This window comes from Rhinoraja longicauda, chromosome 14 (genome assembly GCF_053455715.1).
Source record: "Rhinoraja longicauda isolate Sanriku21f chromosome 14, sRhiLon1.1, whole genome shotgun sequence".
Lineage (NCBI taxonomy): Eukaryota > Metazoa > Chordata > Chondrichthyes > Rajiformes > Arhynchobatidae > Rhinoraja > Rhinoraja longicauda.
In genome coordinates, this window is record NC_135966.1 from 10715231 (window position 1) to 10787319 (window position 72089).

General features: G+C 45.4%; 1 protein-coding gene across 1 annotated transcript; it reads left to right on the forward strand.

Annotated features, from left to right (window-relative positions):
* Positions 1-7503: 7503 nt before the first annotated feature.
* On the forward strand, positions 7504-43592 carry slc25a48 (solute carrier family 25 member 48). The gene is made up of 7 exons (XM_078411406.1): positions 7504-7679; positions 11236-11279; positions 11479-11550; positions 12301-12556; positions 19061-19330; positions 36131-36264; positions 40755-43592. The coding sequence occupies exons 1-7, from the start codon at positions 7634-7636 to the stop codon at positions 40875-40877; spliced, it is 945 nt and encodes a 314-aa protein (XP_078267532.1). The 5' UTR covers positions 7504-7633; the 3' UTR covers positions 40878-43592.
* The last annotated feature ends 28497 nt before the right edge of the window (positions 43593-72089 follow it).

Consider the following 72089-nt stretch of genomic DNA (forward strand, 5'->3'; position numbering starts at 1 on the left):
TGAAGAAAGCCAATGGAATGTTGGCCTTCGTAACAAGAGGAGTTGAGTATAGGAGCAAAGAGGTCCTTCTACAGTTGTACCGGGCCCTGGTGAGACCGCACCTGGAGTACTGTGTGCAGTTTTGGTCTCCAAATTTGAGGAAGGATATTCTTGCTATGGAGGGCGTGCAGCGTAGGTTCACTAGATTAATTCCCGGAATGGCGGGACTGTCGTATGTTGAAAGGCTGGAGCGATTGGGCTTGTATACACTGGAATTTAGAAGGATGAGGGGGGATCTTATTGAAACATATAAGATAATTAGGGGATTGGACACATTAGAGGCAGATAACATGTTCCCAATGTTGGGGGAGTCCAGAACAAGGGGCCACAGTTTGAGAATAAGGGGTAGGCCATTTAGAACGGAGATGAGGAAGAACTTTTTCAGTCAGAGGGTGGTGAAGGTGTGGAATTCTCTGCCTCAGAAGGCAGTGGGGGCCAGTTCGTTGGATGCTTTCAAGAGAGAGCTGGATAGAGCTCTTGAGGATAGCGGAGTGAGGGGGTATGGGGAGAAGGCAGGAACGGGGTACTGATTGATAGTGATCAGCCATGATCGCATTGAATGGCGGTGCTGGCTCGAAGGGCTGAATGGCCTACTCCTGCACCTATTGTCTATTGTCTATTGTCTATTGTCCTTTATATTATTGGCTAGTTTACCCTCGTACCTCATCTTTTCTCCCCGTATTGCCTTTTTAGTTAACTTTTGTTGCTCTTTAAAAGAGTCCCAATCCTCTGTCTTCCCACTCTTCTTTGCTATGTTATACTTCCTCTCCTTAATTTTTATGCTGTCCCTGACTTCCCTTGTCAGCCACAGGTGTCTCTTACTCCCCTTAGAGTCTTTCCACCTCTTTGGAATAAATTGATCCTGCAACCTCTGCATTATTCCCAGGAATACCTGCCATTGCTGTTCTACCGTCTTCCCTGCTAGGGCCTCCTTCCAATCAATTTTGGCCAGCTCCCGCCTCATGCCTCTGTAATCCCCTTTGCTATACTGTAATACCGACACTTCCGATTTTCCCTTCTGCCTTTCCATTTGCAGAGTAAAACTTATCATGTTGTGATCACTGCCTCCTAATGGCTCTTTTACCTCTAGTCCCCTGCAGATGCTGGTACAAATCGAAGGTATTTATTCACAAAATGCTGGAGTAACTCAGCAGGTCAGGAAGCGTCTCAGGAGAGAAGGTATGGGTGACGTTTCGGGTCAGTCTGAAGAAGGGTCTCGACCCGATACGTCACCCATTCCTTCTCTCCTGAGATGCTGCCTGACCTGCTGAGTTACTCCAGCATTTTGTGAATAAATACCTTGCTGAGTTACTCCAGCACTTTGTGCCCTTTTGTGTATTAACCGGCATCTGTGGTTCCTTGTTTCTCCATTCTTAATTAGAATAATGTTCTTTCTGCAGATCTGACTGTGGAATGGAGGTGCAGCCTCCTAAACCAGAGGTAAATGGGAGACTGTTTACTCCCTCTGGCTCTTCAGGAAAAATCACATGGAACTATTCTGATTCTATAAATTGGGGAAATTGATTTTATTTTGCACAAAAAACAGGCAGAGGCTTGATAATAAAACTGCATTTCTGTAATGATTCTGTGAGTTCATCACACGCCTGCCATCTGGTTCTGTTCTCACATCTCTCCATCATTCCTAAGATATATTGTGAAATCACAATTCATTGCATTTATCCCGCACCACCATCGCCAGTTCCATTCCCCTCTCAAGCTGAAGCAGTCTGGCTTTGATGGTCAAGGGTTGAGCTTTCAAACGTACTAGACCAAGTGGACCCGTTGGGCCCAAATCTCTCCTGCATTAATGCAGCACCCTCTCCTGCTCCCCCTCCACCCCTTCGTCCTCCCCTTCCCCTCCCCCCATTCCCCTTCCCCTCCACTCCATCCCCCTCAACCCCCCTTATACTCCCTCCCTGCCTCCCCTCCCTCCACCCTCCCCCTGCCTCCCGCCCCATCCTCCCTAGGAGATAAATTTAAACTTTAAAATGTGAATAACTTAAAAAATATAACACCGAATTCAATGAAACTTCTTCCATTAGCACCAAAGGGACAACGGTGAGTAAGATGGGCCTAAAATTGTCGCGCTGTCGTGTACCGTTTTGGCTGTAATTCAGGATCAAATAAACAGACAAACGAGAGTTTTAGTATATAGATGGTGGACATTTCGAGTCAGGACCCTCCCTCAGACTGAGTGGAGTGGAGGAGAACAAGCTGGAAAGGGAGCTGTCAGTGGCGATAAAACCTGGCACGCAATAGGTAGGTTACAGGTGATGCCGGATTTGCTTGGCAAATGGGTGGAGTAAATGACAAGGACAAGTGTAAAGGATGCAAAAGGGTATCAGATAAGGAGCAAAAAAGAGTGAAATATAAAGCCTGAGGGAGGGATGTGTGTGGAAAGTTCATGTTCGTAAGTGATAGCAGCAGAATTAGGCCATTCGGCCCATCAATACTACGCCATTCAATCATGGCTGATCTAGCTCTCCCTCCAAACTCCCTTCTCCTGCCTTCCCAACATAACCCCTGACACCTGTACTAATCAAGAATCTATCTATCTCTGCCTTAAAAATATCCATTGACTTGGCCTCCACAGCCTTCTGTGAAAATTAATTCCACCAGGAAAGGGATACGGGGGAGTGAAAGGAGTGGGACAGGAAAATGGGTGACTCGGGATGAGCGGAGGGGAAAGAGGAGCAGGATATATCCGATGGAGGGGATAGGAGCAGGGTGACACCCTCCCCAGAAGCTGCCGGACCGGTTGAGTTTCTCCAATACTCAGATCATGTGTTTTGCTCAGGATTCCAGCATCTGCAGTTTCTGTAGAAACAAGGAACTGCAAATGCTGGTAAATACAAGGACACAAAGTGCTGGGTTAACTCAGCGGGTCAGGCCACATCCCTGGACAACATGGATAAGTTCATAAGTGATTGGAGCAGAATTAGGCATTTCAACCCATCAAGTCTACTCTACCATTCCATCATGGCTGATCTGTCTTTCCCTCTTAACCCGATTCTTCTGCCTTCTCCCCATAACCCCTGACACCCTTATCAAGGAGGATAGGTGACATTTTGGGCCCTTCTCCAGAGATGCTGCCTAACCCTCTGAGTTACTCCAGCACTTTGTGTCCTATCTGCAGTTTCTACTGTTTTCAAATCCACCTCTGCTTCATTAAAGGATTGCATCCACCCAATCTCATACCATTATCTCTTTCTGCTTCTGTCTTTACTGCTCTCCCAGTCCGTCCAACCATCCACCGAACAAACCCCCCCCCCCCCCCCTTCCCCCCCCTTACCTGTGTTCATCTATAACTTAACAAAGAACTACAGATGCTGGTTTGCACCAAAGATAGACACAAAGTGCTGGAGTAACTCAACGGGACACGCAGCATCTCTAGCTTTATTCCTCTTCCCCCATACATGCAATCAGTCTGAAGAAGGGTCCGGACCCAAAACATCACCTATCCATGTTCTCCAGGGAGGTTGCCTGACCCACTGAGTTACTCCAGCAATTTGTGCCTCTTTCTTTAAATAGAACCTTGTAGTTCATATAGAAGAAAGCAGTTAGAGGAATGTGTGATCGATTGCTAATACTTTCACCAGCTGTAAGGTTCAGAAGTATTTTGCAGCTAGGGTTAGACCAAGGTGTTAATAGCACCCAGTATATATTCAGTTGCTTTCATTATCCATTACATATGTAGAAACGTCCGATAAGAAAATACTTTGATCCCAAAAGCAGTGGAAGGCATGTAGAGCTGAGGGGCAGTAAATATTACATCTCCAGCATTAGGGCTTTTCCCCAGGGATAACTACCTTAACTTACAGGGCACTAATCAGTTGAAGATAGACACAAAAAGCTGGAGTAACTCAGCAGGTCGAGCTGCTGACACTTTAGCTCGGGATTCTTCTTCGGATTGATTGTGATGGAGGGGGGGCTGGGCTGAGTTGAACATGGTTGATGATCTTGATTGTAAAAGTAAAGCAGTTTGTTATTTTTCTGGTCTTCTTTCATTTAGTTCAGTTTAGTTTAGAGATACAGCGCGGAAACAGGCCCTTCGGCCCACCGAATCCGCACCGACCGGTGATCCCCGCACATTAACACTATCCTACACTAGGGACATTTATTACATTTATACCAAGCCAATTTACCTGCAAACCTGTATGTCCTTGGAGTGCAGAAGAAAACCAAAGTTCTCGGAGAAAACCCACGCAGGCCACAGGCAGAACGTACAAACTCCGTACAGACAAGCACCCGTAGCCAGGATCAAACCCAGGTCTCTGGCACTGTAAGCGTTGTGAGGCAGCAACTCTACCGCCGCGCCAACGTGCTTTACTTTGTCTTTGTTTTGAATTAATTTCCAGTTATGCATGGTAATTAAAAAAAATATATTATGTGAACTATTTAAGAAGGGTTGGAAACTCTCCATTTATGATAAGTCAAAAAGAAGCACTTGGATATTCTGGGTCAAGGCTTAAGGATCTGTTGTCTGAATCCTAATGTTGAGTCAAGCCACCTCGAGTTTATTGTCAAATGCACAAGTACCGTGAGGTACATGAACAATGACAAATCTTGTGACAGCTGTATCCAGGCACACAGAATCAGATAAAAATAAAAAACATCAATCATACAAAATTATTTATAATCTACGCACGTATTCTACAAGACAGTGAAATGTCAAGTCAAGTCAAGTCAAATTTATTTGTCACATACACATACACGATGTGCAGTGAAATGAAAGTGGCAATGCCTGCGGGTTGTGCACAAAATGAATTACAGTTACAGCATATAAATAAAGTTAATAAGTTACTATTAGTGTCGACAAAAATTTAGTCTCTGGGGTTATAAAAGTTGACAGTCCTGATGGACTGTGGGAAAAAGCTCCGTCTCATCCTCTCCGTTTTCACAGCGTGACAGCGGAGACGTTTGCCTGATCGTAGCATCTGGAACAGTCCGTTGCTGGGGTGGCAGGGGTCCCTCATGATCTTGCTTGCTCTGGATCTGCACCTCCTGATGTATAGGTCCTGCAGGGGGACGAGTGTAGTTCCCATGGTGCGTTCTGCCGAACGCACTACTCTCTGCAGGGCCATCCTGTCCTGGGCAGAGCTGTTCCCAAACCAGACTGTAATGTTGCCGGACAGGATGCTCTCTACAGCCCCAGAGTAGAAGCAATGAAGGATCCTCAGAGACACTCTGAATTTCCTCAGTTGTCTAAGGTGGTAAAGGCGCTGCTTAGCCTTACCCACCAGTGCGGCGATGTGCGTTGTCCACGTCAGATCCTCTGCGATGCGGACTCCCAAGTATTTAAAACTGCTCACCCTATCCACAATAGACCCATTTATCTCCAGTGGCGTGTACGTCCTTGGATGTTTAGCCCTTCTGAAGTCCACAATCAGCTCCTTTGTTTTAGTGACATTCAAGAGGAGGCTATTGTCCTGACACCAGAGTGCCAGATCAGCCACCTCCTCCCGGTAGGCCTTCTCATCGTTGTTGGAGATCCGGCCCACCACCACAGTGTCATCAGCAAACTTGATAAAGAATGATAAAGAATATTAGCAAAAATATTAGTGCAAGACTGAAGAATGGGAGCATGTGTACAGGATTATGAGGGGCACAGGCAAAGTGAATGCTCACAGTAATTTTTCCCCAGTGTAGAGGATGCAAAAACTAGCGGGCAAAGATTTATGTTGAGATGGGAGAGATTTTCGAGAGATCTCATGGGCCACTTTTTCACTCAGAGGGCAGTCTTTATCTGGAATGAGCTGCCAGAAGAAATGATAAAAGCTGATACAATTAGCACTTTTAAAGGACACTTGGACAAATCTATAAATAGGAAGATTTTAGAGAGCTGAAATCGATGCTATGTGGACGACTATGCAGAAAAATCAACAGCATTGTTCCAGTGCTCATTTTACCTTCATCCCCAACAGATGCAGTACGGGGACGGGACGGACGACTGTGCATGAACTGAGCTTAGAGGGGAAATTTTGTTCACAAATAAAATTGGACCCCACGCTTATCCGTAAGCTTCGAAACATTGGAGAAAAAAAGGTGGCTGAATATCAGAGTAACTGGTTGTAAGTTTCATCCACCTAAAGATCCAGTGAAATATCACTGGTGTAAGAAGGGAACTGCAGATGCTGATGTACACCGAAGATAGACACAAAATTATATGTTTTACTATTCCATCACATGCACTCTGGTTAAGATGCTAACTGCATTTCGTTGTCTCTGTACCTGTACACTGCACAATAACAATAAAGTTTGTATTGTATTGTAAATGCTGGAGTAACACGACGGGGCAGGCAGTGTTTGGAGACTGGGGGGGGGGGAGGGGAGGGGGTGGTGTGAGAGAGGGGAGGGGGTGGTGTGAGAGAGGGGAGGAAGGTGGTGTGAGAGAGGGGAGGGGGTGGTGTGAGAGAGGAGGGGGTGGTGTGAGAGAGGGGAGGGGGTGGTGTGAGAGAGGGGAGGAAGGTGGTGTGAGAGAGGGGAGGGGGGTGGTGTGAGAGAGGGGAGGGGAGGGGGTGGTGTGAGAGAGAGGAGGGGGTGGTGTGAGAGAGGGGAGGGGGTGGTGTGAGAGAGGAGAGGGGAGGGGGTGGTGTGAGAGAGGGGAGGAAGGTGGTGTGAGAGAGGGGAGAGGGGGTGGTGTGAGAGAGGGGAGGGGGTGGTGTGAGAGAGGAGAGGGGAGGGGGTGGTGTGAGAGAGGGGAGGGGAGGGGGTGGTGTGAGAGAGGGGAGGAAGGTGGTGTGAGAGAGGGGAGGGGGTGGTGTGAGAGAGGGGAGGGGGTGGTGTGAGAGAGGAGAGGGGAGGGGGTGGTGTGAGAGAGGGGAGGGGGTGGTGTGAGAGAGGAGAGGGGAGGGGGTGGTGTGAGAGAGGGGAGGGGGTGGTGTGAGAGAGGAGAGGGGAGGGGGTGGTGTGAGAGAGGGGAGGAGGGGAGGGGGTGGTGTGTGAGAGAGGGAGGAGGCGGTGTCTGTGAGAGAGGGAGGGGGTGTGGGAGTGGATCGGAGGTGTGAGAGAGGGGAGGGGTCTCGTGTGCGTGTGAGAGATCGGGTGAGGGTGTTAGAGGGAGTTCGGGTGGTGTGAGAGAGAGGCTGCTGGTCTTTGTTGTGAGAGAGGGGAGGGAGGTGCGTCGTGGTGAAAGATTTAGTGGCTTTGGTATTGGCAATGGGAGCACAAGGCGGGGAGAATGCAAGCGGGTTTGAAATACGTGTGCCATGTCGACCCCCTCTCTCCTCCCCTCCCCTCCCCTCCCCTCCCACTTTAGTCTGTATCACCCGAGCCCTCTCCTCCCACTGGTCCCCCCACTCTGGCAGCCGAGCCGGGCTCCCGCCCCCTTGCCTTGCTCCCTCCGCCCGGTCTCCAGCGATGTTCATTCTCCCACTCAGTCAGTGGAGGCGGTGCCAGAGACAGCGCCCACTGACCCGTCCTGTCTCCTTGCTGCCCGGAGCTCACTGCATGCAACAACAACAACAAAAAAAAGAAAGCAAGCCAGACTGGGAAGCACAAGTGCAAAGTGTGGCGGCAAGCCGGTGAATTTCATCCATTTCCCTTATTCAGCCGGGTCGTGGCCGCTGCTTGGACCCCCTGCAAGGGCTTTTAAATGGCTTGCGTTCAGGTCGACGATTTCATCGCGGGATGGATCGGAGGTAACAACACCTTTTAACAGTTCGCATCGGGTTTTTGAATGACGTGCTGATTTTTAAAGCGTGAAACATGTGGTTGGTTGGTTGTCTGTACAGTAGTCAATGCGACAGTGCAGTGGGTACAAAGCAACAGCATTGTGCAAAGCCTGCAGAGCAATCTGTAGTGGTGCAAAAAAACAACCCAACTAAACAGTACAATGACAAATGAAATGATTAGTTAGGACTTCTATTGACCTTTTTGCTCAAGTTAATTTACTCCCAAGCGGTCACTTCGGTGCCAAGTTTCTTTGTCCGGCTTTACGTCGTCTCATGGTGGTTCCATCCAAGTGGGAAATACATTTCAATCTGCACTTGCAGAAGTTGCTTGGAGTGGGATATTTGCGCTCAAAGGGGGAAGTCCGGAGAGTGGGAGGCCTTTTAAAAGGTGAGATGATAGTGAGGGTCTGGGCATGGATGTTTCTGTTGAGCCAAGCCAAGGGCAACCAACTTTGGATGAGTCGAGATATTGACTCCAGCACAAAGTAACTCGGTGAGGGCAGGCAGCATCTGTGGAGGGAATGGATGGGTGGCGTTTAGGCTCGGGTGCCTTCTTCGAGTCAGTAAAACAGACCCGAAACGTCACCCATTCCTTCTCTCCAGAGATGCTGCCTGTCCCGCTGAGTTACTCCATGCATTTTGTGTCTATCTTCGATTTGAACCAGCATCTGCAGTTCCTTGCTGCACAGAGCTAAGTGTCAGACTATAGGCAACTTGAATCAGGTGTATCCCTGGAGGAGCATGGAGGATTGAGGAGCATATTTAAGAAATCAGGGTGGCAAAAAAAGTGGGCATGAGATAGTTCTGGCAGAAAGGATTAATGGAAGTCCAAAGGGATTGTATACAGATATTAAAGGAAGAGGGTGACAAGAGGGAGAATATAGACCCTGAGAAACCAAAGTGAGCTATGTCTGGAGCCAAAGGGCATGGGCCTTGAATATTTCTCCTCTGGTTTTACTGTGGAGACAGACAAGAGGACTGGGGTAAACTGAAACGTTAATGGTGATGTCAGTGAACGTGCCTAGCTGTAGATAAATGTATGAATGTAGATAAATCTCCAGGGTCTGATCTCCAAGGAAGGATACAATGTGCTGGGGTAACTTAACAAGTCAGGCAGCATCTCTGGAGAACATGGATAGGTGACGTTTCGAGTCGGGACCTTTCTTCTGACCCAGAACATCACCTATCCATATTCCCCAGAGATGCTCTTTGACCGGATAGGTGACGTTTCAGGTCAGAAGAAGGGCCCTAACTCAAAACATTCCATGTTCTCCGGAGATGCTGCCTGACCTGCTGAGTTACTCCATCATTTCGTGTCATTTTTCGTAAACCAGCATCTGCAGTTCCTTGTTTCTATTGGTACTTTGGGGAGCTAGAGTACTATGTTTACATATCTGTGGTGCTGCTGTAGATAAGAACTTAATTGTTCCATTTCGGGACATGTGACAATCAAGCACTCTTAACTCTCGAGCTGAAACCATGTTGTGGGAGTCCTGGCTGAGATACATGAATCTTTGTTATACAGGGGTGAGGTGTGGATGACTGGAGGTGGCTAATGTGTGCCTTGATTTAAGATAGGTTGTAAAGAAAAGTCTAGGAACTATAGAGCATTAACTTATCTTCTCTGGTAGATAAGTTCCAGGAGAGGATTTTGATGGCTGAGATCAAAGATAAGATATACATACATTTGGAAAGATGGGTTGATTAGGGCAAATCGTCATGGTTTTGTGTATGAGAAATCATGTTTCATGAATTTGATTGAGTTTTTTGAAGAAGTAACCAAGAAGGTTGATACGGGCAGGATCATAGCCATTGTTATATGGGCATCAGCAAGGCCTTTGAGACATCATTGTGTGGTGAGTAAGCCCTGGAAGGTTAGATCGCATGGGTTGCAGGGAGAGCTAGTCAACTGGATACAGAAAATAGACACAAAGTGCTGGAGTAACTCAGCAGGTCAGGCTGCACCTCTGGAGAAAAGGAATAGGTGACGTTTTGGGTCGGAACCTTTCTTCAGATTGAAAGGTAGAGAAGGCCAGAACAAAACAGGGCGGGCAACAGATGACCTCGTTAAGGGTGGAAAACTGGATACAGAATTGGTTAAGTGGTAGGAAGCAGAGGGTGATGGCGGAAAATGTTTTTTTCAGACTGGGGGCCTGTGACTAATGGTGTGCCTCAGGGGTCAGCGTTGGGTCCACTGTTGAGATATGTTCTCTGTGCTAATATATAAACCATGATGAGTAACTTTGCCAGTGGTATCGTAGACAGTGACAATGATTATCAAGAATTACAGAGGGATCTTGATCATTTGGGCAAGTGGTGGGGATTGGCAAATGGCGGGGATTGGCAAATGGCATCCATTGAGAAGCAGTGAAATGTTTCATATTGGGAAGTCAAATTAGGGCAGGACCTTCAGAATGTGGAACAAAGGGATCTACAAGTGCAAGTACACAGTTCCCTAAAAGTGGTGTTGCCGGTAGATAGGGTGGTGAAGAAGGCTTTTAGCACGCTGGCCTTCATCATTCAGAGAATTATAGAAATGTGGAATTATGTTACGGTTGTACAAGATGTTGGAGAGGCTATACTTGGGAGTATTCTGTTCAGTTTTGGTCGGCCTGCTTTAGGAAAGATGTAATTAAACTGGAAAGAGTGTAAAGATGTTTTTATGAGGATGTTGCCAGATCTCAAGGGCCAGAGCTACAAGGAGAGGTTGGACAGACTAAGACTTTATTCTTTGGAGGGCAAGAGACTGAGGAGTGACCTGATGGAAGTGTATAAATTCATGAGGAGCCATATAAATCAAGAGTGGTCTTTTTTCCCCCAAGGTAGAGGAATCAGGAACTAGAGAGCACCAGTTTAAGGTGAGAGAGCAAAGATTTGGCGGATGTTGAGGGGCAACCGAGAGAGTGGTGGGTATATGGAACCAGCTACCAGGGGGGTAGTTGAGACAGCTTCATGAGTTCTAGGAACAGAATTAGGTCATTCGGCCCATCAAGTCTACTCCGCCATTCAAACATGGCTGATCTAACTTTCCCTCTCAACCACATTCTTCTGCCTTCTGCCCATAACCCCCGACACCCGTATTAATCATGAATCTGTCAATCTCCACCTTAAAAATATCCATTGACGGCCTCCACGGCCGTCTGCGGCAATGAACACCACAGATTCACCACCCTCTGACTAAAGAAATTCCTCCTCATCCCCTTTCTATAACAATATGTTAAAGCTCGTACAGAGACTGGGACAGGAAAGTTTTAGAAGGACATGGGCCAAACGCTGGCATGTGGGACTTGCTTAGATGGGGCATCTTGGGCGACATGGATGTGTTGGGCCGAAGGGCCTTTTCCCGTGCTGTATAACTCTATGACTTGTTTGTATTTCTGCCATTTTTTAAAGGCTTTGGGATGTGGAAAAGCGACTGCTTCACAGCCACTGAGGTGCCTTTCAAGTGTAATCTCCGTTGTACTGTAGTGGAAGGAAGGTTTCATGTTTACTGTGACTCAGTCGATTTTTATTTTCGTGGTAGGAGCGGCAAGTGTGATCGTTGGCCACCCCCTCGACACGGTCAAGGTAAATTTCTATTTGTATTTCTAACGCTGAGCAAGGCTTTCGAGCTGTGCGGGGGAAACACGGAAACGCTAACCTGGTGTCTCAACCGGATCCCTTTTGAAGTCGCCAAAGGATCAACATTCAAAGAACAGCTCACGAAAACACTTTATATGTTACCTGGTGTGTCCTCATTTACTTTTCAAAGTTAATTATTTTTCAGACCCGCTTGCAAGCAGGACATGGCTACAGTAACACAGTCCAATGTGCGCTGAAGATATTTAAAAATGAACGTGTAAGTCTTTATCATTATTGTGGTTATTATTATTTGATAATATGACATGCAAATAATGCGATATTTAAAAATGAACGTGTAAGTCTTTATCTCATTACTAGACCAAGAGGATTTGAATATAAGAGCAGGGAGGTTCTGCTGCAGTTGTACAGGGCCTTGGTGAGACTGCACCTGGAGTATTGTGTACAGTTTTGGTCTCCTAATCTGAGGAAAGACATTCTAGCCTTAGAGGGAGTACAGAGAAGGTTCACCAGATTGATCCCTGGGATGGCAGGACTTTCATATGAAGAAAGACTGGATAGACTAGGCTTATACTCGCTGGAATTTAGAAGACTGAGGGGGGATCTTATAGAAACATATAAAATTCTTAAGGGGTTGGAGAGGCTAGATGCGGGAAGATCGTTCCCGATGTTGGGGAAGTCCAGAACCAGGGGTCACAGCTTAAGGATAAGGGGGAAGTCTTTTAAGACCGAGATGAGAAAACATTTCTTCACACAGAGAGTAGTGAGTCTGTGGAATTCTCTGCCACAGAAGGTAGTTGAGGCCAGTTCATTGGCTATATTTAAGAGGGAGTTAGTTAGAGCTCTTGGGGCTAACGGAATCAAGGGATATGGGGAGAAAGCAGGAATGGGGTATTGATTTTGGATGATCATCCATGATCATATTGAACGGCGGTGCTGGCTCGAAGGGCTGAATGGCCTATTCTTGCCCCTATTTTCTATGTTTCTGAGCAATGTAATCACTTTCCAGGTTGCTGGCTTCTTCAAAGGCCTATCTTTCCCGTTAGCCAGCATCGCGGTGTACAACTCGGTGGCATTGGGTGTCTATGGCAATGCGCAGAGGGCCATTTGCCAGTATCGCTACGGTGAGGAGAGTCGCCGAGGCCCAGCCCTGTCTGATGTGGCTGCTGCCAGCGCGGTGGTGGGTCTGGTCACGGTTGCGATCGGTGCTCCAGTGGACCTGGTCAAGATCAGACTGCAGATGCAGACTCAGTCGGTGGGGTCAGGTAAGGACTGCTCTGTCACGGGCTCATTTTTATGGAATAAGCATGGGACCCTCTTTGGCAATAGACACAGAGTCATACTGGCCCCTCAAGAGTCAAGAGCGTTTTATTGTTGTATGTCCCAGATAGTACAATGATAGTACAATTCTTACTTGCAGCAGCACAACAGAATATGTAAACATATTTAACAGAAGGGTCTCGACCCAAAACGTCACCCATGCCTTCTCTCCTGAGATGCTGCCTGTACCGCTGAGTTGCTCCAGCACTTTTTGTCTACCTTCAGTTTAAACCAGCATCTGCAGTTCCTTCCTACACGTGTACCAGTATGGGGAGCACTATTTGTCATGACAGTATTTTTCATAATCGAATCCTCCCTTTTAAAAGCAACACAAGGTGCAATTTTACCAAGATACAAAGCAGCAAGCTATTATTTCTATACATGTTTTGTTTATTTGGTATCTTTAAATCTGCATACAGTTTCTTTCTGAGTCATTTTATTTTCTGTTGCTATCAGTTTTGGCAACTGATCCCATCTTAATTTCCTGGAACCGCATGTATTAGACTTGTTTATGTCCAAATGTATAAACTGTGAATTAAAGGAATGTAATGAGAATTAGAAAATAAATTGTCTTACTTCCAGTAACATCTTGTTTTTGTAAACATTCTAAAAAGTACATGTTCGACATGTACTCCAAAGTACACTCCAAAGACGTACAGGTTTGTAGGTTAATTGACTGGGTAAATGTAAAAATTGTCCCTAGTGTGTGTAGGATAGTGTTAATGTGCAGGGATCGCTGGGCGGCGCAGATCCGGTGGGCCGAAGGGCCTGTTTCCGCATGGTATCTCTAAATCTAAAAAATCTAAATCTAAACAACCTTAATAGTTTAATAGTTTTATTCAAATAATGTGGATGGAAGCAGAGAGCTTCATTTTTGTTTTTTGCTGGATTTAGCTATCTCACTCTCCCTAAGATAGACACAAAAAGCTGGAGTAACTCAACGGGACAGGCAGCATCTTTGGAGAGAAGGATTAAACCAGTATCTGCAGTTCCTTCTTGCACATCTCACTCTCCCTACCTGCATTGTTCTTATTACCTTGCCTGCTTCTACACTCTACTGAGTACAATTTTAATTTCTTCAGCATTGTAGGTGAAATAGATTATGCAATATGTGTAGGAAGGAACTGCAGATGCTGGTTTAAATTGAAGATAGACACAAAATGCTGGAGTAACTCAGCGGGTCAGGCACTGGAGAAAAGGAATGAGTGACGTTTCGGGTCAAGACCCTTCTTCAGACTGATCCTTCCCTCAATAATGCAATAGTCAATCTTTTGCAAGCCATTTCGTCAGTCTTGTAGAGGAAGGTACAGTCACGCAGCTGGTAGAGCTGTTGCCTCGCAGTGCCATTGACCCAGGTTTGGTCCTGACCTTGGATGCTGTCTGAGTGGAGCTGGCATGTTGCACTATGACCACATTGGTTTCCTCCGTGCGCTCCGGTTTCCTCCCACATCCCAAAGACGTGCTGGTTTGTAGGTTAATTGGCCCCTGTAAAATTGCCCTTAGCTTGTTGGGAGTGGATGCGAAAGTGAGGTAACATAGAACTAGTACGACAAGTAATTGATGGTCAGAGTGGACTCAATTGGCTGAAGGGGTTGTTTCCACGTTGCATCATTCAGTTGATCAGTCAGTTGCCAAACTCTTACCACCGATATCAGTGACTTGGTCGGTTTCTTGTTAGGAGTTTTTTTTTAAGCTGGCAGCTTATGTCATTCTATTGGAGCTGAATCTGTATGGTGTTATTGTGTGATTTTAGGCATAATATGTTTAGAGTCATAGAATGAGGCTATACAGAAGGGAGTCATGTCGGAAGGAACTGCAAATGCTGGTTTAAATCGAAGATAGTCACAAAAAAACTGGAATAACTCAGCGGGTCAGAAAGGATCTCTGGAGAAAATGGGGTATGGGGAGAAGGCAGGAACTGATTGTGGATGATCAGCTATGTCAAGTCAAGTCAAATTTATTTGTCACATACACATACACGATGTGCAGTGAAATGAAAGTGGCAATGCCTGCGGGTTGTGCACAAAAGAAAATTACAGTTACAGCATATAAATAAAGTTAATAAGTTACTATTAGTGTCAACAAAAAATTTAGTCTCTGGGGTTATAAAAGTTGACAGTCCTGATGGCCTGTGGGAAGAAACTCTGTCTCATCCTCTCCGTTTTTGCAGCGTGACAGCGGAGGCGTTTGCCTGATCGTAGCATCTGGAACAGTCCGTTACTGGGGTGGCAGGGGTCCCTCATGATCATGCTTGCTCTGGATCTGCACCTCCTGATGTATAGGTCCTGCAGGGGGACGAGTGTAGTTCCCATGGTGCGTTCTGCCGAACGCACTACTCTCTGCAGGGCCATCCTGTCCTGGGCAGAGCTGTTCCCAAACTAGACTGTAATGTTGCCGGCAGGATGCTCTCTACAGCCCCAGAGTAGAAGCAATGAAGGATCCTCAGAGACACTCTGAATTTCCTCAGTTGTCTAAGGTGGTAAAGGCGCTGCTTTGCCTTACCCACCAGTGCGGCAATGATCACATTGAATGGCGGCGCTGGCTGGAAGGGCTGAATGGCCTACTCCTGCACCTATTGTCTAAGGGTCTCGAACCAAAACATCACCTATTCCTTTTCTCCAGAGATGCTGTCTGAGTGCCAGAAGGGAATCATTTGGTTATCATATCTGTTATCACTATCTAACTACTTGATCACACTCCCTCATCCTTTCCAATTCAGGCCCGAAAAATATTTATAAAATTTGATTTTGAAAATTATCTTTGAATCAACTTCCAATTTCCGATAGAGTCTCACAGCAGTTTACTGTGTTCATAAAATGATGGCTTATTATCAGTTCTACTTTGCAATTATCTCCAGTCTCTGCCAAGTTCATCCAGCCTGTTTAATGACTCATTGGCCACTAGTAACAGACTCTCTTTATTTAAGGTCGACCACTTCTGGTCCTGATGGAGGAGCGTCCATCTTTTCCAGTCCTTTGATATAACCGATGTCACTCATCTATCTCTGATATCTTTCTGTCCCCTTTCAGAGGAAATATATCAAATTAATTTTTTTGAATGAAATAATGTCATAGAGTCATAGAGAGTGGAAACAGCCCCTTCGATCCAACTTGCCCACCGACCAACATGTCCCATCTACTCCCACCTGTCTGCATTTAGCCCACATCCCTCTAAACCTATCCTATCCGTGTACCTGTCTAAATATTTCTTAATGAACCACATTATTGATACTGCATATGATACCTTTGCTAACAACATTACTAGACCGGCAAAAGGTGGAACACCAAATGCATTCAGAACCATGTTTGATACTCTCATAGTCTTAGTCATAGAGTCATACAGCGTGGAAACAGGCCCTTCGGCCCAACTTGCCCATGCTGACCACCTGCCTGCATTTGGTCCATATCCCTCTAAACCTATCCTATCCACGTAGCTGTCTAAAAGTTTCTTAAACGTTGCGATAGTACCTGCTTCAACTACCTCCTCGACAGCAGAGAAACATAGAAAATATGTGCAGGAGTAGGCCATTCGGCCCTTAGAGCCAGCACCACCATTCAATATGATCATGGCTGATCATCCAAAATCAGTACCCCGTTCCAGCTTTTTCCCCCCGTAACCCTTGATTCCCTTAGCCCTAAAAGCTAAATCTAACTCTCTCTTTCCATACCGCCACCACTCTTTTGCGTAAAATAAGTTTCCCCTCCGGTTCCTATTAAATGCTTCCCCCCTCACCTTAAACCTATGTATTCTGGTTCTCGATACCCCTATTCTGGGCAAGAGACTTTGTGCGTTTACCCTATTCCTCTCATGATTTTGTACACCTCTATAAGATTCATCCTCCTGCACTCAAAGTAGTAGAGTCCAGCCAGGCCTGCTCCACCTCTCCCTGTAGCTCAGGCCCTCGAGTCGTGGCAACATCCTCATAAATCTTCTCTACACCATTTCCAGCTTGAGGAAAGAATTGATGAGAACAATGCACATGTGCTATATTGGAATCAAAAACAAGTTCTTCCAAGGCCTGGCTATATATTTAGGAAAAATAACTGACTTGCTTTGGTACCTCACACATCAGTTAATATCGGTCTGAAGAAGGGTCTCAACCCGAAACGTTCCCTCCAGAGATGTTGCCTGTCCTGCTGAGTTACTCCAGCATTTTGTGTCTATCTTTGATTGAAACAAGCATCTGCACAAAGGCAATATCATATTTGTTTCCTCGTGGTATTTGCACCATTCTTTGATACCCCATATAAAGACAGTCCGAGAGTCTCCAGTGAGGTAGATAGTAGCTCTGGACCGCTCTCTACTAGTTGATAGGATGGTTCAGTTGCTGATAACAGCTGGGAAGAGACTGTGCCTGAACCTGGAGGTGCATTGCATGGCATTGCTGACAGATCTATGTGATACAATGCATTGCCCCCCTCCCCCCTTGACTCAGTGCAGGCGGTGGGAGAGAGGAGGATGATGGCAAAGCTATCATCACTGCTGGACAATGACTCCCACACCATGCAGGACACTGTCACTGCACTGAGCAGCCCCTTCAGTGACAGACTTCTTCACCCCAAGTGTGTGAAGGAGAGATATCGAATGCCCTTCCTTCCTGCTGCCATCAGACTGCACAATCAGCACTGCTCCCAGCGGACCAGTAAATAAAGATAATTACCATTATTTTATTTTTTAACGAATGCTTATTTATTTTTGCTATCCACTTTGCTGCTGTAACCCTGCAAATTTCCCCGTTGTGGGACGAATAAAGGATTATTATTATTATTAACTTGTGGCATTTTTTACTGTCTGTCAATTTCCATTTCCCCCATGCTTTTCTGAACACTTAGATTTTATTTGACAATGCAAAACTCGCTGAATCCTCTCAAACATCTAGTTTCTTGTTTTCTCTCTATGCCCCACAATCTCCCTGCCCTTAATGCACTTCCACGCACTCAGAAACCTATGTGATATTTGTCATTCCAAATGCCCCTTTAAGTTTTTTTTATATACTTGATTTAAATGTTACTTCTCTGCAACTGTTGCACTACAATGCTGAGAACCATATTCAGCACCATGTATTATTTCAATAGACAATAGACAATAGGTGCAGGAGTAGGCCATTCAGCCCTTCGAGCCAGCACCGCCATTCAATGCGATCATGGCTGATCACTCTCAATCAGTATCCTTCACTCTATTTGAGTTTGACTTAATGGTATTTATGTATAGTGTCATCTGATTTCATTGGACAGCATGCAAAAAAAGCTTTTCACTGTACACGTGACAATAATAAATCTAAATCTATACCGCCGTGTCAAAAGTCTTTTTTTTAAATTCTGGAGATGGTCCCAGCCATTAATGCTCCAAACCCCTTATTTTGCTATTCCAATATTTTGATAAACTTCCGTCCTTTCCAAAGTCTGAAGAAGGGTCTCGAAACGTCACCCATTCCTCCTCTCCCTGTCCCCCTGAGTTACTCCAGCATTTGCTTCTTTCCAAGTACCAACCAATTACAGTGATTCATTCGTCTATGAGATTTGAATCATTTCTCATAAATGTGTTTTTACAGAAGGAAACTACGTTTAATAAGCTGTCCTTCTGTTTTCAATCAAAATATATGATTAAGTATTATATATTATTAAGTTTAAGGTGATACAGTGGTAGAGTGGTAGAGTGGTAGAGTTGCTGCCTTATAGACAATAGACACTAGACAATAGGCGCAGGAGTAGGCCATTCGGCCCTTCGAGCCAGCACCGCCATTCAATGTGATCATGGCTGATCATTCTCAATCAGTACCCCGTTCCTGCCTTCTCCCCATACCCCCTGACTCCGCTATCCTTAAGAGCTCTATCTAGCTCTCTCTTGAATGCTTCCAGAGAATTGGCCTCCACTGCCTTCTGAGGCAGAGAATTCCACAGATTCACAACTCTCTGACTGAAAAAGTTTTTCCTCATCTCCGTTCTAAATGGCCTACCCCTCATTCTTAAACTGTGGCCCCTTGTTCTGGACACCCCTAACATTGGGAACATGTTTCCTGCCTCTAACGGGTCCAACCCCTTAATAATCTTGCAGCACCAGATAACCGGGTTCAATACTGACTACGGGTGCTGTCTGTACAGAGTTTGTGTATTCTCCCTGTGACCACGTGGGTTTTCCCTGGGTGCTCAGGGTTCCTCCCACATTACCGGGATGTGCAGGTTTGTAGGTTAATTGGCTTCTGCAACATTGACCCTTTTGTGTAGGATAGAACTAGTTTACGGGCGATCGCTGGCCGGCGCGGACTTGGTGGGCCGAAGGGCCTGTTTCCACGCTGTAACTCTAATCTCAGCAAAACGAAACTAAGTTAAAATTGCCATGGGCACTAATATTTCTGTGTCGAGACTTTGTTATAATGTTTTCTGCAGCTTTTTTACTGTTGATGACAATTTTGTTTTAGGAATTGCTAAATATGTTTTACACTTCTACAGCTAAATTAAACTTGGTTGGTGCTGGTTCCATTCACTCGATTGCACTGAACAATCAGCCTCTGTACAGGGGCCCTGTGCACTGCATTAGCAGAATTCTGCGCAACGAAGGGATTGCTGGACTGTACCGAGGCGTTGGAGCCATGTATCTCAGAGATATTCCGGGATATTGTTTGTATTTTGTCCCCTACATGTTTCTGTGTGACTGGATGATGCCCGAGGGGACTACATCACCTAGTCCGTTATCTGTGTGCCTGGCTGGTGGGGTGGCAGGTAAGATTGCTTTCAGTGTAAGATCGTACTGTTTCCCTTGTGTAGGAGGGAAGTCCAGGTGGCTGGTTTACACTGAAGATAGACACAAAATGCTGGAGTAACTCAGCGGGTCAGCCAGCATCTCTGGAGGAACGGAATAGGTGACGTTTCGGGTTGAGACCCTTTATTAGACTCTCTGTCTCGACCCGAAGCGGCACCTCTTCCTTTTCTCCAGTGATGCTGCCTGACCCGATGATTTACTCCGGCATATTTTGTCTGTCTTCATACTGTTTCTGTTGTTGGGTAGTAATAACGCCAGAAAAGGAATTCACGCAACGTTCAGTTGTAGCGCTGGTTATTTTTCTGCAGGTAAAAGCATGCACCAAAATAACATCGTTGGGGTCCCACACAAGTTTCAACTCAAAGGGCAATTGGTATTCAGACGAGCCTAATGTGGAACACAGATTTGGCCTTCAATGGTCAGGGTGTGTTGGGGATGTGCACCGTTCATCGATGATGGTCATTGAGATGTTGCTGTTGGAGATGGACACTCAGGCAGGGGATCATCATCATTGGGACCACCCAACGTTAGATAAGTATGGCTTAATAGTGAGATAAACCAACTCAGGACCATCCTCAATGATACAAGTATCACAGGGTCGGTTTCTCCCTTGGTTAGTCACATTAAGTGGTGTTGGAAGACCATCAACTTGGTGAAAGATGCTCTTTGGTCTGCCTGAAACTTGTTGGTCACCCTACACAGGGAGAGGTCCATCAGGAAATGTTGTCGACTGTCTTGCTCCAGACTGCAGGAGTAGCTGCTGGTGGACGCACTGAAGCTTGGTGCAGCCAACGCCAAGGCTCTGTGGGACTGGACCACACTCAAGGGTCGTTCCGCTGCTGGACATTGGGGGGCAGAGTCCGGTGGAGACACCCCTCAAACAAGGGAAGGGTGGAGACTGACATGATAGGAGCATTTAAGAGGCTTTTGGATAGGCACATGGAAGTGCAAGGAATAAGGGGGGTGTGGATCATGTACATGCGGATGAGATTAGTTTAACTTGGCAGCATGTTTGGCACAAACATTGTGGGCTGAAGGGCCTGTTCCTGTGCGGTACTGTTCTGTGTTCTAATGCTAGAAGAGCACTTCACCCACTGGTGAAGGTTTGGTGCTGCGTTCGAGGTCTCAACTGTTTCCGAAGCTAAAATGTTGTTGAACATTAGAACGGTGACCCCAGTCAAACATTGCACACAGCCGCACGCCAGATAGGCTGTATGGCTAAACCCTTGGTGGGACTGTACTTTAGTTTGTGGAAATCACCACTCAGCAAAGAGAGGCACGCGGGCGCTGCGGTAGAGTTGCTGCCTTACAGCACCAGAGACCCTGGTTCAATCCCGACTACGGGTGCTGTCAGTGTGGAGTTTGCACGTTCTCCCTGTGACCTGCATGCGTTTTCTCTGAGAGCCTGGTTTCCTCCCACATTCCAAACACGTACAGATTTGTAAGCTAATTGGCTTTGTAAAATTGTTCCGAGCGTGTGTTGTGGGGCTCTCTGGTCGGTGCGGATTCGTTGGGCCGAAGGGCCTGTTTCCGCGCTGTATCTCCAAACTGAACCAGAGTAAACTACGCAGATGGTTTTGAAGTGAATTTGTATCCCATTACATGTAGCATTACACAGTGGAATACCATTTCTAGTCCAAGGTGTTTGGTACAGCTCTATGGAAGTGGATCGAGACTTCTTACACCTATTTGATTTCTGTCGCGTACATGAGACAAAAAAGAAGAGAATTTTGATTTGATTTCCATTTGGGTTCTTGAGACCATACAATATGCGTTGATGAAAAATCCACAAAATTGAACATTGTGCACTGTTTTCCTGTGGTGTTTTCAAAGATCATTCACCACAGTATATAGTTGCTGGCTGGGACGAGATCAGCATGAAATCTGACCTTCATGCCGCTCAGGGTTATTTTTGCATCCACACATTGGATACTGAGGGGATGCTGTGCTCTTCTGATCTGTTTTGATGTTCTAATTGAATTAATCTATTTTATTTGTATATTTATTAAGCAGGAGTGGGAGGAAGCCTTTAATTCGTCCAGTTTTGAGCACTGAAAAGCAATCAGTCTTCAATGTTTTTTCAGGTATTCATTGATACAGATGAGTTAGTACCCAGTTGTTCGTGACAAGAATAATATGGTGCTTTTGACACGATTTACAGAGTTAGACTTTACTTTTGAGATACGTCGTGGAAACAGGCCCTTTGGCCCACTGAGTCAGCGCCGACCAACGACCACCCTGTACACTAGTTCTATCCTACCCACTAGGGACAATTCACGGAAGACATAAACACTATCCTACACTACAAAACTACAAAAAACTTGCAATTTTTCACCAAAGCCAATTAACCTACAAACCTTGGGAGTTCAACGAGATCTGGGTGTCCTAGTGCATCAGTCAATGAAAGGAAGCATGCAGGTACAGCAGGCAGTGAAGAAAGCCAATGGAATGTTGGCCTTCGTAACAAGAGGAGTTGAGTATAGGAGTAAAGAGGTCCTTCTACAGTTGTACCGGGCCCTGGTGAGACCGCACCTGGAGTACTGTGTGCAGTTTTGGTCTCCAAATTTGAGGAAGGATATTCTTGCTATGGAGGGCGTGCAGCGTAGGTTCACTAGGTTAATTCCCGGAATGGCGGGACTGTCGTATGTTGAAAGGCTGGAGCGATTGGGCTTGTATACACTGGAATTTAGAAGGATGAGGGGGGATCTTATTGAAACATATAAGATAATTAGGGGATTGGACACATTAGAGGCAGGAAACATGTTCCCAATGTTGGGGGAGTCCAGAACAAGGGGCCACAGTTTAAGAATAAGGGGTAGGCCATTTAGAACGGAGATGAGGAAGAACTTTTTCAGTCAGAGAGTGGTGAAGGTGTGGAATTCTCTGCCTCAGAAGGCAGTGGAGGCCAGTTCGTTGGATGCTTTCAAGAGAGAGCTGGATAGAGCTCTTAAGGATAGCGGAGTGAGGGGGTATGGGGAGAAGGCAGGAACGGGGTACTGATTGAGAGTGATCAGCCATGATCGCATTGAATGGCGGTGCTGGCTCGAAGGGCTGAATGGCCTACTCCTGCACCTATTGTCTATTGTCTTTGTAGCGTGGGTGGAAACTGGAGCACCCGGAGAAAACCCACGAGGTCACGTGGAAAACGTACAAATTTTGTGCAGACAGCACCCATAGTCAGGATCGAACCCGGGTCTCTGGCGCTGTAAGGCAGCAACTCTACCGCAGAGGCACTGTGCCACCCCGGGAATGTAATTCCCCATTGAATGTTGTTTTTGGCTACATTATTATATACCGTAGACAAAAGCTGTAGTTAATTATTTATTCATCTCCACATTTCCATTGTAGATTACACAGTGTGAGGTGCAGCTGTTGTAGACTGTGCAAAGGTTAACGATTTTCTTGAAACCGGCCTGGATTTCAGGCTGTGTGGGTGTACCTCGGGAGACCCTCGGTGGTGAGTCTGTGGAGTTCTTTGCCACAGACGGCTGTGGAGGCCAAGTCAATGGATATTTTTTTAAGGCAGAGATAAATAGATTCTTGATTAGTACAGATGTCAGGGGTTATGGAGGGAATGCAGGAGAATGGGGTTAGGAGGCAGAGCTGGATCAACCATGATTGAATGGCGGGGTAGACCTGATGGACCAAATGGTTTAATTCTGCTCCTATCACTTATGACCTTATGACAACCCAATATTCTTTGAGAGGAGAAGCAAGAATTGATTTTGAGCATGCAAGGTTCCAGAAATCTAGTTGTATAATTTAATAAACTATGTAATATAATTTTGCCCAGAACTAAATCACTGTTATCTTGAGTATCCCATGCTTGTGTCTCAGACCACCTATGTTATGGTTTAGGTTTATTATTGTCACGAGGTATAGTGAAAAGCTTTATTTTACATACTATTTAATTAGATCAAATATACTGTACATGAATACAGTCAAATGACTCGTTTGTCATGATGCAGCTTTAAAGGACTTTGGTTAGGTCGCATTTGAAGTATTATGACCTGATGAGACTATTTTGTACATGCACGCCTCTTAGCAAATAGTTCAAGATCTCTACCTGTAGAGCCACGTGTGCAGGTTTAGTTTTAGATTTAGAGAAGCAGCGTGGAAACAGACCCCTCGGCCCACCGAGTCCGCGCCGACCAGCCATCCCCGCACATTAACACTACCCTACGCACACACTAGGGACAATTTTCACTTACGCCAAGCCAATTAACCTACATACCTGCACGTCTTTGGGGTGTGGGAGGAAACCGAAGATGTCGGAGAAAACCCACGTGGTCACGAGGAGAAAGTACAAACTTTGTACAGACAGCACCCGTAGTCGGGATCGAACCCGGGTCTCTGGCGCTGCAAGAGCTGTAAGGCAGCAACTCTACCGCTGCGCCACTGTAGCCGCCCACAATGGGTGCCCACTGGACCCACATAGCTAGGGTCCAGAACAAGGTTGGCACAAAGTCACTGAGCGGGGACACAGGCCTTTGACTCACAGACTTTCAGTAATTTATCAGCATTGCTCGAGTTAGGACATCAGATAAACATTAACCAAACTTTTTAATTTACAACTGTACTCAGTTGAAATGGTCAAAGCTCAACACGAAAATGCTGGAGTAACTCAGCAGGTCAGGAGGTATCTCTGGAGAACATGGATAGGTGACATTTTGGGTCGGGACCCTTCATTGGAATGATTGCAGGGAGGTTTGGGATGGAAGCTTGAGGAGGTGAGGGGGCAGGACGAAGCCTGGTCAGTGGTAGGTGAACACAGGCCATTGAAAGGCAGATCATTGGACAAAGACCAGAGATGAAGTGACACGTGTGAACCAAAAAGGTATAAAGAGTTGCGAATTGTGAAGCTGGAGGAAGGAATGCAGGTAGAAGGGGAGGGGGGGGGGGAAGAGAGATCAGCTGGGGTTCACGGGAGGAGATTGGGTAGAGGGGTGGGAAAGAAAGAAGTGGCAGTTGGAGGAGAAAGTGGAGGGGGAAGGGGGGGGGGTGTTTGTCAAAGTTACGAAACATTGGAGAATTCAATGTTCATACCATTGGGTTGTAAGATCCCAAAGCTTATTCCCTGCCCCCACACCCTTTCCCTGAACCATGGCTGACCTTGCACCAATTTCTCCCCTCCCCCTGCATTCCTTCCTCCAGCTTCACAATTTGCAACTTTTGTATCCTCGAGCTTCACAATTTGCAGCTCATTTTCCTTTGGGGCTCGTTGCTGTCTGTTCATCTCTCTGGCCCATGTCGAACAATCTGCCAATCAGAGAACCCTCTCACCTGTGTTCACCCATTAGTGGCCATGCTTTGGCCTGCCCCTCCCCTCTACAAGCTTTCTTTCCTACTCTACCCCCCCCCCCCCCCCCCCCCCCCGAAACATTGCCTACCCATGTTCTCCAGAGAAACTGCCTGATCCGCAGAGTTGCTCCAGCACTTTGTGTCTTTCTTTGATCAGAGCTCAGGGTTTTGTCTTGGGAAATAAAGGATAATGTAAGAGGTCATGAATTTATGAAATAGGTTAGATGTCAGAAATATCAAGAACCCATTTTATGCCCGAGGGAACGTTAGAGGCAGGGCTATCAATTTCTGAAACCTCAGCAAAATATTTGAAGTGCTGAGAATCGTACAGGGCCCTTGGGAGTGTATTAATGGCAGAGCATGAGGTCTATATTTAGCGTTGTATCCAATTTTCAAAATGGACACTTCCTCGGGAGAAGAAACAGTTAGCAGTGAGTCTACAAAATAGTTACGAATTACAAAGAATAAAATCGCAATGAAACCGTGACATTCTAGAATATTTTTAATCTCCCAATACTTCTAGTAATCAATCAGGTACAATCTTCAATGTCTACAGTAAGCTCATTTTTTTGTGCCCGAAGAAAATAAGTCATATTTTTGATCTGTGACTTTTGAGACAGCCACACTATCTTAAATCTCTGGAGTTACTACTTGGCCAATTTGTGGACAATACAGATTCATACCACTGCAAGTTAATTCGTCCACATCCCTGTGGCGTAGCGGCAGAGACCTGGGTTCGATCCTGACTACGGGCGTTGTCTGTACGGAGTTTGGACGTTCTCCCCATGACCCGCGTGGGCTTTCTCCGGGTGCTCAGGTCTCCCTCACACACACACTCCACGCTAATTGGCTTGGTAAAATTGTGAATTGTCCCTTGCGTGTGTAGGGTGCTGTTAGTGTGCGGGGATCGCTGGTCGGCGCAGAATCGGTGGACCGAAGCGCCTGTATCTATAAATTAAATTTTAAAATTCCATTCTTCAGATACTTATTCAAAACTCACCATTGCCCCAGAGGAGGGATGGGAAGATAATGATGCAGTATCTAATTAGGACTGAATATATCATAGCTCCTAGAACAGACAGGAGGTCTATAAATCAGGTCTTACCTTGTACTATTGAGCTTAAACAAAAGCTCACATCTGTGGCATGAGCTACTGCAGGAAAAGACTCGGGTTCGATCCTGACCTCGGGTGCTGTCTGTGTGGAGTTTGCACATCCTTCCTGTGACCGTGTGGGTTTTCTCCCACGTCCCAAAGATGCGTGGGTTTGTAGGTTAATTGGCCCTAGAGTGTAGAGAGTGGAGGAGAAAGTGGGATAACATGGAATCAGTGTGAACGGGTGATCGATGGACAGCGCGCGCGGTGGGCCGAAAGGCCTGTTTCCATGCTATATCTCTAAACTATAGTAAACTAAACATTGTACATATATGTTGCAGCACGGTGGCGCAGCGGCAGAGTTGCTGTCTTACAGCGCCAGAGACCTAAGTTCGATCCAGATTATGCGTGCTGTATGTGTGGAGTTTGTACATTCTCCCCGTGTCCACATGGGTTTTACCTGATTGCTCCGGTTTCCTTCCCACACTCTAAAGACATACAGGTTTGTAGGTTAATTGGCTTCAGTAAAAAATGCAAATTGTCTCTAATGTGTAGGGTAGTGCTAGTGTACGGGGTGATCGCTGTTCGGCATGGACTACGTTGGGCCGAATGGCTTGTTTCCACACTGTGGCGCGTCGATAGAGGCCCGAAATAAAGGCGAGAAGCCGGGTATTTCGGGACGTTCTGTTTTATTATTCCTCGGTTATCAGACGGGTCGAGTCTGCCGGAATGGCTTTGCGCCCAAAACCTTGTCCTTATAAACATGTTACCGGACCGCCCCCCTGGACTGGTCCATTCCCGTGCCGAGGGGTCGGTAGTAGTATGGCCCGACCCTTGGGAGCCGCCACAACTGTATCTTAAACTATACTAAGCCCAGGATCGATCCTGTCCTTGGGTGCTGTCTGTGGAGAATCTGTAAGTTAATTGGGTAGTGTATAACTAGTTTGAATGGGTGATCGATGGTCGACGTGGATTTGGTGCATCTGTTTCCATGTCATATATCTAAACTCTGAACTAATCTCTAAAAATATCTGTGAAACTGACAATAAAAAAAAATGAAGGAATGCTAAAAATACAATGCTACCTCCATAACAACTTACTCAAACCATCGCCATCCATAAAATATTATTTAAGTGTCACCAATCAGACTGGTAATACCTAAAATGCACAGTGACACCAAGGAGCATGAGAGTGGGTCTGATTACATAGCTCTCTCTCAAAGAGCTAGATGAGTAACAATGGCCATATACCATCCTTCCATGTTGTAGTATCCTGAAGTTTTCATTATGTTTCCATTATGCTCTATGACGTGGACTATTGCTTATAGTAGATCATAAGATCATCGGGGCAGAATTAGACCATTCAGCCCATCGAGTCTGCTCTGCCATTCAATCATGGCTGATCTATTTTTGCCTCTCAACCCCATTCTCCTGTCTTCTCCCTGGAATCCTTGACGCCCGTGCTAATCACGAACCTATTAATCTCCGCTTTAAAAATTCCTCAATGACTTGGCCTCCACCACCATCTGTCAATGAATGTCACAGATTCACCACCCACTGGTCTCCGTGAAGGTAGCTGACATCTTCTTGGTTAGCAATAGTAGGTTTGCATGGGATTTACCCAACTCTGTAATATCAGCCGGAGAATGTGCAGCTGTGTAAGTATTAGATGAGGAGAGAATTGAAAAGATAAACCTGAAATGGAATATTTCTAAAGTAAAATATAAAAGTACTGGAAGTACATAATAGTTGAATTGGAAACCAAAAGTGAAAGGGGGTTGAACATTTAGATTATACCCTTTTGATCTCACTTCAAACATTAACTTACCTCTCCTTCTGTTAATGGCTGAACTTCTGTACATTTATAACCAACCTACTGTTATATGGATAGAATTATGCTTATCTCTAAGCCCCACAAAGTAGAAGGTGCTACTGACTCAGTATATGAATGTCGGCACAAAATTCTCCTGTGTCAGATAGGTATTAGAGAATTTTTGATCCCACTAGCCCTATCCCTCAATTTAAGGTATTGTGGAAGATTGGGGAGGGGGAAGGGGGTGAAATCTCTCCAATACTTACATTCAGTTCAAATAATAGTCAAGAGAGATGTGAATCTGGTCCATGCCTCACCACCATCCATTGCCACTATCACACGTTCACAAGTTATAGGAGTAGAATTAGGCCATTCGACCCATCAAGTCTACTCCGCCATTCAATCATGGCTGATCTCTGCCTCCTAATCCCATTTTCCTGCCTTCTCCCCACAACCCTTGACACCCTTTCTAATCACAAATTTACCTATCTCTGCCTTAAAAATACCCACTGACTTGGCCTCCACAGGTAATGAGTTCCACACTGAGTTAATGTTAGGGTATAAGCAAGTTTGAGTTATGGGCTTATGGCCAATATTAAGGAAACCTGCCCATCTTAATGCTCTTTCTTTGAGGGATACCTTTGTATCTGTTTTTGGATATAGGATCTGTACCTGTAAATGGTGAATACCATTTTTGGGTTTGATTTATTATTGTCAGGTGTACTGAAGTAAAGTTTTGTTTTGTTTGCTATCCAATCAAAGTAGTTTCTTCCCAGCTGTTATCAGGCAACTGAGTCATCCTACCACAACCAGAGAGCAGTGCTGAACCTTATTGGTGATCCTCGGACTATCCTTGATCAGACTGTCCTGGCTTAACCTTGCTCTAAACGTTATTTCCTTATCGTGTATCTGTACACTGTGATGGCTCGATTGTAATCTTGCAGTGTCTTTCTGCGGACTGGATAGCATGCAACTAAATCTTTTCATTACACCTCGGTACACGTGACAATAACCTAAACTAAACTAAATATAAATCGTAAATATAATCAAGCCAAACATAAGTACAAAGGGTCGAGTAAAAGAGAAGTTGCAGAGTGCACAATATAATTCTCAGCATTGTAGCGCATCAGTTCTATTCACAAAGTCCAATGTCCGCAATGGTGTCAAGGTGAATTGGACAGTACCCGCAAGAAATTGCAGAGAGTTGTAGACACGGCCCATTCCATCACACAAACCAACCTCCCTTCCATTGACTCCATCTACACTTCACGCTGCCTCGGCAAGGCCAGCAGCTTGATCAACGACCAGTCTCACCCCAATCACTCCCTCTTCACCCCTCTCCCATCAGGTAAGAGGTACAAATGTTTGAAAACGCACACCTCCAGATTCAGGGACAGTTTCTCCCCAGCTGTTATCAGGAACTGAACCATCCTCTCAACAACCAGAAAGTGATCCTGGCCTCTCATCTACCTCCTTGGAGACCTTCAAACTATCTTTAATGAGCCTTTACAGGACATTATCTTGCACTAAATATTACACATCCTTTATCCGTATCTGTACAACGTGGACGGCTCAATTGTAATCACACATAGTCTTCGCTGACTGGAGAGCAAGCAATAAAAAACCTTCTCACTGTCCCTCAGTACACGTGACTATAATAAACAAAACTAAACCTAACCTTATACATGGACCATTCAGAAGCCCGATAACAGAGAGGAAGAAGTTGTTCCTGAGTCTGGTGGCGTGTCCTTTCAAGCTTCTGCATCTTCTGCCCGATGGGAGTGGGGAGAGGTAGGAATGACCTGGGATGGACAAGACTTTGATTATGTTGGCTGCTTTCCCAAGGCAGTGTGAAGTGAAGATATGAGTCGATGGTGGGGAATCTGGTCAATGTGATGGATGGGGTGTCCATTTCTGCTCCTTGGTGAAGTGTATGCCTCGTGAGAAATACGTTTTTATTCTTCGAAGAGAAAAAAAACATTCTTACCAGGAACAATACATATAGATAGATGCCAATAGAAATAATGAAAGTGTGGGCAAAGAAGTTGTTGGAGAGAAGGAGAATTCTGTATGTCTTTGAGTTTATCACAAGCTATAGTGCATTCCTTAAATCGTGAAAGAAACTTGGAAGGACAACCTAATTGGGATCAATTATATGGGCAATGGCTTGTTAAAAGTTCCATGCCTTTTGCTAGCAGTAAGCGAGAATGAGAAGAAATTTCTTTAGCCATGGAGTGGTGAATCTGTGGAATTCATTGCCACAGAAGGACGTGGAGGCTAAATCATTGGGTTTCTTTAATGCGGAGATTGATAGGTTCTTGATTACTAAGGGCTTCGAAGATTATGGGGAGAAGGGAGGAGAATGGAAAAGCAGGTCAGCCATGATCGAATGGCGAGACAGACTTGATGGGCCGAATGGCCTGATTCTGCTCCGATGTCCCATGTCTTATGATAATATTAGAAGCCAGCCAAAGTAATGCAATCTTTCCTGAATAAGTTTAGTTTATTTTAGTTTATTGTCGTGTATACCAAGGTACAGTGGAAAGTTTTTGGCATGTCAATGGCCGAAGTTTCAGTCCACTGACACCAAACGTCCCTGATATGCTCCCAGCACTCTTAGAACACCCATTAATTTATTTTCCAATTCCTTTCACAGGTTATGCAGGGCTGCCATGAATTATTATTGATTGGCGGTTTTTTTTTAATTTAGTGGTTCAGTGGTCCCTTTATTGTCACGTGTACCGAGGTACAGTGAAATATAATTTGCCATACAGTCATACCAAAAAAGCAACAAGATACATAACTACATAAAGATTAAACACAGACTTAAACAGCCACCACAGCGGCGTCTGAGAATCCCCAAGGCACACAACATAAGCAGAGACCCACAGCCATCAGTTCAATGTCCAGACCACACACACACACACACGCTCCTTCACCGTGATGTGGCCAGAGTTGTACCGATCGCCGTCACTCTCTCTGCAGTCCCTGTCCTCCTGAACAGTCAGAAAGCCGTCCACACTCGCACTAGACTCCGGGATGTCCTCATGGATCCACGCCCCCGCAAACACTGAGATCACTGCACTCACGGCACTCCCTCCGAGTCCTCACCTGCGCAGGCAGCACGGCCATCTTGTTTTTTTCGGCGACCTCACATTCCCCACTGTGATGGAAGGCAAATAACTTTTACCTTCTTTCCTCCTTTTCTCCCGCGGTCGGGGCAATCGAAGCTTCTGCAGTCGGGGCGATCGAAGCTCTCGCAGTCGGCGATCGAAGCCGCCGCATCGGGGCGGTCGAGGCGATCGAAGCTCCTGCAGTCAGAGCTCCCGAAGGCGATCCCCGACAAAGGAACCGCCAGCTCCACGATGTTAAGGCTGCAGTGCGGACGGAGATACGATACGGAAAAAGTCGCATCTCCGTCGAGGGCAGAAATAAAAAAAGTTCCCCCCCCCCACCCCCCACATCATACAAAACTAAAAGTACACTAAAACATACAAGTAATAAACAGATTAAAAACAACAAAAGAAGACTGGCTGTTGGTGAGGCTGCCATGCACGGTGGCAGCTGGTAGTTTATAATGTTGTGCATGTATGTCCTGTGACCGTGTGTACATCATGTATTCTAGATAAGGTAATGAGGTCAAGTTTATAGTATGCTTGGGAATGGGATGGGGGGTGGAAGATCTGTTCTTTACTGAACTGTACAGGCAAAAAGTACAGCTAAACATAAATATTTACTCACGTTGTTCAATGATCTGCTTTCAAAGGCTGTAATTTAGAATATTTGACTTTTAAGACGTACAGATTCTGTTAACTGAATTATTAATGGCATTTAAAAATGTCATTCAACTCCAGTTAATACGTACACTGTTAGGAAAGAGTTACTGATAAAAATGTTTACATGTTGAAATGTTTAACGTGATTCAGAAAAATATGTTTAAAATCTAACCAAAGCAAATTCCACATAGAACTGGAAGCAGATATTATTGATAGTCTACATGGATAGAAAAGATTTAGAGGGATGTGGAGCAAACACGGGCAAATGGGACTAGCTTGGAGAGTGTGTATGCGTAGGAAGGAACTGCAGATGCTGGTTTACACCATAGAAAGACAGCGTAGGTTTACTAGGTTAATTCCCGGAATGGCGGGAATGTCATATGTTGAAAGACTGGAGCGACTAGGCTTGTATACACTGGAATTTAGAAGGATGAGAGGAGATCTTATCAAAACGTATAAGATTATTAAGGGGTTGGACACGTTAGAGTCAGGAAACATGTTCCCAATGTTGGGGGAGTCCAGAACAAGGGACCACAGTTTAAGAATAAGGGGTAGGCCATTTAGAACTGAGATGAGGAAAAACTTTTTCAGTCAGAGAGTTGTGAATCTGTGGAATTCTCTGCCTCAGAAGGCAGTGGAGGCCAATTTTCTGAATGCATTCAAGAGAGAGCTAGATAGAGCTATTAAGGTTAGCGGAGTCAGGGGGTATGGGGAGAAGGCAGGAACGGGGTACAATATTGAGAATGATCAGCCATGATCACATTGAATGGCGGTGCTGGCTCGAAGGGCTGAATGGCCTCCTCCTGCACCTATTGTCTATTGTCTATAAGGCAGAAAAATAGGGTTAGACCGGAGAGATGGATCAGCCATGATTGAATGGCAGAGTAGACTTGATGGGCCAAATGGCCTAATTCTGCTCCTATCACATAAAAAACATGTGGAGAAGCCAAAAGGGTGCGAAGAGAGGAAGTTGATAAAAAAAGGATGGTAGGGAATGAAATTTAGAACCAGAGGAGAGGATGCTGGGAGAGGTGAGAGAGTGACTCCTTGGTTCACTCACCTCTCCTCATCCACCCTCCTCCCCAGACACTTCCCCCTGCAACCGCAGAAGATACATCACCTGTCCCTGCACCTATTGTCTATTGAGAAGGCAGGAACGGGGTACTGATTGAGAATGATCAGCCATGATCACATTGAATGGCGGTGCTGGCTCGAAGGGCCGAATGGCCTCCTTCTGCACTTATTGTCTATTGTCTAAAATGCTGGAGTAACTCACTGTGTCACGCAGCATCTCTAGAGAAAAGGAATAGGTGACATTTCAGGTCGAGACCCTTCTTCAGACTGACCTGTTGAGTTACTCCACCACTTTGTATCTAGTATGGATAGTCAGCTTTTTATTTCAAAAAAATTATTCAATAATTAAAAATAATATTTACAATACAATAAAACAAAACAGAACCCACCACCATAATACAAGATAAACAAGTATACTAAATGAATTTCTATACAACTATGTTACACTCCTTGTCCAGGATGCATTCAACGCCCCATCGGTCCCAGAAATCCCCCAGGGTACCCATGGACGGTGCGTAGTCCCTCTCTAACACCCCCCCAGGAAAAGGGGCAGGCAGCTGGCTCGGGCAGAGCCCTCTTCCGCCTGGCACCGTGACTCGCGGATGGCCAGCTTGGCCAGGCCCAGGATCAACCCAACCAGAGCATCTTTGGCACATACCCTCTCCCCTACGCACAGGGTGTCCAAAGATGAGGATGGTGGGTGAGAAGTGCAGCTGGAAGGCAAGGAGCAGCCCCTTTAGATATTGGAACAGGGGCTGCAACCTCACACACTCCATGTATGCGTGGTACACAGATTCACACATTCCATGTACACGTGGTACACAGACTCACTCCATGTACACGTGGTACACAGATTCACACACTCTATGTACATGTGGTACACAGACTCACACACTCCATGTACACGTGGTACAGACTCACACTCCATATACACATGCACAGACTCACACACTCCATATACACGTACACAGACTCACACACTCCATGTAAACGTGGTACAGACTCACTCCATATACACGTGGTACAGACTCACTCCATATACACGTGGTACACAGACTCACATACTATGTACATGTGGTACACAGACACACACTCCATGTACACGTGGTACACAGACTCACACACTCCATGTACACGTGGTACACAGACTCACACACTCCATATACACGTGGTACACAGACACACACACCATATACACGTGGTACACAGACACTTCATATACACGCGGTACACAGATTCACTCCATGTACACGTGGTACACAGACTCACTCCATATACACGTGGTACACAGACTCACACACTCCATGTACACGTGGTACACAGACTCACTCCATATACACGTGGTACACAGACTCACACACTCCATGTACACGTGGTATACAGACTCACACACTCCATATACACATGGTACACAGATATACACAACATATACATGTGGTACACAGACTCACTTCATATACATGTGGTACACAGACTCACACACTCCATGGACACGTGGTGCACAGACTCTTCCAGCCCGCAGCAGTGGCAGGCGGCTGGCGAGTCTGTGAACCACGAGAGAAACAGGTTGCAGGGGACTCCTCGGTGCAATACCCTTCACCCCAGGTCCCCGATGTAGAGGGGGATAGGCAGCTTGGTGGGCATGGATGAATTGGGCTGGAAGGCCTGTGTCTGTGCCACATGACTCTATGACTATGAAACCTCCTTTGTGCCACTAATAATTGCATTGTGAAAATATTCAATTTGAAACAGCTGTTAAGTTTAAGCTGTGATTGAAAAGTAAATGTATTCCATCTGCCAAGAGAAGAAAGTGTTTTGCATTTAACCAACGCATTTAAAAACATAAATTAACAGGGCACTGTTGACAATGCTTTTGTTTCATACCAGTAAGTAGTTTTTTAGTTTAGTTCAGTTTATTATTATTGTCACATGTACCGTGGTACACTGAAAACCTTTTTGCTGTGTTCTATCCAGTCAGCGAGAAAACTATACATGATCACACCCAAGCCATCCACAGAGTACAGATACAGGATGGAGAGTATAATGTTTAGTGCAAGATAAAGTCTAATAAAGTCCAATTAAAGATAGTGTGAAGGTCTCCAATGAGGTAGATGGGTGACCTGGACTGCACTCTAGCTGATGAGAGGACGGTTCAGTTGCCTGAGAAACTCTCAGCCTCAGAATAAAAGGGAGTACCTTCAGAAAGAAGATGAGGAGGAATTTCTTTAGTCAGCGGGTGGTGAATCTGTGGGATTTGTTGCCATAGACGGAGGTGGAGGCTTTGGATGTTGTCAATCTCCACCTTAAGAATGGATATTTTTAAGGTGGAGATTGACAGACTTTTGATTGGTAAGGGTGTCAGGGGTTATGGGGAGAAGGCAGGAGAATGGGGTTGAGAGGGAGAGATAGATCAGCCATGATTGAATGGTGGAGTAGACTTGATGGGCCGAATGGCCTAATTCGGCTCCTATCCCTTATGAACTTATGACCTAGTTAATGAATCACAAAATGCTGGAGTAACTCAGCAGGTCAGGCAGCATCTCAGGAGAGAAGGAATGGGCGACGTTTCGGGTCGAGACCCTTCTTCAGACCCTTCTTCAAACCTCAGTCTGAAGAAGGGTCTCGACCCGAAACGTCGCCCATTCCTTCTCTCCTGGGATGCTGCCTGACCTGCTGAGTTACTCCAGCATTTTGTGAATAAATACCTTTGATTTGTACCAGCATCTGGTACAGTTATTTTCTTACACTAGTTAATGAATCATCAACATAATATTGACAAAAGACAAATCAACTTTCAGTTTCCTGGAAAAAGTGAGGCACCTTCATCTTTCGTGTTACATCACTGCCTTCGTGCGTCCTAAAAAGGACGCAAGCATCCGGCGACAATCAGTGGGAGCCATCACTTGTACAGTAGATGGTGGTGGTGGCAGAATTAGCTCAGGACACTCCCAGTTTCCAGCCCCACCACATGACGCCTCTGCTGAGGGGCCAGTGAGACACCAAAAAGTGCCGTTTCTACGCTGCATCTCTAAACTAAACTAAAATCAACCTAATGTCCTTCAAATCTCATATCTCCTTGAGTTAAGTAGAAACTAAAAATGCCAGGAATCCCCTGCAGGTCAAACCATATCGAAGCTGCAATGTCATCAACGTTAGCTCCGTTCCTCTCCTGCCTGACCCGCTGAGTATTTTCAGCAATTTTTTTTCTTTTCGTTTTGGAGTTCCAGTAACGACTGTATTTTACTTTTGGATGTCAATGGCGTTGGTGGACGCTGAACATCAGTGCAATTAATCTCATTTGAAATCAATTCCTCGCAAAAATTTGTCATCACACACTGCGACCAACTCGATGGAAGACCTTGGTGGTTGCAGTTTGTTTTGCATCTCTTACAGTCTGGCAACTTGCGACAGCGTCATTGGACGTATGGGGTGGGGGGGGGGGGGGGGGGGAGTCATTCAGTCAGTGCCTTGTGGCATCAACAGATGGTGGACACTAACTGGCAGGGGAAAGTAACCAGAGTATATACATGGTTGACTTATTTTTTAAAAAGCATAACTCTCCGTATTCATCCTGTTGTGCCTCTTCATTTCTGGTCATGTGCTGTTAACCGTGCGATTCCGCAGAGATATTTTATTTCTCCCTTCTCTGAAGCTAAACGTTAGTGCCGTTACTTCGGACTATTGACTGAAATTCTCTTTTGCAGGAACAATTTCATGGGGCACTGCAACTCCCATGGATGTTGTCAAAAGTCGTCTTCAAGCCGATGGGGTGAACGAGACGAAGTACAAGGGAATAATACACTGTATTCAAAAGAGTTACCGGACGGAAGGGCTAAATGTATGTAAAGGAAATGGAACTCACTGCTCTAGATCATTTTGGAGTTGAAGAATATTTCTGTTTAAATCCTTTCTTTTCAAAAGAGCTAAGATAACTCCTAGAAGGATATAGACGGATAAGGGGGACCTCATTAAAACTTACTGAATAGTGAAAGGCCGGGATAGAGTAGATGTGGAGAGGATGTTTCCACTAGTGGGAGAGTCTCGGACCACAAGCCATAGCCTCAAAATAAAAGGATATACTTTTGCAAAGGCGAAGAGGAGGAATTTCTTTAGACAGAGGGTGGTGAATCTGTGGAATTCATTGCCACTGAAGGCTGTGGAGGCCAAGTCAATGGATATTTTTAAGGTGTAGATTGACAGATTCTTGGTTAGTACGGGAGTCGGGGGTTATGGGGAGAAGGTAGGAGAATGGGGTTGAGGGGGAAAGATGGATCAGCCATGACTGAATGGCGGAGTAGACTTGCTGGGTCGAATGGCCTAATTCTGCTCCTAGAACTTATGAACTTATTTGGTGCATTAAATGGCCACTGCAGGTAATGAATGCCAGCACCTAAACTAGTAACCCGCTTCAGTGCTAAAAAGCCCAGTGGAAAAAAAAAAGAAAATAATTCAAATCTTGAATGATGTAATGGAACATTACTGGTGTTTCCAGAACAGGAGGGGGTGTAGACTCACAAGTCCAGAGTCAATGCCACGCTGATCACCTGGATGTGAGTCACTGACTGCAGTGTCTCCCAGCAATTCCCATTCTCCTTCACCTCCTCCCTCATCTCTGTGATAGGTTTTGTGCTGCTGTCACGCTGAATACAGCAGTAGGAAGGCAGCCATGGGGATGAGGGAGGACGTGAAGGGAAATGGGAAGTGAAGGGGGATCAACAATCCCACACATAAAGCTGTGGCCCTACACTGCAAGTGGCTTAAAGCCATAGCAGCTGGTGGATTCATCAAAGAGCCATTAATGATGCTGCGATCTTTGCCAGTAATCCTTGTGATCAAAAGTGGAGCATAGAATAAAGAGTCTGGAAAATGCAGCGTGTAATCTATCCATGGAGTCATACAGTGTGGAAACAGGCCCCTCTGCCCAACTTACCTACATATCCCATCTACGCTAGTCCCACCTGCCTGCATTTGGCCCAAACCATGTATCTGTCTAAATGTTTCTTAATCGTCGCGATAGTCCCTGCCTCATCTGCCTCCCATGGCAGCTCGTGCCCTTTGTGTGAAAAATGTACCCCTCAGCATCCTATAAAATCTTCCCCCTCTATGTCCTCTGGTTCCTGATTCCCTTTCTCTGGGCAAGAGATTCTGTATGTCTGCCCAATCTATTCCTTCACGCGATAGTGTGGTCCCAGGCTGCAAGTGGCTTCAAGCCCCAGCAGGTTGTGGATTCATCGAGCTTAGTTTAGGTTAGTTGATTGTCACGTGTACCGAGGTACAGTTAAAAACCTTTTTCATAAGATCATATGTGATAGGAGTAGAATTAGGCCATTTGGCCCATCGTCCACTCCGCCATTCAATCATGGCTGATCTATCTCTCCCTCCTAACCTCATTCTCCTGCTTTCTCCCCATAACAGTATAACAGTATAACAGCGCTTTATTTGTCATTCGGTACCGAGGTACCGAACGAAACTACATAGCAGTCATACAAAAAAGAACACAAAACACATAACCCCAACACAAACGTCCATCACAGTGACTCCAAACACCCCCTCACTGTGATGGAGGCAACAAAACTTCCACTCTCTTCCCCACGCCCACGGACATAACCCCTGTACTAATCAAGAATCGGTTCATTGAGAGCAAGGATTTGTTGCGTGCTAACCAGTCAGCAGAAAGACAATACATGATCACATGCTGCGATCTTTGCCGGTAATCCTTGTGATTAAAACTGGAGTATGGAAGAAAGAATCTGACAAAAGCAGTGTGTAATATATCCTTGGAGACACTTTCATTCACATGGTCCACTTGTTGAGGGCCTTGCTAATTGTTTTGTTAACTGGTAATTTGTCCCTTTAACAGCTAGATTTCATTGTCTGCCGTGCATTGGATGACATCATTAGATGTGCATCTGGAAGTGGACCAGCCTCAGTTACGTTAAGTAGAAACAAGGAACTGCAGATGCTGGTTGACACAAAAGGACACAAAGTGCTGGAGCAACTCAGTGGGTCAGGCCGCGTCTCTGGAGAACATGGATAGGTGACATTTCGGGTTGAGATGCTTCCTTAGAAGGAAGTGACTGAAGTAGGGTCCTGACCTGCTGCTTTACTCCAATACTTTGTGTCCATCAGTTACATTAAGGTCACAGCCCAGGAAGGTCCAGGCCAATTTCCCGGTGATTGCTAATCAACCCGGAGATTATTTAGGGCGCGTTTTAACATGTTCCCCATTTTCCTCTTGCCTCAATAACAACCTTCCCTATAAAGTACACATTAAAATGTACATTAGAGAGGTCTGAAACAGGGTCTCCACTCAAAAGTCCTTTATCTGTCCATTTCCCTCCACAGATGCTGCCTGATCCGCTGAATTCCTCCAGTAGGTTGGGGTTTTTTTTGCTCAAGATGCCAGCATCTGCAGTCTCTTGTGGATCCCACTTAAAAATGTGCAGAACTTGTTCCAATTTTGGGAAATTTGCTGGGGTTATTTTGTGATTGTTTGATATAAAGGGCAGGTAAATGACCCTTTTAAAATAAATATTTGCACCAAATATGTTGGCCTAGTTCAAGGATCAGTAATGAATGTTATCTTCACATCACGTTGATTTCTACATTGAGTGCTGGCAAGAGGAAAATGGGGAACATGTTAAAACGCTGGTGGCTAATATCATCTCTTTCTATCAGAGCTCCACTGTCACGTTTTGTGGGTGAAATGTTAAGGGATAAATGATTCCCTCAAGAGAGAATTAATTACAAAAATTAAGACATGTAGTACATTAAGTACATTAATGTACATTAATGTACATTAAGCACATTTAAGACAAAGATTTTCTTGTTAAACGGGAACGGGTGCACAGATATAGAAGGGTGTGGCCCAGGACTCGAGGGCCTGAGCTCTAGGGAGAGGTTGAGTAGGCTAGGTTGCTATTCCTTGGAGCACAGGAGGATGAGGGGTGATCTTGTAGAGGCATTCTAATTAAATTATCGAAACGTATAAGGTTATTAAGGGGTTGGACACGTTAGAGGCAGGAAACATGTTCCCAATGTTGGGGGAGTCCAGAACAAGGGGCCACAGTTTAAGAATAAGGGGTAGGCCATTTAGAACTGAGATGAGGAAAAACTTTTTCAGTCAGAGAGTTGTGAATCTGTGGAATTCTCTTCCTCAGAAGGCAGTGGAGGCCAATTCTCTGAATGCATTCAAGAGAGAGCTAGATAGAGCTCTTAAGGATAGCGGAGTCAGGGGGTATGGGGAGAAGGCAAGAACGGGGTACTGATTGAGAATGATCAGCCATGATCACATTGAATGGCGGTGCTGGCTCGAAGGGCCGAATGGCCTCCTCCTGCACCTATTGTCTATTGTCTATTGATTAGATAGGGTAAACACACAGTCTTTTACCCAGAGGAAGGGAATGAAGAACCAGAGGACAGAGGTTTAAGGTAAGAGGGCAAAGATTTAATAGAAACCCGAGTGGCAACTTTTTTACATGAAGGCTGGTAGATCTATAGAGAGAGCTGCCAGAGAGGTAGCTCAGCCAGGTACTATCACAACGTTTAAGAAACTTTGAGACAGGTACATGGATAGGATAGGTTTAGATGGATATAGGCCAAATGCAAACAGGTGGGACTAGCGTAGAAGGGGCACGTTGGTTGGCACGGGCAAGTTGGACCGAAGTGCCTGTTTCCACACTGTACCACTCTACATCCAATCAAAATTAAGGACCACACATTAATTTGGCATGCTAAGTTGGACCACTCAGTACAATATGAGAATTATTGTGGCCAAGGAACAAATTTGCAGTCCACTGCATCAGTGAAATACTGCTTGTCGCCAGGTGGTCTGCCCAGAACAGAGAGGTATCAGGGGAGGTGACCCCAACTTACTTACTGTTGTTGGCTTCATTATGGAGCACAAGGAACTTGGAAATGGCACCAAACTGGTGACTCTCTCCACTGTACTACTGCTTTTGCACTTGTACTGTATCTGAGAAGCTTATCTACTATACGTATAATGAAACTATACTGAACTGTATACAAAAATGAATTTTACTGTACCTCGGTACACGTGACAAATAAATATCATACAAAGAACTGCAGGCACTGAAATCTTGAGTAAAACACAAAGTTCTGGAGTAACTCAATGGATCAGGCAGCATCTGTGGAGGGAATGGACAGGCAACCTTATGGAGCAGGTAGTCCTCTTGGATGAGGATATTGCAAATACAAGAATGCATAGCGTCATCTTTGAAAATAACCAAGTAAATAGATGTCATGCAGATGTGACAATTACTGTGCGTGGGAATTTGCTCCTGTATTAATGTTTGTTTTATTTGCTAGGTATTTTTTAGAGGAACAGCTGTGAATGCCATCCGGGGATTCCCAATGAGTGCAGCCATGTTCCTTGGATATGAATTCACGTTGAAATTATTGCGAGGTCAACAAACAGAACGTAACATTTAGTCCCTGGTATTTATCCGGTTTCATTGTTCCTGCCCCAACCAACAACTGATCAGATTTATGAACAGAATGACTCTATTATCTCCATGGCTCCTGGTGTCAAACACGTCAACAGTTCGTCGACAAATCGCTATTGGACTACACAGAAGTTACGCAGAATGACGGTGCATTGCAAACGTTATATGCAATGTTCCCCAGGAAGTCACACGGAGCAGGTATAAAGCTAAACCACAAGAATTGAGCAGTGGTTTCAAAGAGGAATCTTTGGCGATGAAATTTCGACCAACCAACCAATGACTTGCTGAGTAGTCCTCGAGCAAACGAATCCCCCGCTAAAATCGAAATAGGAACAAAAAACACAGAAGCCGCTTAGATTATTGAAGAGATTATATTGGTGGAGGTAGTGAACTGAGAATCGGTGCCATTAACTTGCAGAAAGATATATGTCTCAGCATTATTGTGTAACATAGCAAGAGGGATTTGCATAGAATCATGCTTCACAAGAGAAAATAATTTGCCGCATTGTTCCTCTGCAGCTTTTTATAAGAACGAACCAATTAGTTCCACTCTCCTGTTCTTTCCCTTCTCTGATATTTTCCTTTAATACTTCCATATTTTTTAACAGTAATGTGGACCTATTTACCAAATTTGGCTGAATTAGCTGAAAATCACAGAGGATTGTTTATTATTTCTTCCTCTATTTCTTAAATAAATGTATGAAAATGTACAAGCGGGCAGAGGGGGGTCAGCATGTGGAAAATCATACTTCTCGATTGCTCCTCTGATTTTTTCGCAAGCGTTTACTTTTTTTTGCCTCATTTCTTCCAGGAAACTGAAAGCTGATTTGTCCCTTGTCAATATTACGTTGATCTGATTAAACTAACTCGATCATAAGGTCATAAGTCATAGGAGCAGAATTGGGCCATTCAGCCCATCAAGTCTTCCCCGCCATTCAATCATGGCTGATCTATCTTTCCCTCCCAAACCCATTCTCCTGCCTTCTCCCCATAACCCCGACACCTGGACAAATCAAGAACCTATCAATCTCCACCTTAAAAATATCCATTGACTTAGCCTCGATAGCTGTGGCAATGAATTCCACATTCACCATCCTAATTATGGCTAATAAGAGAATTGAAAGCTTGGACCTAACAGACTCATTGACATGCTACCAAGCAATTACGTTTCATTATGTTACTGTGCTTTTAAATTGTTGCATCGGTGCTGCACAAAGCTTAATTAATTTTATACAACAGTATAACAAGCCACTTTATGCAGCTAAGTAAATATTAATTGGCTATCACGATTGCTCCTACATGCCACAATGCAATTTGGGTACCAGGTGAATGCTTTGCAATTTTGCAAGTGGAAAAGTCACCCAACTTATTGATGTGCTGGAAGTTATTTTTACCTTTATTCCACACATGAGTAGAAATCAAAGGACACCACGATTTAACATGTAATAAAAATGAACTGCGGATGCTGGTTTATACCAAAGATGGGCGGCACGGTAGCGCAGCGGTTGAGTTGCTGCTTTACAGCGAATGCAGCGCCGGAGACTCAGGTTCGATCCTGACTACGGGTGCTGCACTGTAAGGAGTTTGTACGTTCTCCCCGTGACCTGCGTGGGTTTTCTCCGAGATCTTCGGTTTCCTCCCACACTCCAAAGACGTACAGGTATGTAGGTTAATTGGCTGGGTAAATGTAAAAATTGTCCCTAGTGGGTGTAGGATAGTGTTAATGTACGGGGATCACTGGGCGGCATGGACTTGGAGGGCCGAAAAGGCCTGTTTCCGGCTGTATATATATGATATGATATGATATGGACACAAAATGCTGGAGTAACGCAACGGGTCAGGCAGCATCTCAGGAGAAAATGGATGGGTGATGTTTCGTGTCGGTCTGACGAAGGGTCCCCACCCGAAACGTCACCAATCCATTTTCTCCAGAGATGCTGCCTGACCTGCTGAGTTACTCCAGACATTTGTGTCTATCTTTGCCACGATGATTATGTTGGCCTATGTATTTTCTTCGCAGATAATTGCAATGCACCATACAAAAGCAAAATAACATTACTGAAATGTATTATAGTGAAATACGTCTACAGCACAAAGCGTGGATCAAAACAAATTCTAAAGAGAACAACATTTCACCAAGTCTGAAGACTGATGTAAAAAGCCCTAACTTTAATTTCAGTTTTAATGCTGTGTTCAGAAGCATTTTGATTATTCTCTGATCTGTGACCAAGTGCTAAAATGTGCTAATCACAAAGCAAATTATTTTTTCACTTAGATACCATGTATCTGTTTTGTAGATTACAGATGAAAATACTGCTTGTTACAGGCCAGAAGAGGTAGTGAACCTTCTGTGTGGAAGGTGTGACTTGAGCACATCATGTACTATTTTTCTGATTGTAATTTTAATTTCCATTTCATGTTGTTGTCTATAGGTGGAGCATGAAACTGCACATGGCATTATGGTCTTGAATGACAACCGTTTCATTATCCGCCTTATATTTTTATTCACATTCATGGGCACGTGTTAATTGGAAACAGAGCAGCACAGCTTTTAAACAGGTTTGAATATATTGCCCATGTGGTGAACCACAATGATTGACTGTGGGACGTGTATTTGGTGGAGTCACGGTCACTGAGAGCTAAATGCCATGTGCAATTAACTTAGAAAAATGATCAGCAATAAAAAAACAGTTAGACAAAATGTTGTTATCCTGTTCATTTGGCTGCCAAACCCATTATTATACTTGTGTGCAAAGATGTGTAGTGTTGTGACGGGTTGCAAGGGCGGCATTGTGGCGCGGCTTGTAGAGCTGCTGCCTCACAGTGCCAGAGACCCGGTTTCGATCTGGATCACGGGTTCTGTCTGTGTGGAGTTTGCACGTTCTCCCTGTGACTGCGTGGGTTTTCTCCGGGTGCACCGGTTTCCTCCCGCATCCCAAAGACGTGAGGGTTTGCAGGTTAAGTGGCCTGTGTAAAATTGACCCTAGTGTGTAGGGAGTGGATGTGAATGTGGGATAACATAGAACCAATCTTGGCAAAGGTGCAGAAGAATTTAGACAATAGACAATAGGTGCAGGAGAAGGCCATTCGGCCCTTCGAGCCAGCACCGCCATTCAATGTGATCATGGATGATTATTCTCAATCAGTACCCCGTTCCTACCTTCTCCCCATACCCCCTGACTCCGCTATCCTTAAGAGCTCTATCTAGCTCTCTCTTGAATGCACTCAGAGAATTGGCCTCCACTACCTTCTGAGGCAGAGAATTCCACAGATTCACAACTCTCTGAAAAAGTTTTTCCTCATCTCAGTTCTAAATGGCCTACCCCTTATTCTTAAACTGTGGCCCCTTGTTCTGGACTCCCCCAACATTGGGAACATGTTTCCTGCCTCTAACGTGTCCAACCCCTTAATAACCTTATACGTTTCGATAATTTAATTAGAATGCTGCCGGTATTAGAGGGTGTTAGCTATAAGGAACGATTGGACTAACTTGGATTGTTTGCTCCAGCACATTAGAGGCTGAAGGTGACCTGATAGAAGGCCTATAAAGTCAAAGTCTTTTACCCAGGGTGGTAATGTCAAAAACTAGGGGAATAGGTTTAAAGTGAGAGGGGGAAAGTTTAAAAGAGATTTTTGAGGCAAGAATTTTGCAGAGAGAGTGGTAGATGCCTGGAACGAGCTGCCAGGACTGATGGTAGGAGCATAAACAATGGAAACATTTAAATGGCATTTCGACAGGCACATGGCCAAGCAGGGAGATGGTGGGATATCATTTTCAATTCAGTTTTAGTTTATTGTCACGTGTACCGAGGTACAGTGAAAAGCTTTTGCTGCGTGCTAACCCGTCACCGGAAAGCAAATACATAATTACAATTGAGCCATTCACAGTGTACTGATACATGATAAGGAATAACATTTAGTGCAAGGTAAAGCCAGTAATGTCCGATCAAAGCTAGTCCCATGGTCCCCGATGAGGTAGATAGTTGTTCAGGACTGCTCTGTAGTTGCGATAGGATGGTTCAGTTGCCTGATAACAGCTGGGAAGAAACTGTTCCTGAATCTGGAGGTGTGCGTTTTCACACTACCATACGTTTTGCCCGATGGGAGAAGAGGGAGAAGAGGGAGTGGCCAGGGTGCGACTCGCCCTTGATAATGCAACCATCTATGGACCCTGCGGACTAGTGGCGGCACGGTGGCGCAGCGGTAGAGTTGCTGCCTTACAGCGAATGCAGCGCCGGAGACTCAGGTTCGATCCTGACTACGGGCGCCATCTGTACGGAGTTTGTACGTTCTCCCCGTGACCTGCGTGGGTTTTCTCCGAGATCTTCGGTTTCCTCCCACACTCCAAAGACGTACAGGTTTGTAGGTTAATTGGCTTGGGAAATGTAAAAATTGTCCCTAGTGGGTGTAGGATAGTGTTAGTGTGCGGGGATCGCTGGGCGGTGCGGACCCGGTGGGCCGAAGGGGCTGTTTCTGTGAGTTACTCCAGCATGTGAGTTCTGTGAGTTACTCCTGCTGAGTTACTCCAGCATTTTGTGAATAAATACCTTCGATTTGTACCAGCATCTGCAGTTATTTTCTTATGATACGTCTAGCTGGTCACTGTTTACATTACAAAAAAATTAAAACCAAATGTTGCTGTTTGCATGGAACTAGATGGACAGTAAAGATACTGATTAGCTCTATCAATTCTTTTGGTTAACAAAGCACTGAGTAGCATTAAGTAATTATTTACCCTCCAGTACTTTACCATACGTTTTGCCCGATGGGAGAAGAGGGAGAAGAGGGAGTGGCCAGGGTGCGACAGACAGGATTATAACCTCTTGACGGCAGTAGGACACAAAGTGCTGAGGTAACTCAGCAGGTCAGATAGCATTGAAAATAGACCCACAATGCCGTAGTCACTCAGCGGGACAGGAAGCATCTCTGGAGAGAAGGAATGGGTGATGTTTTGGGTCAGGACCAGCCTTCAGACTGAGAGTCAGGGGAGAGGGAAACCAGTGATGTGGAAGAGCAAGGTGTGAAAATGACAGATCAAAGCAGACGCTCATCAAGGAAATTTAGAATGGGTCATTGCTGGCCAAGGGGTCTCTGGAAGACACGGATAGGCGATGTTTTGAGTCAAGATTTGTTTTGGATCAGATTGATTGTGGTGGGAGGGAGAAAGCTGGAAAAGAGGTGAAGATGGGACAGAGCCTGGCAAGTGATAGGTGGACACAAAAAGCTGGGGTAACTCAGCGGGACAGGCAGCATCTCCGGAGAGAAGGAATGGGTGACATTTCGGGTGGAGACCCTGCTCCAGAGATGCTGTCTGTCCCGCTGAGTCGCTCCAGCCTTTTGTGTCTATCTTTGATTTAAACCAGCATCTGCAGTTCCTTTCCTACACAAGCGATAGGTGGATATAGGTGAGAGGGGTTTTGATTGGCAGAAGGGGGGACAAAGGCAGATTGGTGGAAAAGGAGACAGAAAAGGGACAAAGGAATAATGGGACATAAGAGACATGAGATCAACAGGGTGACAGATAAGGAGAGAAGGGGAGTGAAATGTAAAGTCAGAGAGTGGAACGAGATGAGGAAAGGGGGGGGGGGGGGGGGGGGAGAGGGAAATCTCTGCTGTTTAGTTTAGTTTATTATTGTCACATTTACCGAGGTACCGCAACAAGCTTTTCTGTTGAGAAAAGACTATACATGATTGCAATCAAGCCGCCAACAGTGTAGAGATACAGGTTAAAGGGCACATCAGATAGTGCAAGATAAAGTCCAATTAAAGATCATTCAAAGGGCCTTGTCTTTGGGGTCTCTATGATTGTTCTTGGAGCAGGGATGTTTAAGGAAAGGTTTGATAAAGGTGTTTAAAACTAGGGAGAGTTTGAAAAGAGTAAATAAGAAAAAAATGGCAGAAGCATCAGTGACTTCAGGACAGAAGTTTGAGGTCATTAGTGATAAGCCGGTGGGGGGGAGAGAAACAAATTTTCCGCAGAATATCATTTTGATCTAAAGCGCATTTTCCGAAAGGGTGGTGGAAACTGACTCGATAGTACGTGGGTTTTCTTAAGGGTAATGGATGATTATTTAAAGTGAAACCCTGCAAAGTATTGGAACGATCAAGAATGTAGGATTAAATTCGTAGCTGATCAACGAGCTGACGGAGGCACAATGAGGTGTATAACCCCCTCATGAGCAGTTTCGGTGTATGATTTTGTGTTTCAATCCTCTCAAATTCCCTTCGTACTTTTCCAGCCTCAAAACTACCGTCCAGGTTCAGGAACAGCTTCTTCCCTCCAGCCATTGGGCTATTAAACACCACAACCTCAAATAAACTCTGAACTGCATAGACTATTATTGCACTATTATTGTTTCTTTGTGTGTACGCATGTGTGCCTGTGTGTGTGTGTGTGTGTGTATATATTTCTATGATCTATTTCTATGTGTATTGTGAGTATGTGTATACAGTATATACACACTGGACTTTTTTTTCCCTCTCTATTTTACTACATTGAAACAGAAACATAGAAAAATAGATGCAGGAGTAGGCCATTCGGCCCTTCGAGCCAGCACCACCATTCAATATGATCATCTCTGATCATCCAAAATTAGTACCCCGTTCCTGCTTTTTCCCTATATCCCTTCATTCCGTTAGCCCTAAGAACTAAATCTAACTCTCTCTTGAAAACATCCAGTGAATTGGCCTCCACGGCCTTCTGTGGCAGAGAATTCCACAGATTCCCAACTCTGGGTGAAGAAGTTTTTCCGCATTGCAGTTCTAAATGGCCTACCCCTTATTCTTAAAGTGAGACCCCCTGGTTCTGGACTCCCCCCAACATTGGGAACAGAGGGGAGGGAGAGGGGAGGGAGGCGGGTAGGGGGGGGAGGGAGGGGGGAGGGGAGGGGGGAAGGGGGGAGGGATGGGGACCTCCCCTTTTCCCAGTACCCCTCTTTCCCCGTTGGGCCCGTCCTCGTAGGGTTTCCATTGTAACCGGGAGGAGGGGAGGGAGGGAAGGGGGAGGGAGGGAGGAGGGAAGTGTGGATGGAGGAGGGGAGGGGGAGGGAGGGGGGGAGGGGGGAAGGGGGGAGGGAGGCGGGTGGAGGGGGGAGGGAGGGGGAGGGAGGGGGAGGGGAGGGGGAGGGGAGGGGGAGGGGAGGGAGGGGGAGGGGAGGGGGGAGGGAGGGGGACCTCCCCTTTTCCCAGTACCCCTCTTTCCCCGTTGGCCCGTCCTCGTAGGGTTTCCATTGTAACCGGGAGGAGGGGAGGGAGGGAAGGGGGAGGGAGGGAGGAGGGAGGTGTGGAGGGAGGAGGGGAGGGGGAGGGAGGGGAGGGGGGTGGAGGGGGGAAGGGGGGGAGGGGGGAGGGGGGAGGGAGAGGGGAGGGAGGTGGGTAGGGGGGGAGGGGGAGGGAGGGGGGAACGGGGAGGGAGGGGGACCTCCCCTTTTCCCAGTACCCCTCTTTCCCCGTTGGGCCCGTCCCCGTAGGATTTCCATTGTAACCGGGAGGGGGGAGGGAGGGTGGAAGGAGGGGGGAGGGGGAGAGGGATGGAAGGGTGGAGGGAGGGGGGAGGGATTGGGGGAGGGAGGGATGGAGGGAAGGAGGGAGGGGGGGGGGAGTTAGGGGGGAGGGGTGAGGGAGGTGGGGAGGGAGGGGGGAGGGAGTTGGGGAGGGAGGGGGAGGAGGGGGGAGGGAGTGGGGATGGAGGTGGGAAGGAGGGGGGATGATGGGGTTGAGGGGGGAAGGGGGACCTCCCCTTTTCCCAGTACCCCTCTTTCCCCCACCACCAAGCCCCCTCCGCAACGACCCCTGTTGTCCCCCTCCCCAGTCCCCCCCCCTCCCCAGTCCCCCTTCGTGGATGGGGGACCGAGCTCAGGGGTTACCGAGCTTTTGCGGTTGCAGCTCCTAGACTGTGGAACAGCATCCCTCTCCCCATCAGAACTGCCCCCTCCATCCACTCCTTTAAGTCCACCCTCAAAACCTATTTCTACTCCCTAGCGTTTGAGGCTCATTGAGGAGGTACTGTGAACTGTTTGCGTGCCACTGTATATTTCATTTTTTTCCTTAGTACCTAATCAGATGTACAGCACTTTGGTCAACGTGGGTTGTTTTTAAATGTGCTATACAAATAAAATTGACTTGACTTGACTTGACCAAGTGCTTCTCACGGCGATCTGTATTCGCAACAATGTATCCCCCATCTCACAGGGGCATTGTGACATCATAATCTGAAGACCTTCAATAAATCCGCACCACAGCGCCCCCTATAATTTAGGGGGGGGGGGGGGGAGCGCTTTAAAACCTCTGTAACTTAAAAAACATGCGACCGAATTAAATAAAAAACAATTTTGCAGCAGATAACCGCGTGGTGATTAAGGCGGTGCAAAAATCGTGGCGCTACGGTTCACCGTTTTGACGAAATCAGAGAAACCGCTGTTACGCGCATATATATATATATAACACAAGATCTGAGTTTTAGTAGTACTAAAACTCTCGTTTGTTTGTTTGTTTGTTCCTGAACTACAGCCAAAACGGTACACGATAGCACGACAATTTTAGGCCCACCTTATTCACCGTTGTCCCTTTGGTGGTAATGGAAGAAGTTGCATTGAAATCGGTGTTATATTTTAAAAGTTATTCACATTTTAAAGTTTAAATCTATCTCCTAGGGAGGAAGGGAGGAGGGTGGAGGGAGGGAGGGGGAGGAGGGAGGATAAGGGGTGTTGAGGGGGATGGAGTGGGGGGGAGGGGGAGGAGAAGAGGAGGGGGAGGGGAGGAGGGAGGGAGGGGGAGCGGGGAGGGGAGTGGGGGTAGGGGGGAGGTGGTGGGAGCGGTGGGGAGGAGGGGGGAGAGAGGAAGGGGTGGGTGGGAGAGGGGGGGAGGGGGAGAGGGTGCTGAACCAATGCAGGAGAGGTCTGGGCCCAACGGGTCCACTTGGTCTATATATATGTGTATTTGTGGGTATGTGTATATATGTTTCTATAAGATCCCTTATCATCCTAAATTCCAGTGAATATTGTGTACTATGTTTACATATGTTAAAAGTTGAATGTTGAAAGACTGGAGCGACTGGGCTTGTATACACTGGAATTTAGAAGGATTAGAGGGGATCTTATCGAAACATATAAGATTATTAAGGGGTTGGACACGTTAGAGGAAGGAAACATGTTCCCAATATTGGGGGAGTCCAGAACAAGGGGCCACAGTTTAAGAATAAGGGGTAGGCCATTTAGAACAGAGATGAGGAAAAACTTTTTCAGTCAGAGAGTTGTGAATCTGTGGAATTCTCTGCCTCAGAAGGCAGTGGAGGCCAATTCTCTGAATGCATTCAAGAGAGAGCTAGATAGAGCTCTTAAGGATAGCGGAGTCAGGGGGTATGGGGAGAAGGCGGGAACTGGGTACTGATTGAGAATGATCAGCCATGATCACATTGAATGGCGGTGCTGGCTCGAAGGGCCGAATGGCCTACTCCTGCACCTATTGTCTATTGTCTATTGTCTATTCTGTTGTGCTGCTGCAAGTAAGAATTTCATTTTTCTATCTGGGACACATGACAATAAAACACTCTTGACACTTGACTAGATAAAACCACATCTCAAACTCAAGGGAACAAAAGAAAGCCTTTCCTCGTTATTTAATTTTGTCCAAGTATTATTCTGGTAGATAGTCTCTACTTTGCCTTCTATATATATCCTCCTTGTAAATGCACACCAGTTTTTTGTAGATCTGTCCAAAAGGACATCCAAGTCCCTTTACTTCTCAACACTCCTTACTCTGTCTCAACTGTGCCGTCACGGGGGCAGCACAATGGTGCAGTGGTAGAGATGCTGCCTTACAGCGCCAGAGACCCAGATTAGATCCTGACTACAGGTGCTGCCTCTACTGAGTTTGTACGTTCTCCCAGTGACTGCGTGGGTTCTCTCATGGTACTCCAGGTTTCCTCCCACACTCCCACATACAAGGGTGATCGCTGGTCGGCGCGGACTGAATCCACGCCAACCAGCGATCCCCATACACTAGCGCTATCCTGAAAACACTAGGGGCAAATTTACAATCTTTACCGAAGCCAATTAATCTACAAACCTGTACGTCTTTGGATTGCGGGAAGAAACCAGAGCACCCGTGCAAACTCCATACAGACAGCACCAGCAGTCGGGATCGAACCCGGGTGTCTGGTACAGTAGGGCAGTGCTTCTTAAACTGGTGAATGGTTCGCCCAAGGGTGAAATAAATTATTTGGGGGTGAATGAAACTAGAGGGGTGAATGAAGGGTGATGCCTTAATATATATAAAATTATACACAAGGGAGAATATGACGAAAATTACTAAAAAAACATAAGAAAATTTAGTCGAGGGTGAATGAAATTTTGTGATAAAAACTCAAGGGTGAATGACACTGAAATAGTTTAAGAAGCACTGCAGTGGGGGATAACTCTGCCGCTGTGCCACTGTGCTGTGCCAGATCTGTGGTCCTTGATTGCTTAACTGCATGCATGGAGCTTTTCGCCTTTTGCCTACTGGTTTCCTTTATGACAGAAATCCCCTATTGTAACTTATCCATTATCAACCGTGACCAGTTTACAACACTCATTTAATTCCCCTTCCCTTGAAAATTCAATGGGAAGAAGTAGAAACAAAGAACTGCACATATGGTTAATGCGCAAAAGGACACAAAGTGCTGAAGTAACTCAACAGGTCAGGCAACATCTCTGGAGTATACGGATAGGTGATGTTAGGGTCAGTATAGTAATAGCACAGAAAATGGTGAGGAGTTACTCCAGTACTTTGCCTCTTCTTTCGTACACCAGCATCTGCAGTTCCTTGTGTCTTCTTTCGTAAACCAGCATCTGCAGTTCGTAGACAGCAGCAGTGGCTGTCTCGCCAACAGTCAGTCTGTCCCTTCTTCTATTTTGTTATTTTTAGTATGTATTTGAAAGTATGTTTTAGTGTTCCTTGGTTTGTTTTATGTAGGGGGTGGGGGGAACTTTTTTTCAATCTCTTACCTCGACGGAGATGCAATTTTTTCCCGTATCGTATCTCCGTCCCCACTGCGGCCTAACATCGTGGAGTGGCGCGGCCTTTCCTGAAGGCTTGCAGGCGCTCCAAGCCGTGGGAGTCTGCGGGACTTTAACATCGCGGAGCTTGCGATCCGCCGGGGATCGAAGCTCCAACCGCGGGGCCTTTCGACTTTAACATGGTGAAGCCCGTGGTCTCTGGTAAGAAGAGGCCGACTCGGGAGCTCCATGCCGCAGAGAGAGTTTCAACCGCCCCGACGCGGGAGTTTCGATCACCCCGACGTGGGCTTCGATCGTCAACTGCGGGGGCTTTGATCGCCGTGACAACGGATGGTTTGACTGCCCCGACCGCGGGAGAACAAAGAGGAAGAGGCTTGAACTTTATTGCCTTTATTGCACAGTGAGGAATCCACTGTGATGGATTTTTATGTTAACTTTTAGGTGGTTGTGTGTCTTGTTGCTTTTCACTTAGTATGGCTGTATGGTAACTCAAATTTCACTGTACCTTAATTGGTACATGTGACAATAAACTGACCTTGAAATCTTGAAACCTTGTTTCCACCTGTGGTAACATTTGTCTCACCTAGAAAGGCTGCCCGGGTTCCTGAATAGAGGTGAAGGAAGAGGTGTAGGGACAGGTGATGTATCTTCTGCGGTTGCAGGGGAAAGTGTCTGGGGAGGAGGGTGGATGCGGAGAGGTGAGTGAACCAAGGAGTCACTCTCTCACCTCTCCCAGCATCCTCTCCTCTGGTTCTAAATTTCATTCCCTATCATCCTTTTTTATCAACTTCCTCTCTTCACACCCTTTTGGCTTCTCCACATGTTTTTATGTGATAGGGGTAGAATTAGGCCATTTGGCCCATCAAGTCTACTCTGCCATTCAATCATGGCTGATCCATCTCTCCGGTCTAACCCTATTTTTCTGCCTTATAGACAATAGACAATAGACAAGAGGTGCAGGAGTAGGCCATTCGGCCCTTCGAGCCAGCACCGCCATTCAATGTGATCATGGCTGATCATTCTCAATCAGTACCCCGTTCCTGCCTTCTCCCCATACCCCCTGACTCCGCTATCCTTAAGAGCTCTATCTAGCTCTCTCTTGAATGCATTCAGAGAATTGGCCTCCACTGCCTTCTGAGGCAGAGAATTCCACAGATTCACAACTCTCTGACTGAAAAAGTCAGAGACATCCGTACTATTCAAGAATCTATCTATCTCTGCCTTAAAAATTTCCATTGACTTGTCCTCCACCGCATCTGTGGCAATGAATTCCACTCATCGTCTCCAGCCTTGGTTGCTCTCACCACCTTTCTTTCCCCTGCCTGGCTCACCTGCCATTGAACCTGTCTCACCTGGATCCACCTGCCACTTGCCACCTCTTGCTCCAACTCTTCCCCTCAGCTCTTTCCACCAGCGATCTCCCCTCTAATTCATGGAGGGCCCCGATCCGAAAAGCCATCTACTTATTTCCCTCCACAGATGCTGCCTGACTAGCTGAGTTCTTCAGCAGTTTTTTTTTTGGCCAAAGCCTAGTTGTCATTGCGTCATCACTGTAGAACATGAGGAATGCGTCAGCCAATTTGCAGTTGGCAGAGCAACATTTTATTTTACCTTGCGATTGTTTGATTTTTATTGCTGTTTTGATTATGCAGAGCAAGGTCCACAAGCAATGATGTAAGAAATGTACAGATCATCTGCAGAGTATGTGGACGAGGCATAAATATCACTAGAGAGCAGTCCTCTCTTTAAGGGGCTCTCTTGCATTGCTCTGGATTGCATCTCTCAACTTGTGGCCTCATATAAAGAGTGGTTGCTCCATCAACATAGCTCCATAAAGTGTGTGAAATCTCTGGAATGTGCCTTGAACGGGTGACTCATCGAAATACAGAAACACAGAAAATGGCTGCAGGAGTAGACCTTTTGGCCCTTCAAGCCAGCACCGCCATCCAATACGATCATGGCTGATCATCCAAAATCAGTACCAATAGTAAGGCAACAGCTCTACTGCTGCGCCACTGTGCCGGCCCACAGAGTTGTAGAGTTGTACAGTACGGATATAAAAGTATGAGAGGCACGGTCAAGGCTAGACAGTGAGAACTTTATCCCCGGGGTGGCAACGTCAAAGACTCGAGCGTGCAGCTTTAAGGTGAGAGGGGCAAAATTTAAAGGAGATGTGCGGGGCATGTTTTTTCACACAAAGAGTGTTGGGTACCTGGAATGTGCTGCCTGACGTGCCTAACAATGATGTTGTTGTTCGTCCTTCGGGTTCGAAGATGACCATGACTTCACTTTCAGTTGGAGGATTGGTGACTGTGGGTCCGGAAGTGACTGGTGAGACCAATCCGGGCCCGGAAGGCACGCCCACACGTAGGACACATGTGGATGGCTGCTGGATATGATATGATGGATATAACATATGTTAGTGGCAATTAAGAGAATCTTAGATAGGCAAATATATTTTGCATGGTTTCCTCCCACATTCCAAAGATGTGCAGCTTTGTAGGTTAATTGACTTCTATAAATTGTCCCTGGAGTTTCGGGGTGATTGTTGGTCGACGTGGACTTGGCCGGCCGAAGTCCGATATTTTAATGATAAATTTCTTGCATTTCTCAGTAGGTCCCATGAACACAACCATTCAGAATGTTGAAAATGCGATTAGCCTCTCCAGTAATGGCCCCGTCATTTCATATCATTATACATTGCATGAGATAAAGTGCAGTAAAAGATTGAGCAACTTGGTGTTTTACCTGTGCCAGATTTCGCAGTTACTGCACTTTGTTTCTTCCAGTCAATAAGGTCATGTGAAGGGTCCATAAAATTCTACGTTCTAATAGGTTTATGTTTCCAGTATTTTGTTGTATCTCTAAACTAAACTAAACTAAACTAAACTAAACTAAACTAAACTAAACTAAACTATAAGAAAATAACTGCAGATGCTGGTACAAATCGATTTATTCACAAAATGCTGGAGTAACTCAGCAGGTCAGGCAGCATCTCGGGAGAGAAGGAATGGGTGACGTTTCGGGTCAAGACCCTTCTTCTTCAGAGTTACTCCAGCATTTTGTGAATAAACTAAACTAAACTAAACTAAACTAAACTAAACTAAAGCAATGGGTGAATGGACATTGGACATTCAGCTAAGTGATCTTTGGAAAAGTGGCAGCAGCAGTGGGGCGAGGAATCTGTTGGACTAAATTTCAACATGGACGATGCACAGGCTTAGAAGCAGCCTGAAATTATATGTAAAGTCTAGAAATCTGTCTTAAGTTTAGGAGTGGGGAGCTGGTCAGTTGAAAGGGGTGTCAGTGGAAGAATATTATGGCAGTAATTGAATGACAGTAATTTTTACAGTTTTTAAACAGGACAGTGATAGACCGTGAGAAAAAGTTCTCAGCTGATCTAGGGCATCACGGTGGCGCAGCGGTAGAGTTGCTGCCTTAAGCAGCCAGATACCCCGGTTCGATCCTGACTAAGGGTGCTGTCTGAATGGAGTTTGCACATTCTCCCTGTGACCTATGTGGGTTTTCTCTGGGTGCTTCGGTTTCCTCCCACACTCCCATGTTTTTACAGCTTTGTCGGCTAATTGGCTTGGTAAAATTATAAATTGTCCCTGGTGTGTAGGATAGTGTGAGTGTATGGGGATCGCTGGTCGGCATGGACACGGTGCTCTGTATCTCTCAACTAAACTAAATAAGAATATTGCATTAAAGGACAAAAAAAACATTCAAAATAGAGACAGGATAAGTGTTGGAGGGAATTTTGTGTTGAGCTGTGCCCCCAAATCTGGTTTTCACATGGGGCCCAGTCAGCCTCTTAATTAAGACTCAGATTGGGACATCACACAACAAAAATCTCTCGTAGAGCAGTGGTGAATTTTTCAAACAAGAAAGTTTATTCAAGGCCTTAACAGTATTTACTGGGAGACACCTTGAGAGATCCCAAAGGCCTTCACTGACAACAGCACCCACAGCCTTTTTATATTCCGTGACGCAATGGTAACATGTGGGAAGTTTGCATTAAAAAAAAAAAATCAACAGTGATCAACGTTCTTTGTAGTCTTTCATCCCTGTTCGTACTTGGCTGCAGTTAGTTTTAATCTTCAATTCCCTATTATTTAGAAAACCAATTTCCCATTAATCTGACAAAAGGGTGCAATAAAGGACAACTCTTATTTCCTGATCAATTTTATTGCCCTCAGCTGGTTTACAACCTCCTATATTTATCTTTACTCCAGCTAGCTATGCCTGTGATTTAAACACTTCCTACATCTATTGATTGCCTGTCCTAACATAAAGAGGGCTTCAATATGTTGGCCTCTTTTCCCATCATGCTTTTCCAGTTTGTAAGCTCTCAGGTTAAATGTATTACAAGCTTGTCCAATTTTCTTATAATCTCCAGAATTTCCTATGTCGTGAGGTTATTCAGCCGCTCGTGCTTGCCACGTCATTCAGTAGAATTCTTGGAGGTACAGTGACACAGCGATAGAGTTGCTGCCTTACAGCGTCAGAGATCTGGGTTTGATCCTGACTCTGGGTGCTGTCTGTACGGAGTTTGTACATTCTCCCTGTGACCGTGTGGGTTTTCTCCGAGTGCTCCGGTTTCCTACCACATTCCAAAGACGTGCAGGTTTGTAATTGGCTACTGTAAATTGGCCTGAGGGTGTAGGCTGGAACTAGTGTATGGATGGTCATCTGTCGTTGTGGACTCGGTGGGCGGAAGGACCTGTTTCTACGCTGTATCTCTGCACATGGTATGCCAGCTGCTCAGAAAAGGACAGGAAGGCCCTTCAGAGGGTCATCACGACGGCCCAGAAGATCATCGGCTGCTCACTGCCCTCCCTGGAGCACCTGTTCAGCCTACGCTGCCTCAGTAGAGCAGGCAAAATAATAAAAGATCCATCCCACCCCGGCCACCGTCTGTTATTTCATCTGCCCTCTGGTCGACGTTTCAGGTCGATCAAATCCCGAACAAACAGACTTAAGAACAGTTTTTACCCCAGGGCCATACGAGAACTGAACACTACCTTCTGCACTAGGCAACTGTTAAAAAATCTTTTGTACTTAATATAATTGTATTTATTTGTTTTTGCATTTATTGCATATATGTTTTTACGCACCGTCAGGATTGGCTATTTTTTAATTTAGTTGTACTCGTTGCAATGACAATAAATGAATATTATTATTATTATTATTATTATTATTACTAAACTAAATTAAACTTAACTAGCTCAGTGCCATTTCCTGTACTAACCCTATAACCAAAACATTTTTTGTGCTTTCAATAAACTGAGTGACAGGCTCTCCACACCCTTTGGGTAGATGATCCCAAAGATTCACTACCTTTTAAGAGAACAGATTCCAAACTGACAGTATCAAGTCAAGTCAAGTTTATTGTCATATGCACATGTAAGGATAAGTACGGGTATAACGAAACTCTCGCTTGCATTTACAAAGCAAACTCGCTTCAAGTTGCAGAGGTAGGGATGGGATGAGGAAGACAAAGGATTTATCTGTGATGGGAGAACTGAAAGGGACTGAATGTCACAAGTGATGGTAGCTGAGAGGGGCACGTGAAAATGTAGAAACAAGGAACTAGGAAAGTTGTGGCAAATTAACCTGATCAAGGATCAATGAGGGGAAAGGACTTGACATAGTCTTTGCTGATTTTGGCGAAGACTTTCGCAAAGTCCTGCAGACTCATCGGATAGCAAACATCATCGGATAGTAAACGCCAACGGGCTCAAAATGAAAGTGGCATCTGGAATGAAAAATTTGCTCTGAAAATCAAAAACTGCAGATGCTTGAAATTGAAAAGATTAATTGGAAATGTTGGAAAATCTCAGCAGATCAGATAGCATTTGCAGAAAGGGAAACAGACAACATCTCAAATCTGTGACTCTTCATGAGAACTGAGAAAGAGAGAAACAAATTTGCCAAGGTGGCAGAGGAGGTTGGGCAGAGTGGTGGTGGATGGGTGAAATAAAGGGTATTTCTTTGATTGAGGGATAAGATAAGATTACGTTTCTTTGTCAGTGTGATGTGCTGCTATGCCATATAATATTAGTAATGTTAGAGAGTCTCGTTACACATTGAGAAAAAGAAAAAAAAAGGAATGCAAGCATATCTTATACAAATGGAAAGAAAGAGGTAGACACAAGGAACCGCAGATGCTGGAATCTTAAGTAATACACAAAGTGCTGGAGTAACTCAGTGGATCAGGCAGCATCTCTGGAGGAGAGACACAAAATGCTGGAGTAACACTGTGTGTCAGGCAGTATCTCTGGAGAAAAGGAAAAGGAAAAGCTACATTGATCACTGCATTGGGGCTGCCTCCAGCACCCATACAGAACTCAAGGACTTCATTACCAATTTCCGTCCTGCTCTCAAATTCACCTGGACCATCTCCGACACCCCTTAAATCTCTGGAGGATGTGGATAAATGACGTTTCGGGTCGGGACCTTCTTCAGACTGATTGAAGTAGGGGAGAGAAGACTGGAAAAGAGGTGGGGTGGAAAGGGGGAGTTATCTTACGTTGGAGAATTCAATACCGAGTGCTGCAAGCTGCAGTTTGCCAAGACGGAAGATGAGTTTTGTTCCTTAATCTTGCATTGGCCCCTTTATAAGCCAAATAGAGTTCAGAGTGGGAGCGTGAACAGGCAAATGGAAACAGGGCAGCTCCTTAACATTGCATAAAGGTGCTCTGCAAAGCAATATCCCAAACTGTGCTCGGTTTCTCCACTGCAGAAGAGGACACATTGGGTCAGTGGAATGATGCTAAATATAATGGCTGAAGGGTGGTTTAGTAACTGGAAGGCCCTGTGATTAGGCCCTTGCATTTCATGTCACATTGGACTGGAGGGGAAGATAGGTCAGCCATGATTGAATGGCGGGGTAGACTCGATGGGCCGAGCGGCCTAATTCTGCGCCCATGACTTAAAGAATGATGGTGCTAAAATTGCCCGTAGAGTCGTTGAAGTCTGTGGGCTGCAAGCAGATGTGAATGGACAAGTTACACGAAATGGACAAGGTACACAAAGTAGTAAACAGAATTCAGTCTTGGTTAGGGGTTTATTATACAGTGCATCAAGATAGAGTGAAACACTTTGTTTTCCATGTTATCCAGGTAGAATATCCATACATGAATAGAATCAAACAATGCAGAATATAATCAAGATATAGAGTGGCACGTCAGTGCAGCGGTAGAGCTGCGGTCTTACAGTGTCAGACACCCGGGTTCGATCCTGACTACAGGTGCTGTCTGTAAAATAGGTTGCAACATGTTCACGTAAGTTAATTGGCCTCTCTAATTTGCCCTTTGTGTGTAGGTAGTGGGAAAGTGGGATAACATAGAACTACTGTGAACGGGTGATCGATGGACTCGGTGGGCCAAAGGGCCTGCTTCCATGCTGTATCTTTAAACTAAACTAAACTAAGGTGAAAAGTGAGAAAATACCTGTACATATAATCAAGTGTATAATTATGGCACAGAGCCACCTAGTGGGTGGTGGTGAGAAGTAAAACAATGACATGAATGAAAGGACACAAAATGCTGGAGTAACGAAGTGGGTCAGGCAGCATCTCTGGAGAAGATGGATAGGTGATATTTAGGGTTGGAAACATGACATGAATGAGTTCATTTGGCCCCGCGCTCACCAGTGGCCACTCACACCTACCTTTCCAGATGTGGAAGGCTGAACGAGCTGAGCCCTACATCCTGACAGATATCAGTGAGATGGAGCTTCAGAATATGACTTTGCGTTCCACACTGAATACTGAAACCATATTCTCTGACAACCTGAAGAAGTGTCCTGACCCAAAAAGTAATCTGTCCGTTTCCCTTCACAGATGCTGCCTGCCCCTTCTGTAGTTTGTTTTCTCAAGATTCCAGCTTCTGCACTCTCATGTGTCTCTATGGCTGCCTTTACCTACTCAGTGGCTGTATAGGGCCTCTGAAATTTTTTAAAGTCTGATCATCATCTATTGTGGGAACAGGCCCTTCAGCCCAACTTGCCCATGCCGGCCAACATGCCCCATCTACATTAGTTCCACCTGCATGCCAATATCCCTCTAAACCTGTCCTATCCATGTACCTGTCCAAATGTTTTAAAAACAACTGTGATAGTACCTGCCTCAACTACCTCCTCCGGCAGCTTGATCCATATACCTACCACCCCTTGTGTAAAAAATGTGCTCTTCAGGTTCCTATTAAATCTTTTCCACCTCACCTTAAACCTATGTCCTCTGGTTTTTGATTCCCCGACTCTGGGGAAAAGACTCTGTGCATTTTCAGAGACATTTCAAATTTACCCCAAACGATTATTTTTCGAAAAAAAAGTCAGATAGAGCACATTAAATTTAAAAAATGTTAAAACAAAGTTAATCGAAAGGGCAATCAATTACAGCAGTAACAGGATCATTCCGAGTCAGCATGGATTTACGAAGGGGAAATCATGCTTGACAAATCTACTGGAATTTTTTGAGGATGTAACTAGGAAAATTGACAGGGGAGAGTCAGTGGATGTGGTGTACCTCGACTTTCAGAAAGCCTTCGACAAGGTCCCACATAGGAGATTAGTGGGCAAAATTAGAGCACATGGTATTGGGGGTAGGGTACTGACATGGATAGAAAATTGGTTGACAGACAGAAAGCAAAGAGTGGGGATAAATGGGTCCCTTTCGGAATGGCAGGCAGTGACCAGTGGGGTACCGCAAGGTTCAGTGCTGGGACCCCAGCTATTTACGATATACATTAATGACTTAGATGAAGGGATTAAAAGTACCATTAGCAAATTTGCAGATGATACTAAACTGGGGGGTAGTGTGAATTGTGAGGAAGATGCAATAAGGCTGCAGGGTGACTTGGACAGGTTGTGTGAGTGGGCGGATACATGGCAGATGCAGTTTAATGTAGATAAGTGTGAGGTTATTCACTTTGGAAGTAAGAATAGAAAGGCAGATTATTATCTGAATGGTGTCAAGTTAGGAAGAGGGGATGTTCAACGAGATCTGGGTGTCCTAGTGCATCAGTCACTGAAAGGAAGCATGCAGGTACAGCAGGCAGTGAAGAAAGCCAATGGAATGTTGGCCTTCGTAACAAGAGGAGTTGAGTATAGGAGCAAAGAGGTCCTTCTACAGTTGTACCGGGCCCTGGTGAGACCGCACCTGGAGTACTGTGTGCAGTTTTGGTCTCCAAATTTGAGGAAGGATATTCTTGCTATTGAGAGCGTGCAGCGTAGGTTCACTAGGTTGATTCTCGGAATGGCGGGACTGTCGTATGTTGAAAGGCTGGAGCAATTAGGCTTGTATACACTGGAATTTAGAAGGATGAGGGGGGATCTTATTGAAACATATAAGATAATTAGGGGATTGGACACATTAGAGGCAGGAAACATGTTCCCAATGTTGGGGGAGTCCAGAACAAGGGGCCACAGTTTAAGAATAAGGGGTAGGCCATTTAGAACAGAGATGAGGAAGAACTTTTTCAGTCAGAGAGTGGTGAAGGTGTGGAATTCTCTGCCTCAGAAGGCAGTGGAGGCCAGTTCATTGGATGCTTTCAAGAGAGAGCTGGATAGAGCTCTTAAGGATAGCGGAGTGAGGGGGTATGGGGCGAAGGCAGGAACGGGGTACTGATTGAGAGTGATCAGCCATGATCGCATTGAATGGCGGTGCTGGCTCGAAGGGCTGAATGGCCTACTCCTGCACCTATTGTCTATTGTCTATTTACTCTATTCTGTAAGGTCAGCTAGTAGATATGTAAGATCAGCGCAGCAGGTATATAAATATTTAACTCTGTAAAACCCCCAATTAACAACAAAAATGTTCAGTATATATACTGTATATGTATATATATATATATTTCATTGCTCCGTTTTGATGCATATGGCGTTAAAAGCCTCTTGATTCTTGACCCTTTTTAATCAAAATCTAAACTGCATCAGTCCGTCAGCATTTAACATTATATGTAAAGAAAACAAACAAATAAACAGGCAATGATAGTGCAAAGTCAAACATAACATCCCCAAGTGTATATAGTTTGGTGGGGAAAGATTTAATAGGTACCTGAGGGGAAATGTTTTCGCATGGAGGGTGGTGGGTGTTTGGAAGGAGCTGCCAGAGGAGGTAGTTGAGGCAGGTTCTATCATAGCATTTAGAAGACATTTGGACAGGTACATGGATAAGAAAGGTTATGGGCGATATGGGCCAAAGGCGGCCAAATGGGACTAGCATAGATTGAGCATCTTGGTTTGTATGGGCAAGTTAGGCCGCAGGGCCTGTTTCTGTGCTGTAAGACTCTATGAGTGTATGACTCTATGACATACCTCTGTGCAGTGAGTGTATTTATTTCTCTTTCTTTGTCTACATATGTTGGATGGCATTAAATTCTTAGCAGAATTTTGGCACAATTATACATTTTACTCCCAAGAAATTCTTTTTGGATATTCCTATACTGCATGATTGTGAATCTTCAACTGACTTAATCATAGACTCATCCTTCAGGTCCCTCAGGTCGGCCGACTTGGGGCTACTCACTATCCCGCGGTCTAGGCTTAAGCTCAGGGGTGACCGCGCTTTTGCGGTTGGAGCTCCTAGACTGTGGAACAGCATCCCTCTCCCCATCAGAACTGCCCCCTCCATTGACTCCTTTAAGTCCAGGCTCGAAACCTATTTCTACTCCCTAGCGTTTGAGGCTCATTGAGGAGGCGCTGTGAACTGTTTGCGTGCTACTGTATGTTTCATTTTTTTCCTTAGTACCTAATCAGATGTACAGCACTTTGGTCAACGTGGGTTGTTTTTAAATGTGCTATACAAATAAAATTGACTTGACTTGACTTGACTTCTATTCACTGCCCTGTTACAGGGTGGGATATTCACATTCATTGACCAGTCAGGTCAGGCAAAACTCATGAACTGTACATCACCTGTTTTTCTGTACCTTATTAACATTCTAAAAATAAATAAATGGCCATAGCCTTGGTGAAGACACAAGGAATTGTAGATGATAGCTTCTTAAATCAAAATATGATGGGGTAGCTCAGCGGGTCAGGCAGTATCTCTGGAGGACATGGATAGGCCACATTTTGGGTTTGGATCCTTCTTCAGACTGATAGGTGATATTTTGAGTCTGAATATGGGTGCAAACCTGAAATTTCGCTGAGCCATATCCTCCAGAGATGCTGCCTGACCTGTTGAGTCACTCCAGGCCTTTGTGTTTTACTCATAGCTTTGGTGGAGACTTAGGTCATAATCAAGTTTGCCTCTAACTACTCTTGACCATTATCGTGAGAAAGGTGGACACGTGGCTACCAACTTGATAGGAACATTTGGTACATAACCAGAAGCTTTACTTTAGCCTTTAGCAGTGTTGCAGTGGTAATTGTTTAGGTGCCGGAGCTGTCACTGGTGCCGGGGCGGCCGGTGTTAAATTGCTCGTTAGTTAAAATTCCCCGCTGTTTATTTTGGCTTTTTTTTACAGAGGTTCCAGAGCGGCGCTCTGGTGAGCTCCGGCAGCTCTGTACCCCTGGACTTTGGAGATACAACGCGGAAACAGGCCCTACGGCCCATTGAATCAACGTCGGTCAGCAATCACCCCATACACTGGAGTATAGGAGCAAAGAGGTCCTTCTGCAGTTGTACAGGGCCCTAGTGAGACCGCACCTGGAGTACTGTGTGCAGTTTTGGTCTCCAAATTTGAGGAAGGATATTCTTGCTTTTGAGGGCGTGCAGCGTAGGTTTACTAGGTCAATTCCCGGAATGGCGGGACTGTCATATGTTAAAAGACTGGAGCGACTGGGCTTGTATACACTGGAATGTAGAAGGATGAGAGGGGATCTTATCGAAACATATAAGATTATTAAGGGGTTGGACACGTTAGAGGCAGGAAACATGTTCCCAATGTTGGGCGAGTCCAGAACCAGGGGCCACAGTTTAAGAATAAGGGGTAGGCCATTTAGAACGGAGTTGAGGAAAAAAAAATTCAGTCAGAGAGTTGTAAGTCTGTGGAATTCTCTGCCTCAGAAGGCAGTGGAGGCCAGTTCTCTGAATGCATTCAAGAGCGAGCTAGATGGAGCTCTTAAGGATAGCAGAGTCAGGGGGTATGGGGAGAAGGCAGGAACGGGGTACTGATTGAGAATGATCAGCCATGATCACGTTGAATGGTGGTGCTGGCTCGAAGGGCCGAATGGCCTACTCCTGCACCTATTTTCTATTGTCCACACTATCACTGTCATGCATAGTAGAGACAATTTACAATTTTTTTTTCACCAAAGCCAATCAACCTACAACCCTGTGCAAGAAAGATCTGCAGATACTGGTTTACACCGAAGATACCCACAAAATGCCGGAGTAACTCAGCGGGACAGACAGCATCTCGGGTTAGAAGGAATGGGTGACGTTTTGGATCAAGACTGAGAGTCGGCCAACTACAAACCTGTACGTCTTTGGAGTGTGGGAAGAAACCGGAGCACCCGGAAAAAACCCACGCTGTCACTCTATACAGACAGCACCCGTAGTCAGGATCCAACCCAGGTCTCTGGCGCTGTAAGGCGTAGCCCTACCGCTGAGCCACCGTGCTGCCCTGTTCTCTACTTATTTTCATGTTTCCTAGGATTCCAATTAAAAAGTTAGAATTGAGTATCCTGAATAGAATGTATCTCGATCTGCTCAGCGTGTCATTTGATGAGACTCCTTTAGTTTAGTTTAGTTTAAAGATACAGTGTGGAAACAGGCCCTCAGGCCCACCGAGTCTGCGTCGACCAGCAATCACCCCTTATACTCGTCCTACCACACACAACAGGGACAATTTACAGAAGCTAATTAACGTACAAACCCGCACGCCTTTGGAATGCGGGAGGAAACCAGAGCATCTGGAGAAAGTCCATGCGGTCACAGGGAAAAGGAACAAACTCCATATGGACGGCACCTGCAGTCAGGATCAAACCTGGGACTCTGACGCTGTAAGCCAGCAACTCTACCGCTGCGCCGCTGTGACACTTTGCCACTCCTTTGTTGCACTTTTCTGCTTTGCAGCTATTTACAGATAGTCGACAGTGAGCTTTTCACAAGGTTAAACGTACGATCACATGTAAAATAAAGCAAAAAAACCCTCAAATAACTGCAAAACAAAGGTGATGGTGCCAATATTTACAGGGTGAGATCTTGAACATCATGTGGGCAATTAAAAGGTTGAGTTGAAGATTGGTTTCCAAGGATTCTGACACTGAATCCAAAGTCCTGTTTCTTGAGTTTACAGCCACCATCACTGGGACAGTGTTAGAGGTCGAGAACAGAGAGGTTAGTGTGGGAGTGTGAGAATAGACATGACAAATGATCAAAGGGCTTTGATCACACATAGCCTGAACAGAGATTTTCCACAAACTATTTATTCATCCATTCTACTTTTGTTTCACACTACGGAGAAGACCACATCTTGAACAGTGCACGTAGAACAATAGGATAAAAGAAGTAGAAAAATAATTACAATTTGCCTGGCAAGTGTGTTTGGAACCCTTGCTGGTGTTAGAAGGAGTTAAAAGATGAGGCGTTACACTATAGAATGATCAGAAAACCATAATTTTGATCAAGTCTCTGTGAAACTGATTAATCATGGAGAGGATGTTTCCACTAGTGGGAGAGTCTCAGCCCAGAGGCTATAGCCTCAGAATAAAAGGATGTACCTTTAGAAAGGAGATAAGGAGGAATTTCTTTAGTCAGAGGGTGGTGAATCTGTGACATTCATTGCCACAGAAGGCTGTGGTGGACGTCAATGGATATTTTTAAGGCAGAGATTGACAGATTCTTGATTAGTACGGGTGTCAGGGGCAATGGGGAGAAGGCAGGAGAATGGGGTTGAGAGGGAAAGATAGATCAGCCATAATTGAATGGTAGAGTAGACTTGATGGGCCGAATGGCCTACCTCTGCTCCTAGAACTTATGAACTAATTCCTAAACGTGAAGGGGTTTTGGGGACACTGGAATGACGACAATGTGGGCCGATTGACCTTGGTTTTAAGCTAAGGTCACGATAATCTTCTCAGGTCATTCAAAATCTCAATCATGTGCTGTAGAGTGTCACTGAACCTTTGTTCAATAAGGTAAGCAATAATGATGCAGTTTATTGCTATCAGCTTCAGACATGGAATTTATATGTAACCTTATCAAATTGTTGATCAATTGTTGAGAAAGCACTATCCTTTTCATTCATCATACCTCAAAACAAACCACTATCATTGTTCGACATGAACCAAAGAGGAAAGAAAATCTTTCCCGTTAGGGTGTGAAAATTGACGTCATCTCTCAGAATTAAAACCCTTCGTTAATTAAAGACTGCTTAAATTTATCCTGGCCTTTTCTCACCCCCTCTACTTTCAGCCTGAAGAAGGTTTTGACCCGAAACGTCACCCATCCTTTGTCTCCAGAGATGCTGCCTGACCGGCTGAGTTACTCCAGCACTTTGTGTCTATCGTCGGTATAAACCAGCATATGGAGTTCCTTTCTACACTCTGAAATTTATCCTCATTCTGTCTGAGCAGTTCTTTTTCTTACAATAATATAACAAATTATTGGGAATGCAAAAACAGGAGGCAGAGGTCTACTTTTTAAACCTACTTAAGATAGACACAAAAAGTAGGAATAACTCAGCAGGTCAGAGAGCGTCTCTGGAGAAATGGAATAGCTGATGTTTCGGGTCGAGACTCTTCTTCAGACCTACTTGCTAATCTACTTGCCTGACCGCATGCACTCTGTCTGCCAGGGCAAGGAACCATTTCAAATTGTCTTTGTCGACCCATACTGACCTGTCAGTCCTGGGGCTCATCCATTGCCAGGGTAAGGCCACATGCTAACTGGAATAACAGCACCTCATGTTTGTTCACCACCTCCTTCCGCTCATCACTCACCCCTCACCTCCCTTTCTTATCAGATCCTACCATCTACAGCCCAGTGTCTTCCCCACATAATATCTACTGACTTTGTCCTTTGTGATTATCTCCATCCTTCTCTTCTCCATCTTCCTGACCTGGATCCATCTGTTGCTTGCCTACTCTTGCCCCACCCCTTTTTCTCACTGCTTTCCACCAGCTTTTTCCCCTTTACTCCAGTCTTGAAGAAGGCTCCCAGCCGGAAACATCGGCTGTCCAGTCCCTCCACCGATGCTACCTGATCTGCTGAGTTCCTTCAACAATTTGTGTTTTTGTTCAAGCTTCCAGCACCAGCAGGCCCTCTCTCTGACCTGGGATGCGCAGGCACCAGCAGGCCCTCTCTCTGACCTGGGATGCGCAGGCACCAGCAGGCCCTCTCTCTGACCTGGGATGCGCAGGCACCAGCAGGCCCTCTCTCTGACCTGGGATGCGCAGGCACCAGCAGGCCCTCTCTCTGACCTGGGATGCGCAGGCACCAGCAGGCCCTCTCTCTGACCATAGTGAGGCCCGCCGGAAATTGGAGGAGCAGCACCTCATATTTCGCCTGGGCAGTTTGCAGCCCGGTGGTATGAACGTCGACTTCTCCAACTTCAGATAGCTCCTCTGTCCCTCCCTTCCCCTCCTCCTTCCCAGATCTCCCTCTATCTTCCTGTCTCCACCTATATCCTTCCTTTGTCCCACCCCCCTGACATCAGTCTGAAGAAGGGTCTCGACCCGAAACGTCACCCATTCCTTCTCTCCCGAGATGCTGCCTGACCTGCTGAGTTACTCCAGCATTTTGTGAATGAATCGATTTGTACCAGCATCTGCAGTTATTTTCTTATACTACTGGTTGCTCCACTACGATTTCTCTTCGAGGTATGTCCACTTTGAAGAAGTTCTCCTCCTCTCTTCGACGAGAGTTTAGCAACATGCTCTCTCGCTGCTCCCCCTCTGTGATTTCTCCTGCCCTCCTACTCTACGACCACATCTTGACCTAGACTCGCTACCACAGCCACATCTGCTTCCTTGGGACTTGCCTGCGCCTCCATCTTCTGCCTCGTGGTTTCTAGCTCCGTTTCCAGACCTCCCAATTCGGACCCAACCCGGACTACCGTCTCCAACAGACCATCTGCCACTTCTCTGAACAGTTTTCTTTCCGTGCCCTGCGTTGTACCCTGGCTGGGATGCGCAGGCACCAGCAGGCCCTCTCTCTGACCCCTCCCAGTCCCAGTCTGACCTCTCTGTCATGGGCCTCCTCCAGTGCCATAGTGAGGCCCGCCGGAAATTGGAGGAGCAGCACCTCATATTTCGCCTGGGCAGTTTGCGGCCCGGTGGTATGAACGTCGACTTCTCCAACTTCAGATAACTCCTCTGTCCCTCCCTTCCCCTCCTCCTTCCCAGATCTCCCTCTATCTTCCTGTCTCCACCTATATCCTTCCTTTGTCCTGCCCCCCTGACATCAGTCTGAAGAAGGGTCTAGACCCGAAACGTCACCCATTCCTTCTCTCCCGAGATGCTGCCTGACCTGCTGAGTTACTCCAGCATTTTGTGAATAAATCGATTTGTACCAGCATCTGCAGTTATTTTCTTATACTTATAGCATCTGCAGTAACTCGTGTCTCTACTGTAGATATGGATCTTAATGCTAACTAAATTTGAAAAATATTGTTCTTTCTTCATTATTGCTGGGTGTAAATCATAAGGGAATAGTGTCTCCAGAAGGACTGCAGCATTTCAAGAAGCTCCCCGCCATTTTCACAAGGACTGTTAGGGATTATAACCATATAACAACTACAGCACGGAAACAGGCCCGTTCGGCCCTACCAGTCCACGCCGACCATTCTCCCTGACCTAGTCTCATCTACCTGCACTCAGACCATAACCCTCTAATCCCCTCTTATCCATATACCTATCCAATTTACTCTTAAATAATAAAATCGAGCCTGCCTCCACCACTTCCACCGGAAGCCCATTCCATACAGCCACCACCCTCTGAGTAAAGAAGTAACCCCTCATGTTACCCCTAAACTTTTGTCCCTCAATTCTGAAGCTATGTCCCCTTGTTGGAATCTTCCCCACTCTCAAAGGGAAAAGCCTACCCACGTCAACTCTGTCCGTCCCTCTCAAAATTTAAAAAACCTCTATCAAGTCCCCCCTCAACCTTCTACGCTCCAAAGAATAAAGACCCAACCTGCTCAACCTCTCTCTGTAGCTTAAGTGCTGAAACCCAGGCAACATTCTAATAAATCTCCTCTGTACCCTCTCCATTTTGTCGACATCCTTCCTATAATTTGGCGACCAGAACTGCACACCAAACTCCAGATTCGGCCTCACCAATGCCCTGTACAATTTTAACATTACATCCCAACTTCTATACTCGATGCTCTGATTTATAAAGGCAAGCATACCAAACGCCTTCTTCACCACCCTATCCACATGAGATTCCACCTTCAGGGAACAATGCACAGTTATTCCCAGATCCCTCTGTTCCACTGCATTCCTCAATTCCCTACCATTTACCCTGTACGTCATATTTTGATTTGTCCTACCAAAATGCAGCACCTCACACTTATCAGCATTAAACTCCATCTGCCATCTTTCAGCCCACCCTTCCAAAAGGCCTAAGTCTCTCTGTAGACTTTGAAAATCTACTTCATTATTAACTACACCACCTATCTTAGTATCATCTGCATACTTACTAATCCAATTTACCACACCATCATCCAGATCATTAATGTAAATGACAAACAACAGTGGACCCAACACAGATCCTTGGGGTACTCCACTAGACACTGGCCTCCAACCTGACATACAGTTGTCAACCATTACCCTCTGGTATCTCCCATTCAGCCATTGTTGAATCCATCTTGCAACCTCACTATTAATACCCAACGATTTAACCTTCTTAATCAACCTTCCATGTGGAACCTTGTCAAATGCCTTACTGAAGTCCATATAGACAACATCCACAGCCTTGCCCTTATCAATTTCCCTGGTAACCTCTTCAAAAAATTCAAGAAGATTAGTCAAACATGACCTTCCAGGCACAAATCCATGTTGACTGTTTCTAATCAGGCCTTGTTTATCCAAGTGATTATATATATTGTCCCTAAGTATCTTTTCCATTAATTTTCCCACCACAGACGTCAAACTAACAGGTCTATAATTGCTAGGTTTAGTTTTAGAACCTTTTTTAAACAAAGGCACAACATGCGCAATGCGCCAATCTTCCGGCACCATCCCCGTTTCTAATGACGTTTGAAATATTTCCGTCATAGCCCCTGCTATTTCTGCACTAACTTCCCTCAATGTCCTAGGGAATTTCCAATCAGGACCTGGAGACTTATCCACTTTTATATTTTTCAAAAGTGTCCGTACCTCCTCTTCTTTAATCCTCATAATTTCCATCACTACTCTACTTGTTTCGCTTACCTCACATAATTCAATATCCTTCTCCTCGGTGAATACCGAAGAAAAGAAATTGTTTAAATAAACAATTTATTGCCAGTTTATGTCAATCCTAAATGCACAGAAGACGAACTTGCCTGAAAACATGATGACAAAATTTAGCATGACCATTTGGAGAATGGTTTGGTTTTAGTTTAGAGATGGTTGAGTTTAGAGATACAGCATGGAAACTGTATGGCCCAACGAGTTCACACCAACCATCAATCACCCGTTCACAGTAGTTCCATGTTATCCCACTTTCACAACACACTAGAGGCAATTTATAAGGGGCAAAATGTTCTGCATGTGTACTGGATCATGACCAAGCCATTCACCCTGTTAAACCTATTCCAGCATGGTACTAGATCATAACGGAATTGTAACTCACTCTGCTTTTATATTCCAGGCAAGCAAAAGTTTTCAATCTCAGATGTAAAATTAAATTGAATGAATAAATTCTAAAATATAAATGTCCTAAAATTAATTAAGCTAAAATAATCAGCAGATGTGCTTTCAGCTTAAATATTGCTGAAAATACTCGTGCATCACCCTTAGGCTGTGGTTGGGTTGAGAAATGGTGACAGCGGGGATTAACGGAAATGTGCTTTGCATTACACAGGCCAAATTGGTTATAATGCACTCTCGATCGCGAAGTAGAGAATCACTAAAAAGTTACATTGGAAATTGACATGCAGAAAAAAACGGTCCAGGATTTAAACAGTAGCAGGGAAAAGAAGCCTGTTTCGATGTAACCTCCCTGCAGTAATCAGTAGAAGGGTTCCAATCTGAAATGTTGTCTCTCCTTTCCCTCCACAGATGCTGTCTTACCCGACTTTGTGTTTCGCTCAAGATTCCAGCACCTGCAGTTTCTTCTGTCAGCATCAGACGGTCTCTTAAGAACTTGGTGGCTACTTTAACTGTGGGTGGCTATTGAGATCAACAAGCAGTCATTTCTATTGACACTTGTACAATTATATGCTATTAAACCATACAACATACAAGCTTTACTATAAAATAAACTTATTTCCATTGAAAAACCTTTATATTCGAAAATCCTGCAGGAAAACTAGCATTGCAAAAACGCACACCTCCAGATTCAGGGACAGTGTCTTCCCAGCTGTTATCAGGCAACTGAACCATCCTATCGCCAACCTAATTGGAGCTATCTTTAATCGAACTTTACTGTACTTTATCTTGCACAAACGTAATTCCCTTATCATGAGATTTCTCAGTAATATAACAGTATAACAGTATAACAGTATAACAGAACTTTATTGTCATTCGGTATAAATACCAAACGAAATTTCAGCAGTCACAAGACACAGCAAAAAAGAAAATAACACAGGACACACGACCCCAACACAAACATCCATCACAGTGACTCCAAACACCCCCTCACTGTGATGGAAGGCAAAAATGTAACTATCATGTTATAGCTGAACAGTCCATACTTGTGAATGGCTTCTCTCTGGCAATTGGCAGGTCTGCTGCAGTTAGTTGTGTGATTTACAGTTTACATCCTGTTCCTGCTCCTTCATGGAGTCATAACGTCGCAAAAAATTGCAGTTGTGAATGTAGACCAGTCCATCACACAAGTCTCATGTGTCTCTATGGCTGCCTTTACCTACTCAGTGGCTGTATAGGGCCTCTGAATTTTTTTTAAGTCTGATCATCATATAGTGTGGGAACAGGCCCTTCAGCCCAACTTGCCCATGCCGGCCAACATGCCCCATCTACACTAGTTCCACCTGCATGCCAATATCCCTCTAAACCTGTCCTATCCATGTACCTGTCCAAATGTTTTAAAAACAACTGTGATAGTACCTGCCTCAACTACCTCCTCCGGCAGCTTGATC

What these genes read in the sequence shown, in the direction of transcription:
- slc25a48 (XM_078411406.1), top strand. Translation starts at nt 7,634, where the DNA reads ATGGCTTGCGTTCAGGTCGACGATTTCATCGCGGGATGGATCGGAG. An exon ending in CATCGCGGGATGGATCGGAG is followed by an intron (nt 7,680 to 11,235) that starts GTAACAACACCT and finishes TTTTCGTGGTAG; the next exon opens with GAGCGGCAAGTGTGATCGTT. An exon ending in AGATATTTAAAAATGAACGT is followed by an intron (nt 11,551 to 12,300) that starts GTAAGTCTTTAT and finishes ATCACTTTCCAG; the next exon opens with GTTGCTGGCTTCTTCAAAGG.